Source organism: Haemaphysalis longicornis, unplaced genomic scaffold (genome assembly GCF_048455015.1).
Source record: "Haemaphysalis longicornis isolate Haplotype H1 unplaced genomic scaffold, Haemaphysalis longicornis Haplotype H1 scaffold_1, whole genome shotgun sequence".
Lineage (NCBI taxonomy): Eukaryota > Metazoa > Arthropoda > Arachnida > Ixodida > Ixodidae > Haemaphysalis > Haemaphysalis longicornis.
Window position 1 is genome coordinate 160,503,536 of NW_027526203.1, and position 67,298 is coordinate 160,570,833.

Below are 67,298 nucleotides of genomic sequence, written 5' to 3' on the forward strand. Positions count from 1 at the left end.
CACCTGGTTTCTTTCGAGTTACGCCTTTACTCGTTTTTTAAATCTTGGTGCATGATAGCTGGGACACCCTGTATATCCCACCGTCATATCTCTCGGCGGTGGCTTTATGAATAGTCGCTAGGACAACATAAAGTCTGGACGAGAAAGTAGGTAGTAAATCGTCACTACTTCATCTGTTTTTCTAATATCTCGTGATTATTTAAAGTTTGCTTTGCAATTGCGCCACTGCCCTTGGGGAACAGCAGCATTTTGAATTTTTGTTTGTGTTTTGACTTTACTGTCGCTTTAAACTACTAAATGTTTTTTTTCTAATTTCAGTGACAATTCAATTCATCGAACCGGTTCGCGAACCGGTTCAAGCTCCCGAACCGGTTCGCGAACCGGTTCGGCACATAATTTTGTCGAACCGGAACTGAACCGGAACGAAATTATTTCACCCGAACCCGAACCGTAACCGAACCGGTATTTTTTTCGGTTCGACACCCTGGTTTATTGTCATTTTTTTCCATCAAGAAACTTCCAGCTCCAGATCGAAACTCTTGTCTGAAACCAGATGTATTAAGAAATTGCTTGGCAACTATTGCATAGCTTATTTTTCAGCCAAGGCAATCGAACGACGATGCGCACATTTTTCAACATTGTGCCTTGGAGCTGCGCACCAAAAATGTCTGTGCTGGGCTTCACACTCTCAAGATTGCAACATTGGATGCTGTTCTTTCATTCAATGATGATAGCAACGCCCAAGCCAGCATTTTGAAATCATTCGGATCAAACCCTGGGCGCAACACCACCATCAAGTGGCTGAAAGAGTTTGACCACAAGCAAATATACCTTCCGAACAGAGCGCGTGCGTGCGTGCGTGCGTGCGTGCGTGCGTGCGTGCGTGCGTGCGTGCGTGCGTGCGTGCGTGCGTGCGTGCGTGCGTGCGTGCGTGCGTGCGTGCGTGCGTGCGTGCGTGCGTGCGTGCGTGCGTGCGTGCGTGCGTGCGTGCGTGCGTGCGTGCGTGCGTGCGTGCGTGCGTGCGTGCGTGTGTGTGTGTGTGTGTGTGTGTGTGTGTGTGTGTGAGACTCTAATGGGTGGACGCTTGTTTTGACCGTTGCATTAATTGGAGACTATAAATAGGCGCTCTTTCTGACGTGGGGGCAGTGCGTTGTGCTGCTAACAGTATCGTAGCCTTCCTGTACTTGCCATGCATTAAACAAGTTTTCACTCTGCTATTCAACATTGGAACGGGGGCAACTGGGTTGCACGCCGCACGCCAACCACGCTACCACGACGGGACGGGTCGTAATCGTACGCCTTCGCCCATGTAACAGTGTGAATACGCTTTCCCTTTGGTTGCTTCAATGATTCTCAGCCGCCGCTAGTGGCGAAAGATGACGACACTCCTTGCTCATACTTCACGTAGCTACTAAGGTGACCGCTCTACACGCACTCGAAATAATTCGGTTTTTAGATTGCGATTGCATGCAGATGCAAGCAAGGTACGGGCGACATGTCTGTCAGCTTCAGCAGTTTAATGGCGCTAGTGTGATGATACGCAAAACTGACAGCAAGTTAACAAGCCACATGCTGTGCAAAACGAAGACAGCAACGTGTGCTTTCTTTAGGGCCGCGCAAGAACAAGCAGTTACAGCATGATGATCATGTATCCACATAAAATTTCGTAAACGCCGAAAATATTTCGCAGGATCAAAAAAATTATTTTCTACGAAAGAACTGCGTGATGATCGCCGTTTTCGCGTTCCAATTTTGGTCTCGGAAAAGCGTCCTCAAGCTGTTGAATGCATCGTATCAATCATTGGACGTCAAAGCTACATTCCTTGCTGCGAAGCAACCGCAACAACCCGTGGTCGCCCGCGCATAAGCTGCGCCACCCATGGGGGCCACAGTGACAAACACGGTACTACGGTCGCTTGACAAGTTGCGTAGGAAAGCGCCGCGGCGGCGTAGTGGGAGCTCGGTTACAACCACGTTCAGCGCGTAGTGGGAGCTAAGGGTTCGGAGACCTGATCAGTTGCCTGTAGCGGACTTTGTCTTATGTCCTTTCTGTCAACATGTTGAGATATCTGCGGCTCCTAGAAAAAACGTCTCGAGATAAAGGCGGGCAAATTCATAGCACCTAACAGAGGTCAACGCGCGGATAGAAAAATTTTTGACTTCACCGATATTTTGAGTGATACGAGTTCGAGTTAAGAATTTGCTGTAGTATATAATAGAGGTCTGAATGCTGTATGTATGTATTTATTGTTCATTGGAAAGGGAAGATCCACCAACAGACGTAAGTTGTCTCGCCTAGGGGGCGGACACCGGAACGCCTGCTGGTGTGTGTGTGTGGGGGGGGGGGTAGGATGGAAAGAATACAAAGGAATAGGAGGATATACATTATAATGTATATAGCACACTGGGCCAGTTGACAAAGATAAATATAGAGCACAAAAGAAAAAAAGGAGTTAAACATTGAGGAAATTGGCATTACAGTGAAACACTACCGATGTAGACTACACGTGAAACTACAGAGGACAATGTTTAACACACATGTAAAAGGGGACACACACACACGCACACACACGTAGAGAAGCTGCTTCAGCAGCAGCCCTCTACTACAATCTGGACAGTTAGGTGGAGTTGCAGTGGAGTGCACTTTGCAGCCCCGAGGCCCCCAGGTATGTACCCAGGGCCTCGAGCACTTGGTCCCGCTCCCTAGCACTTCCCTCCCGGGAGCCAAAGCCACTCCTCAAGTGGCCGCACTCCTTGAAGCACGACGAGCAGCTCTGCCCGACGTGCCGCAAACTTGGGGCACTCGCATAGTGCGTGCGGCATGGACTGCACGGGCGGTCGGCAGTGAGTTCAGGCGGGGCTGGCCACCCGCCCCAGACGGTGCTTCCGCTCCGCCATCCACGCGTACCCCACGCGGGGGCGCAGGATTGCCGAGCGGTGTCGACGAGGCAGGCCCGCACAGGCGGCAGGCCTCCTCCGACACGCACCTGCGGGTCTGGATGTCTGGTCCGGAGGTGTCGCTGGATGAGCAGGCGGGACACCATGTCCGACGCAAGCAGCGCGTGTGCCCCGGCAGCCAGTTCGCCCGCCCGCTCGTTGCCATTCAGACCGATGTGGGCGGGGACCCACTGCAGGCACAGTTGAGTGCCCCGGTTCACAAGCTGTGCCGCTTTCTCCCGGATGCCCCGAACCAACAGGGAGTGCGAGTCTCCGTCCCGAAGACGCACCCGGGCCACCCAGGAGTCGCACAGCAGGGCGCAGCACTCGGTCCAGGGTTCCATCTCCAGCTGCAGGTCCAGACCCAGTCCGACCCCCACCAGCTCAGCCGTGGCCGAAGAAGAGGCATAGGGCAGCCGCGTCTGTCGGGTGGCCTCTCCCAGCAGGGCGGCCGCTGCGGCCGACCACTGCTGCTGCCGCACCGAGCCGTCCGTGTACACTAGGGCGTGGCTGACTAGGTCGCCCCAGACGACGCTCCGAGCCAGCTGCAGTTGCCCGTAGCAAGCGGCGTCCGCCGCTTGCTGCGCAGCCCCGAAATGTCCAGCCGCACGTCAGCTGCCAGAACAGGAGCGGGGCCACCAGGTCCCGCGTCCACGGGGTCCCCACCTCCTCGTAGATGACCAGCATGCGCCCCATGCGCGATTGGCGGTGGCCCCTCAGCCGCTACAGCAGCGGACCGCACCCCTCGGCGCGCCGCAGCCGGTCAATCTGGCCAAGCGCCCTCAGGTCTGCCGTCATCTCAAGGGTCCACGACCCCCGCCCCGGCCAGTGTCTTCTCGCACGGCGAGCTCTGGGGCAGGCCGAGGCAAGCGCGGACTCCCTTCCGGTGGTCTCTTTCCAGCTGCCACCAGGTGGGTTTCCGCAGGCTCACCAGCGGGAGCGCGTACATAAGGAGACCCACCGCCGAGGCACTGTACAGCCGGAGGGCCGTCCGCTGACCTGTTGTGAATTAGAAGGGTGGTTGTTCTGCACGCGATGTCACCAAGCTCCCAACACCCCTCGACTTTGGCCACGTGTATGTATATTTTTGCAGTTCCCACCGCGTGTGATAACATCTGTTGTAGGTAACTCTATGTAGACACCAAGAGGTAGTCCCTACATTGAAGAATTAAAGAAATGGAATTGACCTTCCCGGCCATTCTAGAAGTGTTTGTTCCCCCGAAGTCCGGTGCCGATCAGGAACCGAATCGCCCGGGCTCCAGTTGATTGACAGAAGGCTCGTAGCGCAATGGTGTTGAAGGTGGTAATTGAATTGACGAGCTCGAGGCATTTGGATTTGATGAAGGGAAACGAAGACTTAATCTACAACTATTTACGTTAGAATAACTGGATAGATCAGGCATAAAAAGGAAAAACTTCAAACTGGAGTTAGACGCTAGCTCTAAGTGCGTACAAGACCCTCGAGCTTCTCAACTCCGTCTAACTCTTTGATGCTCGGAGCGCACACAAACCACGACGACAGCCGGGCGCGACGACAGCCGGGCGCGACGACAGCCCGTCTAGTTGCCCGGTACACAGCTGTACCCTAAACTTCCGACGCCATCCTCAAGTCTACCTCTCTCATATGGGGCTTACAAATCCCATCCTAGCTTCAACGTACGGTCGAGACTGCTTGTCCTGCCGGGAACTCCCTAGCTGACAGCGCAGACAAAAACGCTCTGTAACGGCCAAGTTCGTCCTTGTAACACCTCGGTATTTCTCTCTCTGGAACGCCCATCCAGCTTCCGTACACACGTAGGGGAGGGCCGAAATCCACGTAAACTGCTGTCACGCAGCCATCTGCCGAATAATCTAGGCACCACCACCTACAGATCAAAAGCCTGTGCGCAGGCGAGCAAGCCCTCGGCTCCGAAGGGTCGGGGCGAAAAACGGCGGCTACCGAAGAGCAGCCGTTCCCAGGTTGGGGCGCGACAAAGTGATCTCGCGGAAAAGCCGCCGCTGGCGTGGGGTCAGATGATGATAATTACCCCTTCGTTGTCCGCTAAGAAAGCAATCGTGGGAACTTGGCGGGGCCCTCTACCCTCGTAAAGGGGATTATTCCCACGGAATCCAGGCAAGCCGTCTCCCAAACGTGCCGCTGCGAATTGACGACGGCAACGGCGTAGTGTTGCAGTGCTGTCTCCAGACAGTGCGGCGGCGTCTATACTTTCCCAGGTAAGGCCGGGGTGCCTGGCCATTGACCTCGTGAGTGAACCTTACACCAGTAGTGTGAATGGGTAAAATTTTGGCGTTCGGCGAAATTCAGAGGAATGTAATTACGAAAAGTTCCAGTTGCTCAGGACGGAACTGTAATGGAATTCGGCTGCCCTTTCCGCAAAACTGTTACAAGTTATCTTGCAGCGTGTAGGAGCCGTGTAGGAAGTGGCGGCCGAAGCAGCTGACGGCGACATAAAACATACCGAAGCTCCCGTGACGAGGCTGCGTCAAGTAAGGGGTTCCCTTGATATATTGCAGCAATTGACCGGGACACACGATGCAACATGTAGCGCACACTAGGGCATTCCGGGATATGCGAGTGAATGCGGTTTACAAAGCGGCTGCAGGCAAAGGTCTCCGACTTGAACGGTGGGAAAAATGTTTTGGTTCCCGGGACGCTCTTTGTTGAGGTGCTAGCGCGCTTGGTCGTTTTCTCCCGCAGAAATTTCATTTTCGATGCATTCCATTTTCATGTTCAGGCCCTGCGTCAGCTGGGGCAGTCGGTGAGCACCTGGACGGGTGGTCGGACGTCCGCTTCCTCCTCCTGCGAGGGGGCCCTCTCCTCGGGGTCGGCCAGCGAGGACTCCTGCTCCTCCTCCTCTAGGCAGTCCCTGTCGTCGGGCGACATCCGGGATGCCCTGTCTCCCAGCGCTCTCCCGTGGGAGGAGCTTCGGGGCCTCGAGGAGAAGGTGGACGCCCTGGTGGCCACCGTCGGGGGCGCCTTCGAGGAAAACGCCCAGCTGCGCAGGGCTTTCAAGGCCACACACCGGAGAAGGTGAACGAAAAGGGGGGGGGGGGGGGGGATGTTGTTGTCCCACCATCAGGGGAGCTGCTGCGAAACCCATTTTAGTGAATCCACTTGCGTGTAATGCGGATAAGTGCAGTGCAGGATAGGTCTCACTAGCAGCTCGCTGTTTCTTTGAGGGACACAAAATTTCTATAGGCCGTTTACTGCGAGCAGTTAGGCCCCCCCCAAACCAAGATGTCGCTAGCGTCGCAATCCGCCCCTACTGGCCTTTCGTTGTTTCGGTTTATGCCGTAGACGGCTGTTGCCCGCTCAAAGTGCATCGTTGGCAAAATGTGCACCAAGAAAAGTCATAACTTAATATCGTGGACTCAGTCAGAGCTCATGTTGGTAGGGGTGAAGTGGAGCAGAACGTTAGGGGAAGAGCTTCAATGTATGGAAGCGCGAAGCTCCCATCGCCCCGTAACCAAGCTTGACTCAATCATTTGCTCCTAACAATTCAGGTTCCTTCCATAGGCCAGGCGTTTCGCGCTTATTACGACAAGTAGATCCGACGACGTGTGATAAATAGGGGAAAAACGTACCTTTGCATTTATTGCGTACAACTGTGGCTCGCAATGCATGCTCAGTTTGATCCGTCACAAAGCATCACATACCTTGCAAAAGCCCCTCTCAAACAGAGCAGTACCTGCAAAATCTTGCGCGATACATTTAGTTTCGCAAGTGTTGTTATCGTTGAAGTGGATTATCCTAACGGTATATTTTCAGTGTAGCCCGATACAGTGCCAGAACTCAATAGCTGTCAGGAAAGTTACGTTCGTCACTTCAGCTCTCAGTAATTGAATCCTACATAGGGTTCCAATCGGTGGCATGCATGGTTATGGCTTAAAGCCATTAATCCAGGAATAAGTAAAATACTGCTGCAGAAAAAAATATTACACAGATGGATAAGTAAAAATAAAGCTAAGGACGACCAAAAGTTGCAATGTCACATTCTGCCAAAACAATACGGATATGCATGACACAAAAATGCAAAAAATGCTCACACCAACAGCCTTATGTGCCAGCTCGGGAAAAAAAAAAATTATGGGCTAAGTAAGACTGATCACTTGATTTGAGCGTTTACAAAATGTACGCGCAAAGTATTATTTCTCCATTTTTGTGCGAGCTTGCTTAACATGAATTGACACGATATGCTATTATTTCGTCCACTGTATGGGCCATACGGCACTTCCTACAGGTGTTTTAGTACAGCCGCAAGCTAGCCCACACCGAACAGACTACAGCTGATAACGCGGAACGGGTATACAAGGCTGACCGTGTCATCTGTAAGTCAGCTGACACTTAACACTGAACGCTGCAGATTTTCCATCGTCGGAGCATAGATACGTTCAAGGATAACGATACTACTTCTACAACTATAGCGGGTTATTGTGTTTTACAGCACTTCATTTTCATGATATAGTGCGCTCACAGCCAGCTATTTTAGCGTGAAATAAAAGCTTTCACAACAAGCTTTAGAACGTTATTTTAGTACATGCAGAATTGAATTATATTACACAGTGTTAGATCCCTTAGGCTTTTGTTTCGTTGTGTTAAGAGATTGTGTAGAAATATTAAAAAAGTAAAGGAATCGGACAGCTTATGTCGGAAGAAACGCTTCAACAAGTAAAAGGCCACGGACGTAACTCAACACAGCGCTCAAACAACGCTTCTTTCGTGGGAGTTTTTGTGACTTAGTAATCTGGGAAAGACGTTACGTTATTCGAGCGCGCAAAGAATGCCAAGGTCTCAGAAGAGAGGAACATCTTTTCGGAAAGTTTTCAAGTTATCTGATATGCGTACAGGAGCAAGTTTTAGCTGAGGCGCTTCATAACCATATACAAAGTGGATGCGCTTGTAGATAACGTCTTAAACCGTTTAATATTTAGAAAAAAAAAACTGAAGGACCAGTGTCATTCCCTTTTTATAGCGCATCTGACTCGTTATCGGAATGTTCTGGGATCGGGTACGACCCGGTGGCCGCTTTTCTGATGGAGCCGAAAAGCGAAAACGCACGTGTGTTCGAGATTTCGGCACACGTTAAACATCCCCAGGTGGTCAAAAAATATCCGGAGCCCTCCACTATACGGCACGCCTCATCGCCTGTGTAGCATCGGCACGTTAAACCCCACAATCAATCGATCAATGAAATCAATGGATACGACCGGGAGACTATTCTTACTTCCACATTGTCTTTGTTTCCTACGGTTCCGAAACATTTTTGGGGGCAAGAGCAGAGAAAATGCTTTCCTTGCTGTCCAAGCGGGTGGCTGATATTTTATACGCAAGTCCCGAAAAGCGAACGTTTATTGTGTGCTAATTTCCTCAGTCTGTTAGTAGACATGTTTAGGCTTTATCATTTTTCTGTCTCTTTCAAAGCATGGACAGTCTTTGAAACAATCTCTGTCACAAACACCTGATCAGGGTGCGCAGTCTATTTGTTGGCGCGTCCGCTATTACGGAATAATGGCACAAAATGTATAAGCGAGCTGCTCGGCGTAGCCGACGCGTGATTGTCTAGAGTTGTCGTTGTAGCCTGTATCTATTTTAGGATGCTTTTAAGGGGACCGACGGTAGGTCTACTGGCGTGGAGCTCACTAAGCATTTTTTTAGTGAGCTGTATCGAAGGTAGGACAGCCTGCAGATCACGTTTGGTTTCAGCTCCGAGAGGAGGCGTTCGCGGTCTGGTGGCGTGAACAAGCTGCGACCGCTTAAATCATTGCCGGTATTTCTTCGAGAATGCTCCTCGTGTAGTGGATAGGCCTTGTCTCATGTTAGCGCACAAAGGGTCCACGGTTATACCTTTGTTTGCGCAAGTCGCGTCCGAGTGTAGACAGCTGTATTGGCGTGTAGTAGAATCTCCCAGTTGAGCCTTCGGTATTTCACTCGTATTTTTTTTATTGTGAGTGTCACAGTAAGGGGTTTCCGTATCCCCGCGGGAACATGCTTTTGTTGCGCGCCCCATACTGAGGGATTGAGCACACCAGTGCCTATGTTAGTGTAAAGCATATTGAAATTGTAGTCTGCTCTGCTTCAGTTTCATACCTGTCCATTCATTGCCTTCTTTGTTTATCCGAACTCGACTCCGCTTAAGGTCTTGCATGTTGCCATAACATCGACAGACGTGCCCACGGACGGAAAGAGGGGGGGGGGGGGGGGGGCGGGACTGGCCGATCTTGCAAATATAAAGAACAGTTTCCGCGCCTCTTGGATGCGAAACCGGGTGAGATTTGTGACACAGACGCTGATGCATTTTTTGCGGCCCTCTTGTTTCTTATCGTTCCAGCCCAGTTTTTTTTTTCGTTGGTTCGGGACCAAGCCTGAACTAGTTCTACGTGGAGGAGAACAAGGACGGAACAGCCGTACGCCGACGGAGCCTTTTTTGGAGGAAAATAAAAAGTGTAGTTTCCACATCTCTTCGTCGGACGTCTGGCACAAGGCTTTTCTTGGCTTGAAGCCTTCGTGTTCGCCGCTGAGTTAAGAGAGGCCCCAGAAGTAGAGCGCGCGCCTGCTGAACAGTCCCCCGGCTGAAGGGCGCCCCACGTAGCCTTTCACGGGCGAAATGTCATTCCGACGGTGTACTAAGAAAGTAAATAAAGGCAATCAGAGGAGTTACCACTTGTTTATATATGTATGTGCAGACATGCACATGGATGCACAAGTAGATATTTGCATTTTGTGCACGCTGTATACCGCCTCCCGTTGCCCAAGCAGCAATCCATTGATAACGACCACCAAAAATAACATAATGGACATAACTGTGACATGTGCGGAATGCTATAAGTGGCCTCGAGTTCAGAATATGAAATGTTAACACGGTGCGGGAGAATGAACGAACTTTATAAAAACCCGCATATGCTTTACATGGCAGGTGAAGCCGAGTATTTCTTCGTGGCAGGGGATGTGGGACACATTGAATACGGCGCTAATGGCAAATCCTGGCTTCCGCAAGGAGTTTCCTAGTTAATCAATGTAACATATTGTGTGGAAGGACATTTAGGCTCGCACATTCTAGTTGCAATCTCAAGTATGATTGATAGCGGTGAGGCTCTACTTTCGGTGGGGCACTAAGAAGTGTTATCGGCGTTAGATTTCACGTGGTTCTTAGTGGAGAACCTGCGATCCAAGTATTTGTAGCTATGCGCATGCCTAAAGGGCTCCGTTAAGGTGTTTTTTTCGGGCACTCATCGGACACTTCGTGTTCTCTTCGGGGCATAAAGAAATACGTTTAAACACAATGATCAAGATCGCTACAAAAGAAGGTGTATCCAAATCTAAAAATACAAGCAAATTGGCACTGGCTACGTCACAGCCGATGTCTCGGCATATAGAGGCCCAGCGCGGTGTCCCACCATCAGAGTTACTGGATATATACCTGTTGCGAAACTCCCCATGGGCCCCATGTATCAAAAGCCGGCCTTTGGTTGCACCCCTGCGCCGGGGCAATAAGCACGGGGCAAGTTGACTAGCCTGTCACCTTTCGGCAGAAATAGTTTAGCGAAGTGCAGTTTTTGTCTCCTAGGGGCCGCGCACGATCGACTTGCCCCTAAGCAGCGCTAGTATTAAACCAAGAGTATAAAACATAGATATATTTGTCCTTTTTGGTAAGATGACATGTAATCCCCCCCCTTACAAAGGGGAAACCAATAGCAATCATCATCATCACCCTCAGCTTCCACGGAGCAGGGAGGCTAGCGCCGCCCGGATTCTGAAGCGAAGTTTAGCAACTGTATATATTGAGTAACTATGTCCCACGATTAGTTGTACTTGCAATATTCTGTGTATGTCATTGCAATCATTAAAGGGACAGACAACCGAATTTTGTCGCGTATATGTGCTCTAGCTCATATGAAAGCCAGCATTTTATATAGCCCGGTAACCACAAGCAATTTCTAAACAAATTGGGGGAAATCATTTTAATTTGTCAGCAAACTTACTGAAATCGGAAAGGTGGCGGTTCGTAGTGTCGAAACTTGAAACTACAATATGTGTCCCTGTCACGTGACCTGCAAACTTAGCAGCTGCTGTAACTGCTGAAACGTTTATTTAAGTATTGAAAACATTTTCATACAAGTACTTGTACAAGGTTAAATTGTACATTTATTTCTAAACATTATTTGAAAATTTTAAAAACGCGCCGCCCACCTGCCGCCCACCGTCGCTGGGGTGCTCTCAGTGTGGCTAACTGAGCCTCCATGCCCAGAATCAAAGGCAGCGTTCAGTAAACAGACCCAGTGAAGGAAGTGAAGTGACGATTCTGCCTGAGTCAGGGGCGTTTGTTCTGCCAATATATTTGATTTGAGTTTCCAAATACGCTAACGGCAGCTTAAAAAGAGAGAGAGAGAGAGAGAAAAAAAAACTTTATTTGCTCAGAGCCATGGTCAGGCCCGCTAATCCGGGGCTGCCAATGGTCGACGAGTAGCTCTCTCAGCCCGGTCCGCAAGCCATTTCTGGCAAGCTGGATGCGGGTTGAGTAGGGTGGCCTCCAATTGTGTTGTGGGTCTGTTGTTCGGTGTGATGTTCTTCATGTTGGGGTTTTGTGTGCAGTGCCACATCATGTGGAGTAAATCTCCCGTCTGGTCGCAGTGCGGGCACTGTGGTGTTGGGTAGATGTCCGGGTAGTATTTGTGTAGGGTTGCGGGAATTGGAAGTGTGTTTGTGTGAAGTTGTCGGAGTAACACCTACTCCATTCTTGTGAGCGAGGGATGAGGGGCTGGAAATCTCCTCCTGCCGAGCCTCTGTTCAAGCAGTATCTCCCTGTAGGCGGTACGCAGTGAAGGGGGTGAAGGTGATCGGCTGGCTCCCTTGCCTGGGGGGCAACCAGCGGGGGTGAACGCCCGGAATAAGGAATCGCGGGCTAACGCGTGCGCGGCGACATTCCCCCCGGTCTGTCCCTGATGACCCGGGAACCATATGATCTGTGCCCCTTCAGGCGGCTGATTCGCAATTATGCGAACGGCCTGGTGACATATCCTGCCTCTGAGGAAATTTCGGCAAGCCTCTTGGGAATCGGTTAGTATAATGGCGCTAGGATGGGCAGAGATGGCCAGGGCGATGGCGACCTCTTCCGCGCGGGTCGGATCCGTCGTTTTGATGGATGCCATTGCAATGGGGTTACCACTGGACGAGCAGGCTGCTGCTGTGGTCACCCCATTGGTGGGGCAAATAACGTTGCGCTCGGGGAGAATCGAACTTCCCGCCCCCACAAAGCGAAGCCAGATTCTACCTATCCTCTATTCCAACAGATGGCGCATTCGTGCAAAATAAACCGTTGCATTAAAAACACACATAAAGGAACAGGAAAGCCTGCGATTCAAACTTTTTTAGCTGGGGACAAGTTTTTAAATACCTTTTTGATTTCGCATACAGACAAAAGTATGTTGCCGAGCTACTCTATGTCATGGTTGCCAGCATTATTTTTGGGAGGGACACATACGGCTCGTAGATCTAAAAATTTCGATTTAAAAAGTTCTAGGGCGTTATCAGCAAAACCGTTTCTCGTCAAGGGGCTTTAAGTGATGCCCTTTCATTTAGGATAGAGAATATATACTGGACAAAAATCAGTTGTCTGTCCCTTTAAACCAGCCTGAACGCTTTCTGTGCTAGTTTCCCTTTAATTTAAGCGTGACTAGGTTACAATGAATGGACATACGGATGCATACCGGCTATTTTGATGGGCGGCAGCTTTTTATGTCTACTCCAAACGGCCCACTTCCGATCACGCTGTAGCAAAGGCTGCACCATTAGGGGCCGTACAGAGTTCATTGTTCTTCAACCTGACACTTATTCAGCTGAAGCGAGTCCTGCCACGTGGAGTGAAGATCACGCTACGTGTATAGATATCTGTATATGGTGTTCCCCCACGATCATGGAGAAATACAGAGCAGTGCCTACAGAAAGCCCTCCATAACATCTCCAGCTATCCCGCAGTTCGCGGCCGTCTACTTTCTCCTGACAAGAGCGTAGCGATGGAATTTTCGCAGGTAAAAATATCGCTATCTACTGATCCTTGGTGGTCACATGCTTTCATATGCACCCGTGCAAAAACTTATCACCCGCCGCGGTGGCTATGTGGCTAAGGCATTGTGCTGCTGAGCACGAGGTCGCACGTTCGATTCCCTGCAGCGGCGGCCACTTTTGTGATGGAGGCAAAAAGCAAAAACGCTAGCCCAAGTAAATCAGAATTGTACGTGCCACGCATAGATCTGTGAAATGCTTTCATTTTGTTTAAAACGAGCAACATCTTCGAGAGCGGTCGAGCTCTATTCCGTTACATAGCTCTACGCCTTTACATGTTGCACCACAAGCCGGAGCTGTGGAGCATGTTTACGGCCTCCGATGCCGCTCTGCAGATTTTTTTAGGAGGGGAAGTACGTGTCCCCAAACCACATTGCAGTCAGCCATGTCTTCTACCTCCACTACCTCGCCTGCATTGCTGGACACAGTACCAAATTGCAATGGATACCTGGTTGCAGTGGAATCAAAGAGAATTACAAAAGTCCAGGAAGCGGTCCTCAACATCCTTTTCGGCCAAAAAGCGTGTAAGAAAGTTTAATGTGACCATAAACTTTTTTACACTCTTTTTGCATGAAAAGGTTGCAAAAATCTTGTGCCATGGCTAACAGCCTTAAAAGGTGTTTTGGCAAAAAAAGGGTGTTGAGCTCAACACCCTTAAAAAAGGCTGTTGAGGATGCTCAACACCCTAAAAAGAGGGTGTTGAGCATCCTCACACCCTTTTTTTAGGTGATGGCATGCGCAGTGGCAATGTGAACCGGCGGAGCGCGCAGCATTCAATACAAACAGTGAATACGCAGAAGTTACAGTTGGAACGAAGATGAATTGAGAAAGAAAACCAATGGGATGCAAGCGGTACAGGGAGTGCATAATTACTTAGTAATACATGTGCTGTTCTTGTTTTTATTTTCAGCATAAGAAAGCCCCCCGATCGAGTCGGTGGGCTTGTCGCGAAAAACAGATATTTTAAGCGGTAATTTTGGAAGTATGAATTTTACTATGAGAATATACAAAACAACACGGCGCTAATTTCGGAAATTTTAATTTTACTATGAGAATATACAAATCAACACGCGGATTTGCAAAATCTTTTTAATCAGGAGGTAGTTTTTGTGTTCCATAACCTATAGAATTCTATTAAATATCAAACAAATCTTCCCCGCCACCTCAACACCCTTCAAAAAGGGTGTTCATTATTTCAACATCCGTTTTCCCAAAAGGGTGTAAAGCTACAAATTAGGGTGTTCGAAACTAAGAAAAAGAGCATAAAGAAAAAGGGTCTAAGAGAAGATCGCCATCTAAGAAAAAGGGTGAAGAGACCTCCAACTTTGGAGGCATTTTGTATCTGTTTACACGGGTGGACTGAACATTTTCTACAAGCGGGGGGTGTTTTATACCCAACGATGTTTAAAGCAATATGAATTGGCATAATTTATTACCAGTGCAGCTCTTCAAGCTTTAGCTACTTTCGGTGACGTTAGCAAAAAAATACAAAGAAAAAGAACTGCGGCGCCTGTAAAGGGTACACCACCGCAGATAGCGTATTATAACAGTGAAGTCGGCTTTCGAGCTTGTTAGAGTGTGAGCACAAGGGGCGTATGCGTATGCGCACCTCTTACTATACCATTTAAAAGGTACTAGTCTTTTTTGGATACTAAAAGGCAAACATTTGGCGCAGCTTGCAATAGGGGTGCAAGGCTGGAGAAACAGCATAGCTGGGGGCCGACCTAGCTTGTTTCCCCCTTGGATCCCCTGGATATGGGGGCGGAGGGGGCACATTGGAACAGCCTTGTAAAATCCGGTTAAACTTGGCCTCACCACTCAGCGGTCATCCAAGCTTAGGAAGAACATTGGAATGCTTAGCAAACATAACAAAACTGAGCAACACCGGAAGAAACTAGGTCGATCCCCAGCTCCGCTGTTGTTCTTTGCAACTTAACACCTATTTCACACCGTTTCAACACCCTAAAGAAAACCAAGCGTGTTGCAGTCGGTAAACACCCTTTTCGCCACACGACTATAGCCTTTTTTTAATTTTGAAGGTTCAAATTGGTGTTTCACGTGTCAAAGCCAAACTTGGGACATGAGGTGCATCGCATATGGAAATGAGCGATCATTACATAGGAGCAATTATTTTTTTGCCTTTTAAAATTTCTTGAGAGTATAGAAGTATATCAGGAGGTGCCTTCTTCTTTACAGTGCTATTATGCATCTAAGCATGGCCTCATTCAATGAACAGCTGAACACTTATTCCACGCCCTTTCAACACCCTAAGAAAAACCAAGGGTGTTGAAGTTGATCAACGCCCTTGTTTCACACAAAAAGGGTGTAGATCTGAGAAAAGGGTGTTGAGATTTAAGAAAAAGGGTGTAAAGGCCTCCCAACACCCTTTTTCCACTTATACTACACCCTTTTTGGCTAAAAGGGTGTAAAAAAGTTTAGTGTGTACTAATATAAGCAATTTCGCGCTGAAATGTGAGGGACAGCTCTGTTACAGCGTGATTAGTTGACGCTTGCTTCTTTTAGGAGCAGTGCCGGTATTAATGAATGTTAGTTACGCAACTCCCACACCCCTGTCGGCGTCGAGTCGACTTGTTTTTAGGCAGCGCTGCAGGTAAATAGGACTTTATCGTTCATGCCATATCCCCACTGGTTGCACATGCACTAGACCAAATTAAGTAGCATGCTGAGTAACTATGCGGCCCACATTTTTTCAAATTCCTCTTCCAGTTCATCTATTTATTTATTTATTTATTTATTTATTTATTTATTTATTTATTCACAATGCCCCTAAAGGCCCCGTGAGGGGGTAGTACATAGGGGGGTTACATAGCACACGTGTTTTATTAGCGCAGTAAAGCGGAAAAAATAAACAAAAAGAAGCAGGATTGTTCACACTGCAAGCGCAAATAAATACACATTGTAAACTTGAAAAAAGTGATAACGCAGTAATCAAATTATTATAGCAACAAAAAAGACAGGAATATAATACAGGTGGTTCAAATTCAAGCACGACACGATGTACAACCCATCAGAACAACAACAACAAAAATAAAATACATAGCCAAAATAAAAATGTTCAGTGCCCATTTTGAAGGACGGAAAAGAAAAACCCAAAAAGAAGAGGAAAGTGCTAGGTTAGCTGTTGGAATTAGTTCCTGGAATGTCGTGTTGTCTTTTTGGGAAGCGATATGAGATGGTAGATTATTCAGTTCGACTATGGTACGTGGAATGAAAGACCGTGCAAAGGTAGATGAGTGGCAATTTGTGCGTTTAACTTTGCAGGAGTGGTATCGGCGAGGGAAAATGACTGGAGGTGGCTCGAAGAAATCATCGTGAAGTGACGCGTGTTGATACAGCTTATGGAACAGTGATAGGCGGGAAAGTTGGCGGCGATATGCTAGATCAGGTAGTTCTGCGCGACGTTTTAGTGCTGTGACGCTAGAATGAGGTGAGTAGTCGGAATATATGAAGCGAGGAGCCCGGTTTTGCAGAGATCCAATATCAGTTACGATGTATGCCTGATGGGGATCCCAAATGGCTGATGCATACTCAATTTTAGGACGTATTAGTGTAGTAAAGGCACGTTTTCGATTTTCAGAAGGAGCATGTTTAAGGTTACGCTTTAGAAAACCGAAAGAGCGATTAGCGGAAGCCAGGGTGTGTTTTATGTGATAATATCCATTTATAGCTTTTTCTATTTCAAAAGAAAATATGACGCACACACAAGCTTGCAAAAGAAGTTTGTTCCCATGAACCACAGATGTCCATAGAACATCCGTTGGACATCCGGTGTCGGACATTTGGACGTCCGTTAGACGTCCGCAGAAAGCCAGCGGACGTTTTACCGACGTCTGTGAAATGGTCTGATGCAAAGGAATTGCTCATCCTTCGAACATCCGAAGACGTCCCAGCCGGATTTCCCGACATCCGGCGGATGATCAAAATCGGACATTTCCAAACCGAGATGTACAGGGGACGTCCAGGGAACAACACAATGCAGATATTGGATGTCCGCGGGACGTCCGCTTCTAGTCCTAAACTTTTCGAATCAGGGAGAACCTGTACTCGCTGTAAACCCCAGTGCTTTGTTGATAACATGCCTTGAGGCGCAAAGCCTCTTCTGTAGCTTGTTTTGGCACAACCCTAATTATAAATGCTTGCCCCATGCACTCTGTGGAAGACAACTCCACACCCTATTCATATTTGTCTTGCCAAGAGTGAGAACAGTGATGTTACAGAAGCATTATACAGTGGCACGTTGCAAGCTTATCGTCACGACTTTTCAATAAGGACTATGCATACACTGCGGGCTGTTGTGTCAACATAAATAAGTTGTAGTAGGCAGTTACCACTTTGGTGAACAGGATGCTTCAACGTGACAGCCCGCAGTGTACACATGGTTCCGTATTGAAAAGCGGTTACGATAATAAGCTCGCAACTTTCCACTGTATTATGCTACTGCAAACACCACTGCTCCCACTCTTGCCACGAAAAATATGAATAGGGTGTGGAGTTGTCGGTCCGCAGTGTGTGGTACAAGCATTTATAATTAGGGTTTTTACAAACAAGCTACAGAAGGGGCTTTTGTATTAAGTATTTTTAAAGCCGGAGTAGTACTTCAAGGTATGTTATCAATAAAGCACTGAAATTTACAGCAAGTACAGGTTCTCAAGTTTACTAGAAAACTGAAACCTACACCATTAGGCTTTATGAATCTATACCGAGTATGTTTGGGATATTTTCATTAAATTGCTAAAGACAAAATTTCCAGCAATGCACGCTAAAGAACAAAGAGTTAGCTTGAAAAAGTGAAGTATTGAACAGTTAAGCAGGCTGTTGAAAACAAATATACTGAATGAAATAGATTACATTTTGCAAAGTATGGCATGCAAAACAGATGAGACAATGTCGCAAAGCTTGAAAATTCTTTATTTAACGCTTTATCACCTCCAAAGTAAGTACAACCTTTCACGTGCCCATCATGCTTCATGCCAGGAACATCTTGGCTCAAACTTTTCCCCAACTCCTCGGTCAGCCCCTGCAAAACCAAAAGCAACAATTACAGGTTTCTTTTTTGGAGCCACCCGACAGAAGAAGTCAAATACATGTAAATTCAAACTTCATGGTTTATTTAGTCCTATATATGGCTACATTATTAGACACACAAAAAGAATTTTAGCCTGCTTTTGAACTATTTTGGTTGGCTCGAATCCACAGCTAATGTAGATTCGAGCAATTTTCGTCACAGCAACAAGAAAACAAATCAGCACCGCTTTTGTTGCTCCTGTCGCAAGTGTCAATGGGCGTTTATACACAATACATTCACACGGTGACTGGCAGTTGCGGAGGGACGTAACTTTGCGCACCGAAAGCCTGATTGGCCAGGCTAAATGCCTCCCCCCACCCCCCACATTTCAATACTTTTTAATCACCAAGTAGCCAAACTCCAAGCTTGGCATAGTCAGTGGGGTGTGATTCGATACGATGCATGCTTTTCACCTACGCGCTTTAATAACGGCGTCTATCAATTATGAGGTGTGTGCGCCGTAGTGGAGGGCTCCGGATTAATTTTGACCACCTGCATTCTAGGAAAAAAGTGTAGAAAAAGGGAGGAAATCGAGGGGTTTCTCCCCCGGGCCAGCGAGCTTCTCCCTTTAGCTAATTACACGTAGCGCCCTCTGTACGGCCACTACGAAACACCGAAACGGGGGAGGAAATATTCTCCCCTGTCGTCTGCAATCTGCTGTCAGCGCCGACGCCGAAAACGAAACCGTTCATCGTTGCACTGTGGCTTTCGCCGATCGGGCGCATACGACTACTATGAGCAACACCTCCCCTGCGATGTGCTGCTTGCTTGTTTTCTCGCTGTCTTCTTTTTTTTTTTGTTATTACCATGTGCCCGACACGCTAACGCACGGATCGCCAGCCGTGTGTTTGAAGCACATTCTGTGGGCACCGCTGCATGCTTGCTGTGGGCGACTCGCCTCCGCCCTGTTAAACGTTACCACTGCATGCATGTGTGGACGTTTTATACTGACGCCCAAGGGTAAAAGACGTCAGCGATGATAGCGAACTATCCATTTTTTCGTCAAAGAGCACGGACCGCAGCATATTGACGCATCAGTTACCAACAACAAAAAGCCCCCATTCGGTAACATCTTGGCTGAATGGTTGCCAGACCAGCGGTGCGCTCTACGCTAAAAGAGTGAAGGCGAGGCAATGAGTGTCATTACCCAAACATACCTGCCGTACTGTTTCGTGAAACGTTTTTTTCTTCTTTGAGGTATTTTACTGCTTCTTACAAAACCTCAAATTAATAAAACTTTGCAGTTGCACGGTTTACATTTGATGAAAGAACAAAACCCACCTAAGGCTCAGGCACTGCCGTGGGTTATCGAAACAAGCAACAAGTTCATTGTTCTTACCTGCATTCTCTGCGATCAGGGTTATAAATACTCTGTCGCCGTTTCAATGTTTAGTTGTGGCTTGTGATCATGCGGACATGTCAAAAGTGCACTATATGTTGTGGTGTATACGTATATTATGCTTGCGATGTTGTGTTTCGTGTATTGTGAGTTAGCAGTGCCTTTAACGAAGTGTATGTCGCTGTGTTGTGCTTTGCTTCTTCCCAATATGTGCCCGCCCACATACGGCTCCGTGATGTTGGCTATAAGAATATACGTTATCCATAAAGGAAACCAAGCATACGCCTTGAAGTGCCCAGTGATGGTGATGCTTAGTAGCTGCCCCTCCCCACCCCTACGTTTTTTTTGCGTCATCTATCGCTCATTTTAAAACGTTTACGATTGCTTTACTTCGAGCATGCTAGAGGGCGAGCATTGTCATCTCCTCGCTCGGACGGGTGCGACAGCGACGGATACGTTTTTCGTGTTGCCTGCATTGCCTTTGCGCTGAGATTTACGATTGCAGACGATCCGCGTTTTGATGCATCGGTTGTAGCACAGTACGGCGACTAACAACAACTCGTTGTTCTCAAACGGCCGCATTGGATGCTTGTGATCTCGTGTGCGGTGAACGGCGGGGTTACGAGCCTTTCTGAAATAAAGGCGGCATTTTGAAAGCAATCGGTGTGACTTGTATACTGTGTTTACGGCGGCGCGTTCGCTCTGAACGCGTAGGCGGGGCGCGCAGCGAGACGATTGCAAGAAGTCGCGCATATACGATTGGCGACATCGCTTGCTAACCGCAGTTCTGGTGCTCGGTAGGTAATTTCTTGGTTATCTTAGCGCATTTTAAGCGCACACGACCAGAGTAACCTACGTATTTGTACTTCCTCGATCCTCAAACCGATCAGCTCGCTTGGCCTTTCTCGCATGACAAGCCTTGCTCGGGTGACGCTGCCAGGGGAGGAACGCTCCTCTATTAGCTCACGAAAGGGGGAAATCTTCCTGCACTCTTAGGGGGAGAAACGCGCTCCTCTCTCTTAAAGGAAGAATCTTTCTACCTCTTAGGGAGCAATATATGACACATTCCTGTTTCACCCTTAGGGGAGAAACTACCACACCCTTTTTTCTTAGAGTGTGGTTACCTTTAGCGTGCGCCTAAATGTCGTACAAACGGGCGTTTTCTCTTTTCGCCTCCATCAGAAAAGCGGCCGCCGTGGCCGCAAGTTGAACCCGCGTCCTTGGGCTCAGCAGCACTACGCCTTAGCCAATGAGCCACCGCGGCCGGTATTGACGGATACGTGCGTCTACAAGCGCATAAGCAAGCACGGCAAATATATTAGCACATGCTCCATGCTCACGTCAGCAAAATGCGTTTACTTCACCGCGTTCGCCGGCATGAGCCACACTATAGGGCACCTCGGCGTAAACACTACGGCCGCGTCCCCTCTGGGGCCGTGAAATCACCCCCCAACCTAAAACGCACCGTACGGCTTTTTACACGTTTCGTGACACCGTGCCTACATTTCACCTAAAGGACAATGCATAACGCATCTTCGCAACGAGCTCACCCAGTAAAAATTGTTACAACCCTTTCCGTAAACCTGAGGGAACGTAAAAGTAAAAGTAGCCACTGCACACACACGTCGTAGGTAGCGCCGGGCTGAATGTGAACGCGGGCATGCTCAACGACTTTCTTTCAACAAGAGTATACGAGCACGTACCGCTGATAGCTTTAGGGAAACGGTATAACTAATTTATCGCGCCTATGTTTGCGAAGAAAAAGTGATTCCCTGAGCGCGTTTTTACACTGTCATTCAAAACGCGCTAAGCCAGTTATGTCTAACTTCGGCACAGCGTACGGCTAGAACGGCGTTTGCAGTACACAGAAAGCTAAAGACTATTTCCCCGCCCCCTCCCCACTCACCGGCACTTATAAAAATGTCTTACCTTTCGTTGAGGACGCAAAAAGATGTCTAGAAGAAAGCAGCAGGGTTTCTTTCTCTAGATAATCGAAGTTCGCTGGCGCTCCACAACTCGCACACAAAAGCGAATGGCTATGGCTATACGGCTTGACGTGTCTTGACCAGTGTTGGCTTTGCATCGCACAAAAGAAAGACAATAAAAAACTTTAGTCACAAAAAAATACTTTTTAGCCCAATTATCAGCAAATCAAACAATACAACATTGTATATCAACCCAACTGTTTTTATAAAACTTTACGAGATCTGCTGTCGTTCTTTTTTTGAATTCGAACATAACTGTGTAAAGTTGACTCGTTCAGCCTGCAACCAGTTATTTGTGCGCGAGCCAGAAAGGCGCGAGGGTTACAGCTATTACAATTGTTTTCTGAGCTTACAAATTGTTTGCCTCTCGCTGCAGGCAGCAAGAATATAGATAACATAATTAACGCGAGGCTAATTACGATAAGTTACAAACATGACCGAGGAATATTGCTTCAACCATACAGACGTACGATGGGCGTCCCGCGGACTTTATTGATGGGACCATAGTAAACGTTTATGCACAGACGTAGCTCGGACGTCCGTCGGGCCAAATTGAACGGACGTTCACGTTTCCCAGAAAAATACATCCGAAGTACGCCCACAAGACGGCGAGCGCGGGACTTGGACGTTCGGCTGTAAAACGGACGTCCTACGGATATCTGTGGTCCAATGGGTTTATTCAGGGTACACAGTCAACATCCTTGATGCGCTTCACTGAAAGCGTGACACAACTCAGAAGTGAATTGAACACAGTTGGCCAACTGTGTTGGCTCCCAGTTATCTCGCCTAACAGCCCGTTCCCCCGCAAAACAAAGCACTTCATTTTTAGAAAACGTGCGACAAGGACACACGTGCATATTTTACGTATCGATAGACACTTCAGTGTTTGACATGCACATTTCATGTCCCTGTCTGACTCACGCTGTTTCTTTTTTTTTTTTTTTTTCACTTTTTCAGGAGGTTACTCAATTCCATTCCCAACATCGCTAACCGCGCACGTTCGCACGCGAGTAGCCTGCTTTTGATAAGAAAACCACGCGGTCAAAGAACGCGGGAGAGCATTGCATCAAAGACTTGTACCACGGCCTCCGCGATCGGCTGCCGGCGGCGCGCCGTTGCTCCGGCCGTCCCATTCGGCGCGTCCCCCGGCAAAAACATGTAATTTGGCTAACTCCGCAACGCGCCGTGAGGTGGCGGTGTTAGCCGATGGTTCGGCAGCTTGCACCTACTCCCCTTGCCGGCTTTGTGGGGCCTGAGTTGCTGAGGGTTTTCACGGCCAGAATTCGCGTAACTGTGTTGCAGCTTTATTTTTGTTGAGCTGACAAACCGAACTACCGGGTCATGAAGTCCGCTTGTCTCAGAAGCTTCGAGGAACATCACTGAAAAGTTAATCGCGCTGTGATTGCTGCGCTTGATCGGTGCAGGACATTTCCGTGCGGACATTCAGGTGCGCGGATATTTGGGTGCGAAAACTTCTCGGCTACAGAATTATCGGGTGCTTGCTTGTTGGAGCAGCAGTTATATTTTTATTTCCGCATAGAGAGGGTTATGGACAACAATCGAGCGCAGTGGTTGCATTTTTATATTGGCGCCGTGTTTGATTTTGCCAGTTATTTTTAGAAGTTGAACATTTGTATATTTTTGCTTGATACCTCGTCCAAGGAACACCTGTTATGCAGCCTATTGATTATATTCTTACACACATGCCTTTTTTTTTAATTTACAAGATTTCAATTTATATTCGCTTTTTGCGGCGTGCAACTCAGCTAACAATTAGCCGCTGTTTACGATGGTGTTATTCCTTTTTTATTCAGTTTTCTCTAACCGAAAGACACACTGTCACTATCTAAAGAAAGCAGCATTACAAGCATTCGGTTGCCCCACAAAACGCTGAAAATCTTACGGGGAATTTTATGCAGGTTGTGCGCGGTCACACTAAAATGATTTTGCAAACACTGTTGCCGCCACCTTTTTTTTTTAATACGGACAAGTCTCGCATATTTTCGTGTGGAAGAACGGGCCTCTGAAAACAGCTGCAGTGTGCACATGTCTAAAGCAAACATGAAACCTGTCATCATTGCTTTACACATGGATGTGCTTCGAAATCAGTAATTGAAAATTTAAATGTCTTTAGTCTTGGGTCCAAAATAGGGAAAATTGGGCTTGCCTGTCATCGAAATACGTTTACGAATTCAATGAAATCCGGGTGCATCTGACTTCAAGATGTTTTATTTGTTGCGACTGAAATTGAAACTGTAACTTGCTTAACGCCCCAGACAACACACCACGTCCCAGGGATGTCCCAAAAACGTGCTCACATCCCACCTCCCAAAGCGTACCTCCTTGGGTCATCCCACAGACTTCCACATTGGGATCATCCCTAAAACCTCCAACATTGGTTACAGTCAGGACATCCACCTCCTAAGCTGTACCTCCCAAGGACATCCTTCAGACTTCCGCATTAGGGTCATCCCTAAAACCTCCAACATTGGCGGCATTCAGGACTTCTTTCTTCTTTCGTTTCGAGTGTGAGGGGAGCAAAGGAGCCCTTTGAATTTAGACAGTAAAAAAATATCAGAACCGTGGAAGGGGCTCGCATTTATTTGTTTTTTTCTGAAGGGTGGCATCATCTTCGCTGTGAACAGTTCATCCAATGGAAGAATTAGATGACTTATATACCCTGGCGCCTCGTTAATTTTCTACACTTATTGACGAGCAAAAATGAAAACAAACCGTATAAACACACCAGTATGTTTATCTATGCAGCGAAGAATCGTACATAAGCAGACTAAAAAATTAACGAACTTCTTCTCTCCGGAAACGGGTTGGCGCGCAGCTTGACCTAAGTGGTAACGAAAACGACCAAAATAGAAACCCAATGACCGCAAAACTAATACAAAACACTTCTGCCAAAATCAAAAGGCAGACTGAAATGAAAGCGCAAAACCCCTAGATCGACCTAAGCGCAACCTCCCCATTTCGCTGAACTTACCCGAATGCAGGTGTCTGATATCAGTTATTGTAGGTCCTTCTGCGATTATCAGGAACGCTAACGTTCATCAAGGGCTGCCCGCTCTTCCTAAGAGCGGGCCACGCGCGGCCTACATATGCCGCGCGTGGTGAACTGCCCGATGAGAGCGAGCGACCGCACCTGCGATGTGGCGCGGGAGCGGCGATGCTGAGTGGCCACTATATTGGCGCGCTATAGCGCAGCACTTGTGCGAGCGTGCCCGCGCCAGCTGCGAACGGCGAGATAGCTGCGCCCGGAAGGCACGTGGTAAATTGACTTTTATCGTACGCCACCAACGACGGCGCAAGGCTGCCAATACAAGCTTCTTTTCAAAAAAGAAAAACGCCCTTTATAGGGTTACGCACAAATAAGAGAGACCATAAACATATATAAAACTCTCCAAACCTTGAAACAATATTAACTAAGAAACAATAAATACGTTTAGTCTCTCTTAACGTTAACGTTGTGGTCTCACGATTGTGGTGTACATACGCCGTGCGATAGCTTACACAAGAGCAGTGCGCACATAACATAAAATCTCACCCGCAAAAACAGATTCAACGACGCGGAATTCGACAACAAAGGATCCGGCACTAAACACAGGTTTTTCACCAAAGAAAAATTTACAGGGGCAAAAAGAGATCTTACGAGGTACAGCCTATAAACAACATGGATAATCAAAAAGAAGCGCAGTAAATACAGCCATCGGGGATTATTTTCAGCTTCATATTCGCTCGGTAAGAGCACCCTTTCCAAAATTATTGATCTGCCATAGTTTTCTTTTTTCTTGAATTTTAGGAAGCATATGTGACCTTTTTGGCATTTATGTGTTTCAGTAAGTGTGCCTTACAGAGTCGTCGTTTTATCTCCACAATTTTTACAAGATTATGTAGTGTGGCCTTTACTATCATTCGACGTTGTGTCAAGTCGTTGGTAGAATTAGACTGGACGTACAGTCAAATGCCGCTACAACGGACGCTTCTGCTACGAAATAGCCTATAAACGAAGCATGGCTGCTTCCTGTCATATGGCCCGGACAGATTCCTATGTTTTCTATTTAATGTGATTACCACTACAGCGACGACCACAACAGAAAATTTGCCTGTTTAACGAAGAAATTCATGCGTTCGCAATCACTGAATTGTTGTTTGATGACGAATACGCCTTGCTGATTGCTGGGTAACGCGCAGCTGATAGGTGTACCGATGACAGTAGGTCATCCAGTTCGGCCACGGAGCTGAGGAATCGATAAAAATTTACACTTCGTGTTGCGGCACAACATCGGTTGTGAGGGCCGGCGATTACGTCTCGGTGGACGACCAGGCCCCGGTTCGCTCTGACCTCCCATCTGACGACATCGTAGAGGCCAAAAACGAATGCCACAAAATGATCGCGCGAGCAGTGATGAAGAGCTTGCACAGGAGCCAAGCGTTATGAGTACCCGTGAAGCGGTAGCGGCATTTGATGCGCTGCAGATATAGCCCATGTTCGCGGTTGTAATCACCCCCAAATTCTTTGCACAGTCCTCTACTTTCAAAAATTAAAGCCGTTCCACTCAACGTGAAAGCTGTCGTAAATGCAGAGCAGTGATTCGCCATAACGGCCTGTGGCACCGTTATCCGCTTACTGCTACTACCCATCACGCTCTTCGCCTCCCTGTCTCGCTTCTCTCTTGATGAATTGAACGGAGGTTTGTCCAAAGCAGTTCAAATTTCCCGCCTTCGCAGTGCTCGCGCGCCCCCTGCCTGGAACGAACAGCGCGAGCGGTTCTCGCACGTGCCGGCACCTTACTGCACAGTCCACAACGCGTTGTTTTTGGCGGTCACTTATTTCGCTTACTATCGTAAAATTGGGCCCATCTCCCCGCGAGGGGGACTCGAGTAAATGCGTCGCATAGGGGGTGGGTGTATTGCGTTAACGTTTAGTGTTTGGGGAGTTGGTGGTAGTGAATGCGTTGTATCAGCAGCTTCTTGACGTAGTTTGAATGAGTCAAGGATATAAGGCGCGTTCGTAGCCTCCCATTCTGTGTCGGCTTTGTGGCGCAGTGGGTAGAGCACCATGTACATTGCGTTCCGCCCGCAGGGTCGAGGGATCGAAACCAGGCGCCTGATAGTATTTTTTTTTATTAGTGTACGGGGAGGGGTGCGGACTACGACTACGGACGTCAACGCGGGTGACATCGTGAGTTACTGAAATGCTCTGCATTTAAAACAAATTTGGGAAAAAACTTATTCGGATCTAAGCCCCCTCTTTTCTGCGAGGCCGCGCGCGTTGCCAAAGCTGGCAACTGCTATTGTTCGCTTTGTTATTAGCCGGAAATGTCGGAGTGGTGCAGTCTTTGGCCTTTCGTGCACGGCCAGATAGCTGGACTAGAGGTGTGCACTCTATATATCCCGCTTAGGCTAACCTGGCTTAGTCGTTTTGCTGCGTTCCAACGGGTGGTGCACGAAAGCCCACGATTTCAAAAGCCCCGTCTCATTTGGCCCGCGCCAAAAGCCCCGTGGCTTTTGCCCCGTTTTCGAAAGCCCCGTACTCATAACCCCGGACACATTTTCCCCGCCTCTATTGCCCCATCTTAAATTGCCCCGTTTCATTTGCCCCGTGCCGATTGCCCCGCGCCGAAAGACCCGGCGCCGTACTCATAATCTAAGCCCAAGCTATTCTACGTTTTTTTTAATATTTCAATATTTTAATTTTCATATTCAATATTTATTAAATATTGCCCCGCAGAGAGGGGCTTTGTGAGATACCTAACGCTTTGATAGGCTATCAGACGCCGCAGCAGCCTGGCCCCAGTTACCCCTAAGAAAGAAAGCTGGTTGTGAAATGTCGGGTTCTCCGTTTATTGTACCGTTGTTTGCAGTGTAATAATAGCTTTTCATTTGTAACCTCCCAACCAGACGGATCGCAGCCAAATGTTTACCTTCATTGTATGTTGTACGGACCCTACTTATAATAAATTTGGCTAACCCAGTTACCCATTGATTTCGCTGAATGACGATCATACTAATTTGCGACACCACAAGCACGTGTGCATACGCACTTTTACAGATACTCTAAGGCCCCTCATCCCGCGGCGCACAAAAAAGCAAAAAAAAAAACTGACATGTTTGGGAAAACTTCGGACACTTTCCTTCGCGTTTTCTGTCCTTGAGCTTAAAGGAAAGTGACATCGCGCTTTAGCCTGAACACGGGAGTGACTGGTATTTGTACGCACAATCCATGCGCGCTTTAGCAGGATTTAAGACCGATAGAAGCTGCAGCTGTCTTCAAAAACGCCGAGTCTTCGGCCACTGTGTACGATATTCCAGACCTATCCGCAAGAAAAAGCTGCGACAACAGTGTTTGCAAACACATAAAACACTTCATAAGATTTTCTGCATTTTCCGGGGCCACAGAATATTTGCAAAGTTGCTTTCTTGCTTGTGGGAGTGTGCCTTTTATTTAGAGGAAATCATTTGCAAAACTTATCGTAATTTGATTTCGTTAGCTGATGTGCATGCGGCAAACAAGAGCGATTCTACATTATAAAGTCTTTTCGTAAATAAGAAGGTCTGCAAAATGATTTAATTAGTTGGCTGCGTAATAGTTGTTTCCTGAACAAGGTATAAATAGAAATATAGAAATGCTCAATTTATACAAATAACAGGCAAAAATAAAAAAATGGCACCAATGTAAATGTGCAAGCACTGCAGTAGAATGTTGTGCTCCATAATCCAAGTTACGCGGATATATAGAATGGCTGCTTAAAATCCTGGTTGAAAACAAGTAAGCTCCAGATAATTAGTTTGTCGGAAAGCTTCCGCACCGAAACTTCCGTGCACCCAAATGTCCTAGACCCGAGCGGAGAGGAGGAGGGGGAGTAGCGTTTACCGCCATCGTACTTTGAACACCCTTCTAGATTATCCCGGCTAAGGGAAGAAGGAATAACGTCCCAGTGCTACTTCGGGAAAGCGGCAGACCCAATTATCTTCTTGAGAAGATCGTACAACCTTACTTTACGTTAATTAAAAAAAATATAGTCACTGAAAAGAAAATGACGCGTCATAATATCGCCCCGGGAGCATGTGTCGGGGAAACTGGCATCGGGGCAAATGGCACGCGGGGATTATGGCGCGGGACTACTGCACGCGGGGCATATGAGACACGGGGCTAACGTCGCGGGGCTTTTGCGAAGGGGATTCTGCGCGCGGGGCAATCGTGACACACCCTTTTAATCTAAGCACCCCCCTCTCTTTGGGCATCGCTAATGCGGAAAGGGGGGGGGGGCTTAGAATCGGGTAAATACGGTATATCTCGTCTCTCCTTGACCTCTCCCTGCTGCACGCCGTTAACCTCTACAGCATCAGCTCAGTGGTGGTTGCGCATTCAGTATGTCATACTACTGTGCAGAAGAAAGTTGCTGACTCTTTTTCGCCTATTGCAGTTTAAATCTGGCGATTCTATCTCTCAGTATATGCTTATCTGCTTTATAGAGGGTCAGTGACGTTGGCGACGCATAAAACGAAGTTACGTGTATAACGAACTATTATTGCAGTCCGACACGCTTTGTTTTAGAGGCCTTTAACTGCAGTCTTTTTTTATTGGCTGGGTTTATCACTCAGTGACTCAAGTTCGTCACGGTACTCTTTTCAAAGATTCTGGGTTGCTGGCTTGCGAGCGTTATAGAAGCCTGCATTAAGTCTTTTTCAGCGGCTGCAATGTAGGACTCTAGTTAATTGGGGGTTTAGTGTCCACTTCCAGCCTCAAATGAGAGGGGTTGGCGCAGTGCGTTCTTTCTGAGGCTTGTTAAAGAAGTATCCATCTGGACAGATTCAGCGAAAAGTCGTCCAGTCTTTTCGCAAGACAGACTCATTGTATTGGCCAGTATGTGTGTCCGCGGAAGACTACTGACCGTTTATGACTAATTATGTTTTTATTATTGCTCTTTTGTGTCGTAAACAAATTTCTTGAGAAGTATATCATAAGTATATTCTTGAGAAGTATAACAGTGTCAAAAGCTTTTCGCACACCTAAAAATATATCGACAGCCATTTTTCCTTCGACCCGCCGCGGTGGCTCAGTGGCTAAGGCGTTGCGCTGCTGAGCACGAAGTCGCGGGTTCGATTCCCGGCCGCGGCGGCCGCTTTTCCGATGGAGGCGAAAAGCAGAAACGCCCGTGTGTACGAGATTTCGGCGCACGTTAAAGATCCCCAGGTGGTCAAAATTACTCGGAACATTGCTGGCGCTAGGCGGGACAAGGACGACGAATTACACACAACTGGAGCGCACTTCTGGAGTGTAATTCGTCGTCCTTGTCCCGCCTAGCGCCAGCAATGTTCCGAGTAAGAAAACAACTAGCCCCATTTCAAGCTCTGGTCAAAATTAATCCAGAGCCCTCCACTACGGTGCGCCTCATCGCCTGCGTTGCGTCGGCGCGTTAAACCCTACAATCAATCAATCAAGAACGGCGAAAACACGAATAACAAAAATCGCGAGAACGGACCAACCCTGGCTTGCGTCTGCTGAAAAATAGTACATAATTGGCAGTGTTAAGTCACTTATCGTTGTAATTGTGTAAAAGTACATCAGTGCCGAAAAAAAAAAAACAACTTATCTGGCTACCCATAGAGAAACTGGCTGTAAAGAACTCACACAATGAACACAATCGGTGTAAGAATGAAACGTATTATTAGTGGACAATTCTGTGAGTTCCTGGTGATTTTAAAATTTTGCTTTCACCATTTCTTCTGTGTAATTTTTCATAAAATGCTCTAGTTCATTGTCCTACTGCATAGAAAGGACACCAGAACGATCCTGTGCCCGCAGGGACGTGAGCACTTTATCACAGTTGTTACATACGACTTAATTTTGGTTTGCTGAAGGGAAGCGGATTTAAAAGTTTCGTGTCACTTTTAATTTTGTTTCCCGTTTATTAAAGCTATGCTTTGATGGCATTAATGATTTAAGAATGTTTGAGCCACAGTTCCGGAGGTCGTAACGGCGCTTTCCCTTCCTGTGTACATGGATAACTTTGTAATTATGGAAACCTGCATGCGGCTGCGCCCGCTTCCCGCGCGCTTTTTCTGTAATGATGTTAACCATTGAAACTTGCGTGCCACTGAGGCGGTTTTTTGCGCACTCTCCTTGTGTTGATTATCTAGTGTCATTCTTATGTATTACCAGCGTGCCTCTAACGCCGCTGGTTCGCTTGTCACCAGCTGACCCAGAAACGTTTCTTACTTTCCCGATCACCGACGAGTGGTGGGAGGACCACGTACATTTCGGTGCGCGAAGTTTTTGGCGAACGAATTATTGCGTGCTTATTTGTTGGAAGCAACCGTTATATCTTTATTTTCGTAACGTGGGTTACGGAGAACAATCCACTGATTGTATTTTTAGTTTAAGCTATGTATCATTTTTGCCAGTTATTTTTGGAATTGTAGCATTTGTATATATTTTTTAATACTTCATTCAAGAAACACCTGTTATGCAGCCAACTGACTAAATTCTTTGGCACACCTTAATTTTCCACAGGGCGTCCATCAAATTCACTCGTTTTTGTTGCATGTACAATTAGCCGGTGTTTATGATGGTGTAAAGCATTCTACAAGTAATTTTCTCGCACCAACCCACCATCCATAGAAAGCAAATTAACATACACGCGGTAAAAATGCAGAAAATATTACGAAGAGTTTCATGTGGTCTGCGCTGCCACGCTAAAGTGAATTTGCTAACACTGTTGTGGCGAGCATCGTTTTTTTTTTTTTTTTTTTTAGTGTGTGGGCAGGTCTGGGACATTTTAGTGGAGGAAGATCGGGCCTCTTCGAAAACAGCTGCAGCTTCTATATCCATTAAATGCTCGTAAAGCGTGTAGGGGTTGTGCGTAGAAATACCAGTCATTTCCGTATTCGGGCAAAAAGCGCGATTTCACTCGCCCTCCGAGGGAAGAAAAGACAACAAAAATTTAACAACCTACGAAAATATGACCTATCAACACCTGATTTTTGATCGTTATAGATTACAAATAATGGGTTGTTAGAAGAGGAAAACTGCGACGGCCAACTATATCACCCGTTGCTGGACATTGAGCTGTTCGTAGTCCGGAGAACTTTTAATCTGTACAGTTACTTGTTCCTCACCTAACTTGAATTCATGTTTTTGCACTTACTTTCATTTCAATTTAATTCTGCATCCCAGCAGCTACACCCCTCCTCCAAGTTTTTATAACCCCTAGTTTTTTTTTTGTTAGTTATATTATTCTCGATTTCCTCTGAAAATTGGACAGGCCGAGTGGAGTTCACGGTATTCGACTCTTCACGCAGACGGAAGAAAGAGCTATACATTCACCATGACCTCACACAACCTCTCGTGTACGCAACAAAAAGCCACTGAAAAGCCGCTGCGGACACAATAACCAGTCTCGTTGGTCCTACTGTCGCCCTCCTCGAGAAAATAGCTTGCTCGCACACCCTTCCGCGCGCCGCGGTCATGCCGACGGCGCCCCTTCTCCAGGAATCGCTCTTTCTTCGCCTCCAGTCGCCCCTTCGGCAAGTAGCTCTTTACAGGGGAAGAGAAAATGATTGAACGGATAATATTTAAATGGCGAAGCTTTGCCTCTCAACAGAGCGCACAGGTCTCGCCGGGGGGCGACACTCCCGACTTGGATGAGGAATTCTCCTCACCTTCTTCCATTACAATAGGAAGAGAATTTAAATAGGCTGGTGTGGGGAGACCTGCGACATTCGTCTTGCAGTTTTCGACGTACTATTTACGGATCAAAGAGGCACAGCGGTAACCCTCCCCCTTCCGAGGAAGCTGGTACCCGGTGCCCGGACCGCCTGCCCGAGTCCCCTTAGCCACGGCATGCACGTGCGACCACTGGTTATTTATCAGTAGAACCGGTACCGAACGCAACAAAGGCTAGGGTGCAAGAGAAAATCATAAGTAAATGCACTCGCACTTAGGCTAGCCCGATTCCCTTTCTTTTTTTTCTCCTGCGGTTTGAGAGGAGAGCAGAGAAGAGTTTGGCTGGATTAAAACCAGCAGCGTCTTCCAACGTTGAATGAAGTAAAATTAAAGCGCTTGAGTAACACTTATATATAAGAATTAGGGATATTAACTTGATAACAAAATAAAGGCTTAATGGAGTACATTTACAGCGTTAATTTATAACATCTACTGTTAAAATATACTTTCAGGCTCTGATACTACGCCTTGGATTACTGTCCGTTTCCGCGCAGTGCTGCCCACACACAACTCTCGAACGCTATAACCTATCGCTTGACGAAATTGAAATAGTAAAGCTGAAATGTTAACAGAATGTCTGGGATGCTAGCGCACTGGAATATCCACATCGAGACGTCCTGCAGAAATGTCAGTGCACCAAGAAATCCGTGCACCGAAATGTACGGATACCGTTTTTGGCGAGACGTGTATTTCTATAGTTATCCCTCATCTGCATTTATTCTTACTCGAGGCTCTCCCCCGCGTCTTTTCGTGTGAGTGTTTTCTTCTTACTGTTTTTTTTTTTTTTTACTGTGTACGCGTATAAATGAACACGCAGCGAAGCCAGTCGATGAATAAACAGTTTCGTGAGAAGCGTACGCCCTTTGTACCTACTTTTTATGGCACCTGAAGACGGCCCTTCTCGCAATCAACGTGATAAAGCGCGGCGTACGTGTGGCGCGTGCAGCTCTGAGTAACATGAGCGCGTGGGCGTAGCTTTGCGGCGTTCAGCTGCCACACGGAGCCCGTCGCGCACATCTGGAGAGCTGAGGTTCTGAGCGCTGTACCTGTGCACACAATTACAATTTCGAAAATTTTTATAATTGATACCGGATGGGCTCATGATCCTCTACAATTTCCTCATTACAACCAATTGCATTTAACTAGGATAATTAAAAAGGTAATTAACAAATTCTAGTTAATTATTCCCTTAATAGCACTTGGAACCCGTTTTATAGCGCCCGACATGGACCCTGATCACTTGGCGCAAAAAAAAACAATTTAACTCCGATAGACTATTTTATAAAATTGCGCACAGCCTGGCGTGAAATACCCTGTATACAGAGAGGATTGTAGCAAATTTCTTACGGCAACGCAGGACGAGAAATGGCCGGTACAACTAAAAAAAACCATCAAAGTGAAATTGAGGTGACCATGCTTTCTTGAACTTAACGTCACGTACACCTGGACCTCACGTGCACCTGCTGCCCTCGGGATAGATTAGCGCTCCCGCAACACGACAACATCATGAACAAGACGTGTTGACCGGCAGTCTTAAACCTTGCAGCAAAAGAAGACGCGTAATAATAGCTAAGTAATGCCATTTTGGAGAAAAACAAGTTATTGGGGAGGAGGATTAACAGATAGATGCTTAAAGGAGCCATGAAGAGAAAATACAAGTTGGGTTTATTAGAAAGACTGCTTAGTACCGATAACAATGATACCAATATCATCGCAATCTTCGAACAAATAACGGAGATATTAAAGAAAATGTGTGAAGAAGTCGCGACCCCCTAGCCAATTTCCCGCAACTTTTCTATGACGTCACGGAACCTTGTTTGTGCGATCGGCGGCCGCCTAACTGACCTGTCGCGACGACACATGACTGGACGTCTGTAATGGGGCCTCTAGTTCCATTTGACCGCATCACTTGAATGCTAACGTGCAGTTAACGCACTGAAAATTATGTTTTATTGCTGGCCCGTGTGACGTCACTCGTGCTCATAACACGTCACTGTGGCGCAAAATTTCAAAAGTTTTTAAATACTTCTTGCTTTTTTTTCGTTACAAAAACATCTTTTGTGGCTGTAATGGAGCTGAGTGAGATACTGAATCCTAGTTCTTTCAAATTAAACGAAGTTGTATTTTCTCTTCATGGCTCCTTTAATGGAACAGTCAAAGTTGTGTGAGGGAGCTCCTTAGTCCAGGAAGCCCTGGGTCTGGGCGAGCTGTCTCGCTCGGTCTACCAGATGTTGGCGATCCGAGTTTAAGCTGGTCATCCGTGCCTCATCCCCCTGCTCAAATGAGCGGTTGGGACTTGGAGCAATGGATGGTGTGTGGCGGCACTCCTACACCGTAAGGTAGAAAGAGCAAGGCTCTGCGCAGAATTTACAAGAGTGTGTGTATAATGTCAGATGTGTCGAGTGCAGTAATGTGCAATGTGGAAATGTGTCCTCCTGGAGCTGTCTTCGCGAGAAATGTTGATATATGGATGCGGAAAGGTTTTTCATCCCCATCAGTAATGTGCCAGGATGTCAGTGTAACTTCTGGGGGTAATTTCTCGCGTTGGGCTCATGGAAAAGCTGGCTGCCATCCCAGAAGAAGATTCCCAGTGTGTGTGAGCTCGGGCTGCGGCGTGAGCCGCCTCGTTCCCTTCCAGGATGAATGAGCCGGTGTACGGTAGATGACGTTGGATAGATTAAATTTATTCGGCTATTGATGAAATGCGTACAATTCGAGCTGCAAAATTATTGAATGAATGAATGAATGAATGAATGAATGAATGAATGAATGAATGAATGAATGAATGAATGAATGAATGAATGAATGAATTTATTGTCAATAAAAAGGAAAGGAAAGACCACCAGCAGGCGTAAATTGTCACACCTAGGGGGGACACCGGAACGCCTGCTGGTGTGGGAGTTGGGGCAGAGGATGACAGATTCAGAGAGAGGAGAGACAGACCAAAATCTTAAATCGTGCTGCTTCGATGGATCTGAGCTGCAGATATCGGAGCGTTTGAGGTAAGAACAGTAATACAGCTTAGCTAAATAAATAAACCGTTCATCAGGCAAAGATTTTATTTTCAAATTACAATAAATCGCCGAACACGATGTACCAAGTCAGCACTATATGTTGACTGACTGGCAGCGGTACCGGACGACAATGTCGTGGCTGTAAAATAAGCTGACGGCGCAGGCTTACCTGGCACTCACTTCTGATGAAGCGTTAGTAAACGTCTATATCCGTACGAGCATTGCATGTGAGCCAGCTTACTCTAAACCACAGATGTGTTGCCCCGTTCCAGAGGAAACTGCGTTCATCATGATACTTCCGGCCACTGATTTCTTTACACACCGCTCAAGGGGTGTGTAGACCCCCCTAGTTTTTCTGGACACCCTCCCTTGAATTTCTATATTTTGCTCATGCCAATTCTTGCATTAAACGTCTGGGCAGTATGGTCAAGCCCCAACAAATGGAGGAGTGAAATACCACGATACCATCTAAGCGAGACAGAAGCAGAAAATACGTACTTGTCTAGTTTAACCTAAGGAGTTTCACTTCCCAACCAGGGACCAAATTTCTCTTAAAATATGAAGTCTCATAGCTTTAGCTGCAGTGGACGTCAGGTGAGCGTCCACTGTGAGCGCAAATTGTGAGCTTCCAAAGACAATCGGTGCCCATGGTATAAGTGGTGCGTAATTCGTGTACTCCTTAAGCATTGTTTCAAAAACTTTCATCTCGTCATTGGCCCTGGCAAGAACTTTCAAAATGTCCTTATACGTTGAAAAATGGTCGGACCTTTAAAACTGAATACTGACCTTTTCAGTAAAATCCAAATTTCTAAAAAATGTTTTTATGATTAAATAGAAAACACCGACTTCCAGGTGTATATACAGAAAAACAGAAATATATGTCACGCGGATGAGCATTTGGTTAAGACGTATTATTTAACTAGTGGACTAAAAAAGAAACAGTTTGTGTAGTTTATCTATAGCCTCCCACCTCTCCCTTTTGATTCGATTCCTAGGGAAACCCCTGCTTCCGGCAGTCCGTCATTGCATTTACTTTAAGCACTAAGCGAGGGCTGCTAAGTGCATGCAGGCGCCTATAGAGGAAACAGATTTTGATTGAAACGCCCGCCGCTCTATGCATGGCAGTCGGAATAAAGAAAAGACGACCAATGGACGTACGGGGGATCATGCATGTGCTACGAAAAATGGGGCGCTTGTATACAGTATTGAGCTGGTAAATACATTACACACGAACCGATAAAAAATGCATTGTACACAAACACAAATATATCAACGAAAATTAATTGAGCCCCCTGACATTTCCGAGTACAGGCGCTCACGCATAGGTGCAGTAGTGGTAAGACCATTTTTTCCTACTTTGGAGTTGGGACCATTAGTTCCGAGGCCATTTTTTCCACGGCCGCAGATTTAGGGGCTGCATGGTCACCTAGCTCAATTTCACTTTTAGGGTAACCGAAAACCGAAACGATGTTTTTCGGTTCAGCTCCTGAACGAAATAATCAATGTTTACGCTGCCGTTCGGGCCAAAATTATTGTTTTCTTTTGTTTTTCGGTTCCAGTCTTTGTTCCGTTCTGACACCCTGTTGGTAACTAGTACGCTGATGTGTCATTTTGCTTATTCCCCTGATAGCATGAGCTCTGTTGGGGCAAGGGCAGAAGCGGACATCATGGAAGGGACGAGCATGGCAAGCCGAAGTAAGTTTGCCCTTTGTGTGCTGGCATTGTCGAGTCATGACAGTCTTGATTCGCAAGTTTAGTTTGTTCAGATTAGCGGTTTAACTTAGTGAAACCTTATTGGAAGTTGTCGGCCTTGCGTTTCTGAAGTTGGCGCGTGTATCAACATGGCTGGTCTGCCTATAGTTCATCTCACAAGCTAGCTGCAGCACTGTGGAGGCTACATTGTTATCAATAGTGCGCTCACTGAGGGCGCCTAATCCGCCGTGAACGGGGTCCTGAAAGGACACTCCCTTCTCCCCTCTCGGCAAGTGGCACCGCACGGCCCCGGCGCCTTTTGTCGCTTCCTTCGCGGTGAGTTAGGCGCCCTGAGGGGGACAACAATGTAGCCTCCACAGTGCTGAAGCTAGCTTCTGAGATGAACTATAGAATGACAGCTTATCGCCGCGTTCGTAGAGCAGTACAGAATGACCTGAATGAAATACTATCAGCTGGGAAAGAAAGCACTTGCTACGTAGGTTCCCTTTCCAGTACAGGTGCCGAAGTAATGGCAGCAACAGAGTCGTTTCCACTGCCATCTCATGCGCTTTGTTTCAGTTCTCTCACAACTTCGAGCGAAATTCTTGAGTTTGCCAATGGCGTTGAGGAGGTTGATGTAGCTTCCAGCAGACGTTTTGACGAAGATGTGCTTTATTGGCACCAAAACGGCGCACAGCAGTGCATCGCCGGAGACGAAACATTGTTTCAAGGACAGGAGCCTAACACTGCTGCTTTCAGCCAAAATCTGGTCCAGTGCACCGCCAGAGACGAAACATTGCTTCAGGGGCAGGAATTTAACACTGCGGCTTTCAGGCAAAGTCTGCACCAGTGGAGTGTGGCGGGAGATGTTCCTCATGTTGCAGTCACACAACTTTTAGGAGTGCTGCGCTTGCACTCGTGGTTCTCTAGCCTTCCAAAAAGTGCTAGGACGCTTTTGTCAACACCGAGATCAGCAGAGGCTGTTAAATGTATGGGATGGATCAGGCCAGTATTGTCATTTTGACCTCAGTGAGAGCATTGAGGCAGCACTGAGAAATGTGCCTGTCCCCGATCCAGTAATGCTGCACGTGAACGTAGATGGCTTGCCTCTCACTAAAAGCACGCGCGACCAATTCTGGCCAATTCTTTGCAGAGCAGGTAACTGTGAAGGTAGCAAGCCATTTCCAATTGGCATTTACTACAGACAGTGCAAGGCTCCGGATCACAATGCTTTCTTGGAGCAATTTGTCGCGGACTTGAAAGTCGCCTTGCAGCAGGGTATCGCGATTGGAAACAAAGTGATCCGCGTAGAACTTGCAGCAATAATCTGTGATGCACCTGCTAAGTCCTATATTTTAGGCATCAAACCCGCCGCGGTGGCTCAGTGGCTAAGGCGTTGCGCTGCTGAGCACGAGGTCGCGGGTTCGATTCCCGGCCGCGGCGGCCGCTTTTCTGATGGAGGCGAAAAGCAAAAACGCCCGTGTGTACGAGATTTCGGCGCACGATAAAGATCCCCAGGTGGTCAAAATTAATCCGGAGCCCTCCACTACGGCGCGCCTCATCGCCTGCGTTGCGTCGGCGCGTTAAACCCCTCAATCAATCAATCATCAATATTTTAGGCATCAAGGGTCACAGTGGATACTTCAGCTGCCCAAAGTGTACTACCGAAGGGGATTACAAGCATGAGCGCGTGTGCTTCCCTGAGATTTATGCTCCATTGCGAACAGATGCTAGCTTTCGAAATGCAGAGCTGGGATAGCACCACAACACTGACACTATTCTCAGAGAGCTCCCCATTGACCTAATTCAGCAGGTACCGTTAGACTACATCATGCATCTTGCTTGTTTAGGTGTAGTTCGCAAGCTTCTGTGGCTATGGATAAAAGGGGCGAAACGCTACAGAATAGGGAAAAAATCAAAAGATGCTGTGTCAGCAGCAAGCACTGACATTCGGCGTTACGTGCCATCGGAAATGTCCCGAAAGCCGCGAAGTTTGTCTGATGTTGAGAGGTGGAAGGCTTCAGAGTTCCGCTTTCTTTTGCTTTATTCTGGTCCTGTCGTGCTTAAGTCGAGAATACCTAATCGTCTGGTAGACAATTTCATGGTCTTGCATGCTGCCATGAGCATGCTATGCAGCTCATCATCTTTAACCCAGCTCTTGGAATATGCGCAGAAACTGTTAGTGCATTTTGTCAAAGTATTCACTGCCATGTACGGCGAACATGCAGTTTAACTTAATGTTCACTGCCTGGTTCCCGTAGCAGATGATGCCCGAGTCCATGGATTCGTGCATGGCTACAGTGCCTTCCCTTTTGAAAACTACATGCCTAAACTAAATAAGTATGTCCGAAAACCAGAAAAGCCACTTGAGCAGCTTTACAATCGGGTTATGGAGGAACGAGCCCTGTCTAAACACACTTTCCCTAGTGCGCACAGCATACCAGAAGCTGGAAAACTGGCATTCAGGCATGAGAATGGGCCTCTGCCATTTGGTTGTGTAGGCCCTCAGCATAAAAGTTGGAAGTTTTCTGCTGATGTAACAATCAAAGCAAACGAGACAGATTGCACATGCATGCTGAAAGACAAAAGTATCGCCAAAGTTGTGAACTTCGCAGTCTGTGCTCTAAGCCAACAACCAGTGCTTATTGGACAGAGGTACACGAGTTTGGAGGACCTTAACACGTATCCCTGCCATTCCTCGCTCATCAACATTTTTCTGGTGTCGAAGCTTTAGAACCTGCACTTCTGGCCTATCTCAGAGGTTGCAGCCAAATGTGTATGGCTTCCCTTTGATAAAAAATATGCTGTGTTCCCGATGCGGCACATGCAATAAGCTTTGTATTACAATTTCGTTTTCAAATGTAATTTGTCTTATCAGTTTTATCTGCTAGCTGTTTGTGGGCACCATACTTTGCGCTGCTTTATTATCTTTTTTTTAGCTGAGACGTTTGCCATTGTGGCATTTCCCGAAGAAAACAGCTTGGCTGTTGCGCATAAAACATGGCTGAACGAAAAAGAGGATCACACATTCTGGCCAAGCACCAGAAATCCAGTGAAGCGGCGCCGAATGACAATGGAAGGGGCGGCACCATCGGCCGACTGGGCACAAGCCAGGTGCTTAGTGATGTGGTGGGCTGGTAAGCTGCCGTTTGTATTTTTGGTGTTTCCGCTTTTAATGAAGTTATTTTCAGATGTCTACGAAAAGGCCCTGGAGAAGCTTCAACTCTTGCAGTATCGATCGGATATTAACAGTGAGGAGGAGCTCGGACGGGGAAAATGAGAAAACGGCGCGCCCTCCCATTTGATCTTGAAAGCGAGCGCGGCGCGGATAGTGCATGTGATGAGCCAGATTATGGCCCTCCAACGCTGCCGCCTCCACCTCCAACGGAGAAGGAAAAAGGTACAAAACAATTGTTTTTGCTTTGCACAATAATGAGTAGTAACAGTGAACCTTTAAGAAAAGCTGTTCTTTGGGTAAATGCTTTAGGTAAATGTGACTATGTCATCAGAAAAGTTTTATATGGGACCTACCTGTTGCACTTGTAGTTTATTGTCTTTAAAGGCATGGGAGGTTTACTTTATGAGGTAACTTTTCTCTTGGTCTTAGAGCTACGCATCAAAATTTATTGTGGAGGCACCTGCCTAACATGTTCCCTGCTGTAGAGTACGTTCAAGGGCAAAAGTATGATGGGCACGGCAGAGCTGAATGAAACGAATTACTGATTCAGCCTACCATCACTGCTATGTGTTGAGATGCTTCATTATTTTTGCGCTACACTGTTATTAACTCTGTATATTATAATATGACTGCTTGAAAGCCCACTGCTGAGTAATACCAAAGGAGACACTGAGCAGTTCTCTCCATCAACGGTATGCTCTGTAGTGACTAGCATAAGCGTCTTCATGCGTCAAACCCAAAGGCAGAAAGAAGGAAGGAATCAAAACGGCATAATCAAATTTCTTCAAACTGAATACAGCCCAAGTGCACCCGGAGCCCACATATTGAAACAAGGCATCTTGATGGGGGACGTTGCAGCAATCTCCATCAGTTGGTTGCACCTCACCAACTTTTACCCTCGATTGCACTCTGCTTATGAACAGCATGAACAGCAAACAGCATGAAATGATTTTGGTTCCAGATGGATACGACCTAACGCTTGTCCATGTGCCGTCATCATAGGGAACTAAAGCACAAAAAAGGCTGCCGCCAGGTGTGTGGTGCATATTTCATTGCCGTGCCTAGAGGCTATTTTGGAATAACTATTTTGGAAGTAGAAATAATGGAAAACGTACATTTACAGCCCGGGACACAGCAAACATCCCCGACATGCACACACCCCCTTCTGGTAAATACTCAATTATTTGTTTTCATACCTGACAAGGAACTGTTGTGGATGAAATATCGTTTTACCCATGTTTCTGTCCAACTAGCCCACCGGTATGAAGCGTCCTGCCACTCAGGCAAGCCCTCAGCCGTTCAGCCATGGTAAGTTCTAGTCGTCTCACTGCTGGAGACAGAACCCAAAATTGCCACCCATGTTTCTGTCCAACTAGCCCACCGGTATGAAGCAGGCGTGACACGCCCTGCCACTCAGGCAAGCCCTCAGCAGTTCAGCCATGGTAAGTACTAGTTGTCCCACTGCTGCGGGCAGAACAACAAATTCTCACCGATGTTTCCGTCCACTAGCCCACCAGTACGAAGCAGGCGGGACGCGTCCCACGGCACAGGCAAGCCCACACCGCATAAACCATGGTGAGTCCCAGTTCCAATTTTATAGCACTTATGTGAACAGTCATGTTTCCTTATTTGGTTTTAGGTGGATCTGCCAGCCCTGCCTCTTCATTGGCTCGAACCCACCCAGAAGATGGTAGGCTTTCAGCAGTCCTAAACAATTGCTGTTGACTAATTCCTGCTTTTTCAGCTCTTCCTTGCTTGCTCTGAAGTCTGCTTTACTGTTGTAAATCGGCTTGCTTTGTTATCTCCCGCCGCCTGAGCCAGGCGTGTGACGTATCAACAACTCAGCGTCATGTCTTTCTTCGCGCTTTCTTCCTTCCCAACTCCCTCTCCCTTGCTATGCTTTAAATACTGTGTTCACGGACGCATAAATGGTTCAGTCCCCAGCGCTGTCTTGTCTGTCGTCCACGCACCGTGTGTGCGCCGGCTATGTAACAGTGGCGACGAGCAAGAAAAGAACCCATGAAGTAAAAGAAGAACACGGCGAGCAAAACCACGGTACGGTCCTTCAACAACCTGCAGCAATGACAACGGCAGCCATGGCTCACCACCATCTTCCCGAGTATGGCGGCGAGAGGGACAATTGGAAAGCGTACGTCATCAAGGCAGAAGCTTATTTAGAGGCAACTGGGGTTACCGACACAGCGAAAAAAAGGGCGTTGATCGTAGCAGCGTTAAACACGAGGACTGTGGAGATTCTGGCGGGTCGAGTCGCTCCGAAGAAACCGAACAGCCTAACCTACGAAGAAGTCGTTGCAGCGCCGAATGAATATTTTGATCCGAAGCGCCACGAGATAACGGAAAGCTTCCGGTTCTTCAATCGATGTCAGCATGAAGTTGAACCTTTGTAACATTTCCTTGTCGACATCCGACGCATTGCAGACAACTGCAATTTTCGCAGCATGCTGGAACGACTGCTCCGCGACCGTATAGTCTGTGGTGTCAGATCAAAGGCTTTCCAAAAACAGCTTTTGGCAAAAGCAAACTTGACTTTGGAAGAGGCCGAAGCGATAGCATTATCAGCCGAAACGGCAGAAGATGACGCAAATAAGATATCGGGCGATACAACTACCGTACTGAAGGTTAGAGCACTGCACGGGCCTGATTTTAAGGCCCGAGCCCGGCCCGAGCCCGCTTCGCGAAGCCCGAGCCCGACCCGGGCCCGTAACACTTAGCCCGAGCCCGGTCCGGGCCCGGGCATTCATAAGTGAGCCTGGCCCGAGCCCGGCCCGGGCCCGCCATCTCAAGCCCAGGCCCGGCCCGGCCCGGTGATTTATTTTTTGGCCTAGGGAGGGCCCGCGCGTGTGTGACCAGGCCCGGTCTTTGACGCTGAAGAAAGTTTGTTTATTATATTCCGGGCGATCAGACGGAGCATCTAGCCTGTACAAGCACGTCATGAACTGAACGCAAGAAATAAGGGTTTAAAAGTGCACGTAGTTTAGCTTTCACCGTTTGCAGTTCACGCCACATCGGCGTAATAATAGCTCGTATTCTTAGACGAGAGACATCATCACCTTTGATTACCAGACTCTTGGCAACTTCACGTAGTCGTCTCGGCCACAAGTTGGTATTGCTGAAATTTTTTGATCGCGCATTAGAATCAACGAGTATGTACGCTCGTTGAAGTACTTCACATGCAGTGGTCGTTAAGCGGTGGTGTTTCTCTGGCATGCGTGTTTGATTCCCGGCCACGGCAGCCGCATTTTGATTGGTGCGACATCTAAAACACACGTGTACATACATAGACATAGGTGCACAGCTCCAGGATATCCGAATTAATTCACTCCCCTCTTGGGCATCCCTTGTAATCGTATCTTTGGTTTGTTATACACCAAAATATAAAATCTTGATGCAGTACAAGAAATGTCATTAAAATTGCAGTATAGTGACCATCAGACCTAGAAAAACACGTTTTTAAAATAATGCGGAAAACAGCAAGGAGCGCGCAAAAATAAACCAAGAATATTCATTTTGATGCTCTTTTCTACACTTCACGTCGGACCTATTAACGGCCGTGCCTATGAATTCAAGCCCGAGCCCGGCCCGGGCCCATGGCGTCGAGCCCGAGCCTGGCCCGGGCCCACGGCGTCGAGCCCGAGCCCGGCCCGGGCCCGCGGCATTGAGCCCGGGCCCGGCCCGGGCCCGCCGAAAATCGACTTCGGGCGGCCCGGCCCGGCCCGCGGGCCGGGTCGGGCCCGGGCTTTCGGGCCGGCCCGGGCCCGTGCAGTGCTCTACTGAAGGTTGACGCGCAGCACGTGTTGACGAAAGAGCCTACTCTAAAGTGCGGACGCTGCGGAAGTAAGAAGCATAACAGCCACGCATGCGGCTGGGCCAAGAGTAGGTGCTATCGCTGTGGTATAAGGCCGGCTCATCTTGCGAAAATGTGTTCGAGCGACGCTCCGAGGAAACGCGAAACCGTGCAGACGCAAGGCATGTGGGGACGAGCACTGGCGGTGGCGGAAGACTGTGCGGAGGGGAACGTAGACGAAGCTATATATATATGCACCTCTGGACTTTGACTTCATCTCGGATGTGGCAATTAGAGCCCCCAATTCACAGGGTATTCACTTGGTGCGGCGTTGACATGCCAATGCTGATAGACACGGGGTCGCCCGTCTGCGTTGTGCCACGCGAAATTTATGAAAAGAACCGGGAGAGATGGCCGGCATTGCAACCTTCATCTATCAAGCTTTCCTGTTATCTTGGCAAGCTCTCCATACAATTGGACATGAAGGTAGCCTACAAGGGTGCCGTAGTAGACTGCTCATTGGTAGTATTAAATTGCCCCGGTCCTAGTCTATGCGGGCGGGACCTAATTTTTTAGCTGGGCAATGCAGGGTCACCTGTCCTTAACTTGACTGCGGAAGCCGGATCGCCAACGAGTCTGCCGGCCGTGGACGCCATCGTCAGCGAGTTTCAAGACGTTTTCAGCGCGGAACTCGGCTGCATCAGCGGTCCCCCTGAGCACCTTCAACTCAAGGAAGGAGCTACACCCAAGTTCTGTAAGGCACGATCCATTCCTTTCGCTCTCCGTGATAAGGTTTCTCAAGAACTTGACATACTGGTAGCAATTGGGGTGTTATCACCGGTATTGAATGCGCAGTGGGCTACGCCCATTGTGCCCGTCTTAAAGAAAGATGGAACCGTTCGGATTTGCGTCGATTTCAAGATCACGTTAAATCCTGTATGCGAACTGGAGCAGTACCCATTGCCGGTGATTGGCGACATGTTTGCGTGCCTAAACGGGGGAGAGTACTTCAGCACTCTCGACCTGCGTGACGCGTATAATCAAGTACCGCTTGACGAAGAATCGCAGAAGCTATGCGTAATTAACACGCATCGAGGGCTATTTTGCTTCAAGAGGCTGTCTTTTGGCATAGCGTCTGCCCCAGCCATCTTCCAACGAAAAATCTAAACAGTCCTGCAGGGGCTACCAGGCGTGCAAGCTTACCTCTATGATGTCTTGGTTGCGGAGCGACAGGGAAGCAGCGAGACCCTGCGAGCTGTACTGCAGCGTTTCCGGGAGCACGGTGTAAAACTCCGTCTAGACAAATGCAAATTAAACAGCCTTCAGTCACGTACAGTCGGGGACTTAATTTTGCAGACCACGCGAGCGCGTGGCAAAAGCCACCGATGCGCGCTCTGGAGGCCCGGCGCCTGTTGTCGAGACCAGCGCGGCGCGCATGCGCGTCCTGTTTTACTCGCGGGCACGCCAATTTTCTCGCTTCCTGCAGCGGTGCTGCAATGGTCACTCAAGCACCGCATAGCGACGCCTTTGTAGCATTCCTTTCTTCCCGATGCCACATTTGGGGCCTAACGTGACGATTGCGAGGGCTTTGGCGCAAGTGCTCCTCGCGTCCTGATAAACACTTGCGCGGAATGCTTTATTTGTTTGTTTGGTGCTTTATCTTTGATAGACGATGAGACGAGCGGCTTGCGAACGGAATGAAGCGCGTACGAAGCAGTCTCACGGTACCGCGCTACCGATGACGAAATGCCAGCTATATGAATAGCGAACCTTTATACACCTTGTTTATTTTGTAATTTGACCACTGAACATATATTTCAGCTCACTCTCCGCTGCCCATAAAGTAGGCGATTCGCAAGTTTTATAAAAGAAATTATTTCGGTGTTGTTGCTGCCTAGTTAATTACACCAAAATGATAAAAATACGTACTCACATAAATTGTCTGTTCGCTCTGCCCATCGCATTCGTAAAAATGGCACCTCGGGTTCCCATTGAATTCCGCAAAATTATTCGCTACCTTTGAGAAGCCGTTTTTCAAAGGGAAGTTTGCCGGCTTACTAATAGACCAAGACATTCTGTTATTCCAGGAATTCTTGCTTACTGGGATGAATTGCTCCAAAGCCAGAACAGTTCTTTAAGGTCGGCTTGCATTGATTCATTATGAGGTTTTAACGCGCCGATTCTACACAGGCGATTAGACACGCTGTAGTTGAAAACTCCGGATTAATTTTGATTACCTGGGGATATTTAACATGCGCCGAAATCCCGAACACACTTGAGAATTTTCGCTTTTCGCCACCATTAGAAAAGGGCCACCCTGCAGATGCCCAGCGAACGGAAGGACAAGGTCAACAACGAAACCGGAGGACAAGCTGATTGTTTCTCAGTGGTTGAACACCCGTTCATTAGTGACAAAGACATTCGGAAGGCCCTAAGTAGCGATCAGTATTACGGCAAAAAGTAGCGAATAATGTTATGGCATTCTTCGATGGGAACCCGAGGTGCCGTTTTGAATGATGCCGACGCGAAGAACGAACAATTAAAATGAGTATGTCTTTCAATCATTTTTAAGTAAGGAAGTAGATATTAAAAATAAAACAGGGTTTGTTTTATAAAACTTGCAAGTCGCCTACTTTATGGGCAGCGGAGAGTGAGCTGAAATATATGTTCAGTGGCCAAATTACAAAATAAACAAGGTGAATAAAGGTTCGCTATTCATATAGCCGGCATTTCGTCGTCGGTAGCGCGGTACCGTGAGACTGTGCTTCATACGCACTTCATTCGGGGACGCCGTTCGCAAGCCGCTAGTATCATCGTCTATCACCGCTAAAGCACCGAACAAGCAAATAAAGCATTCGGCGCAAGTGTTTATCAGGACGCGAGGAGCATTTGCGCCAAAGCCCTCGCAATCGTCACGTTAGGCCCCAAACGTGCCATTGGGAAGGGGAAGAAAGGAATGCTACAAAGGCGTCGCTATGCGGTGCTTGAGTGACCATCGCAACACCGCTCCAGGAAGCGAAAAAATCGTCGTGCCTGCGAGTAAAACAGGACGCGCATGCGCGCCGCGCAGGTCTCGACAACAGGCGCCGGGCCTCCAGAGCGCGCATCACTGGCTTTTGCCACGCGCTCGCGTGGTCTGCAAAATTAAGTCCCCGACTGTACTTAGGGCACCAAATCGACAAAAATGGCCTACACCCCACTGAGAAACATGTGGAAGCAATCGCCCAGGCTCCTAGCCCGACAAATGTGCAGGAACTACGCTCATTTCTGGGCATGCTGTCGTATTACTCCAAGTTCCTTCCGAATATGTCATCTTTGCTTGCACCTTTGTACCAGTTGCTTGGCAAAAATGCGCGTTGGGTCTGGGGAGAAGCTCAAGACACCGCTTTTGCCAACGCAAAGCAGTGCCTACTTGCGGCAGGGGTGCTCGTTCACTACGACCCCGCAAAAGCCATTAAAATTGGAGTGCGACGCTTCTCCGCATGGCATTGGTGCCGTGCTGTTTCATACAGATGGAAACGTGAACCGTCCCATAGGCTTCCGTTCGCGAACGCTGACCACTGCTGAGCGGAATTACTCCCAGCTAGAACGTGAGGCCTTGGCCCTTGTTTTTGGGGTGTCGAAATTTCGCGACTATCTCCTCAACAGATTTTGCTGTGGTCACAGATCACCAGCCGCTCCTGGGCCTGCTGAAAGCGGAGAAGCCGACGCCAGCGTTGGCTGCAGCTCGAATACAGCGCTGGGCTCTCTACCTCGGCGGATTTCGCTACAAGCTTGAGTATTCGCCCGGTAAGCTGCTACTAAACGCCGACACCCTCAGCCGGCTACCGCTGCAGACTCCAGCACCACCAGCGAGAAACGAACCCCCAGAGTATGTTTACGCTCTAGCAAGTTTCGATGATGGTACTGTGACTGTCGAAGAACTCAAAGAGCTAACTGCGCAGGACCTTTTACTAGCGAAGGTCGTTGAGTACACCAAGAATGGCTGGCCGAAACATATAAAGGACACAGAGCTGGTGCCATTCTCGGACCGCCGGTTAGAACTATCCGTGGCTCATGGGTTGTTATACTGGGGTAATCGAGTTGTTATTCCCACACAAGCACGAGAACGGGTGCTACATATGCTGCATGAGACACATCAAGGGTCATCGGCAATGAAGGCTGTCGCCAGATCAGCATTCTGGTGGCCGGGACTCGACCGAGAGATAGAACACCTCTCAGCGTCGGGCCACAACTGCGTGCAAAAAACCTGCCTATGCCAGCCTCTGCTCAACCAATGAGTTGGCCAGCCGTTAAGAAAAAATGGTCAAGGCTGCACACCGATTTCACCGGGCCGGTCGCAGGCAGCATGATATTGGTGGTCGTGGATGCTGCCACTAAGTGGATTGAAGCCCGGCCCATGAGGCATGCGAGCATGCAGTCCACAATTGCCAGCTTACGCAGCATTTTTGCCAGATTCGGTGTTCCACGCACAATAGTTACGGACAATGGCACGCAGTTCACTAGTGAGAATTCGCCACTTTTGCGAAGAACAATAACATCGCACACCTCCGTACGGCTGTGTATCACCCACAATCTAACGGGCTCGCTGAACGAGCTGTTTGGACGATTAAGGAAGCTTTATAGATAAGCGAAGGCACATTAGAAGAGAAATTAGTGAAAGTACTTTTAAACTACAGGAGAACGCCGTGCCACGAGGGAAAATCCCCTTACGAACTTCTATTCGGCTACCTGGTCCGCTCTCGCTTGGACTCGTGTTTCCCACCTTTCCCAGGGTCAACCCGGGAGACGAAAGAGTGGACACTGCCGCCCGACACAGCCGTGTACGCCCGTAACTACGGCCAGGGGGAGAAATGGACACCAGGGAAAGTTCAGTCCACAACAGGGTCTCGCATGGTCATCATACAAACGCCCGCTGGGGTGGTTCGACGTCACATAGACAAAGTGCGTTCCAGGCCGAGCCCGGCATCCGCACGGAGCGGCGTTCACCGAGACCAAGACGTGGGGAGCCCTTCGGCTGCAGCTGCGCCCACACCAACCGACAACGAAGGCGATTTGAACGAGCAGCCTGCAGACCAGGTGGCACCCGCAAAATCGTCGCCGCCTATCCAGAAGGCGCAGGAACCCCCGCAAGTTTTGCGACGCTCTACTCGGGAAAGAAAGCCTGTACAGCGTTTTCAATACTAAGGGAGGAAAAAGGCTGTAAATCGGCTTGCTTTGTTATCTCCCGCCGCCTGAGCCAGGCGTGTGACGTATCAACAACTCAGCGTCATGTCTTTCCTCGCCCTTTCTTCCTTGCCAACTCCCTCTCCCTTGCTATGCTTTAAATACTGTGTTCACGGACGAATAAATGGTTCAGTCCCCAGCGCTGTCTCGTCTGTCGTCCACGCACCGTGTGTGCGCCGGCTATGTAACATTTACTAAGCTTTGTTTGTGATGGGCTGTAATGTTGGTGATGCCTGTAAATTGCTCTAAACCTCACCGAAATTGCTTGCAGCCTGGTTTGAAAGTAGCTCACAGGGCGCGCTTGGCACACCGACTGGATGGAGACAGCAGCAAGGTAATGCTATATGAGATTATCTCGACTTGGGTGTGGCAACAGCTAAAATAAGTACATATGTTAACTTTTTACTTCAGGTCAAGTCAGTCCAGTGCACTTGTCACATGCTGCCCCACACCATACCGGCAAGTATCCTTGATCTGTTTACACTTAAGCATCGATTTTACTAGATAGTTTTGGGGCGGTTCTATACCACTTATATGGGCTTTTTAAGGTCATCTGAGGGTATTGTGTACTCCCCATAAGTTAGGCGATGTTTGAGTAATAAAGACCTATTTTTTCCCTCTTTTTTGCAACTGCTTTGTTTTCAATAGTGCTATCACAGTGCCTCACTTCTACGTCCCATTACTTCCATTTAACACATGTTGTCATTTCGATTTCCCTCATTTTTGAATCAGATCCGACTGCAGCTCAATTGGGGCCACAGGCAGACCCACAGCTTCTTGGTAAGGTTCCCATTTATGGGAGCTCTCCATCGCATCTTATTTTTCGCCGTGTTTTTTTAAGCCAAAGGAGTTTTTCTGGCTATGGTCGCATCTATAGGTTTCTTTTAAAGTAAAGTTACAGAGGTTTTAACACGAAATTTTGTTTCAGCCTTCATGGACCGTATGCTGACTTCAATAACCACTATCCAGCTGACGCATCAAGCACACACAACTCCTGGCGCAGCTTGTGAACAGTGCACAGGCATCAAGCCCAGGCTTACAAGGGCTTCCCGATCTGCCGTTCGGAACGCTGGCAGATCCGATGGAGTGGGAAGCCCATCTCGGTGACGACAAGGAGGCAAGGCTTCAGATGGTAAAGATGCTATGCCCTCACTTGCAACTTTATTTTGGCGAAAAAAGCCAGTAGGGCAAGAAGCCTTTAAAGAAACTCTGTTTTCGGTTCTGCACCGCGCTTAAAAACTAGATTTTTAAGGGAGAATACAAAGTATCGTAACAAACTTGACGTGTTTGTTCTTTTGCTCGACGACGCTGCACTGCAAGCAGCCTAGTGAGTGGCAATGATGTGCATGCTGTTAAGAGCTTGCACATCACTGTTAAGAGCTTAAGGTAGGATACCACTCTTCCTTCATTAGAGCTAGGTAAGGCAAGTATTCACAAATTTCAGCCTGACGAAAACTTTCAAGGTATTTAAGCAATTGGAAACAGCTCTTATAGCACTGTGACAGCTTTAAATATTGCCATAGCACTACATAGCTGTCTGAAATAGTGTGAGGCCACACTGACCACTCACTTTTTCAGCATTGAGCTGCAGTCTGGCATAAGGGGAATTCTAGCCTACTGATCCCCTAACCATAGAAATGCAATATTTAAAATATTTTGTCTATTCTGCTGCCTTTAAGAGCTTGTCTTAGGGGCAGTGAAATCAATTTCAGGCTCGTTTTTATTTCGTAGCTTTACTGAGTGCAGTATTTATTTTTAATGCATCTCGTCTACCTTTCGGTACCCACACATATTTTAAGCTGCATAGCAGTTTACAACGTAATATTCATATATAATGCATATTATAATATGCATTACATATGAATATTATAATGACCACTAATATTTAGAATGTTCTGTGACCATCATGGTCTGCTTGTGCGTGGTGACTGCATCACTACCTCACGTGGCACGGGCATAGGTTCTGTATTTGAAGTGCAGTACTACAACAGCTTTGCATTTTGTTATTAATATATATAAAAGATAAGAACATGTGGCAAAATGGCGCAATGACTGATGAGTGACTGAAAAATGTCCATGCTACTTTTTGCATGCGATGTTAGCTTCGCCTATCAAAAGTCCAGGTTCAGCAGATTTTAATGAGAATTTATCAAACCGCCCCAAGGTTCCTCAGTGATGCATTAACCTATTTTGCTAATGTGAATGACTTTGTTTCTTACTTTTCTGCTAGAAAAAACACATGATTGTGCAAGGCGGCGATACCGTTAAGCAACAGACTGCCCGCATTCTAAAAAGCCTGATGACGTGGCACGTCGCCAAACAATTCAGTTGGTTTGGTGCCAAGGGAAAGATGTACTCCGACCTAAACATCTGCAAACTGATGTGCAGTAAGTACAATCTCACATTTTAAAGCATCATCTTTCTCCTTTACGTATTTTAGTGCAAATTGGAGTATGAAGCAGTGTAGCGGCAATGCACTGCCCCAGAGCAAGTCAGCAACACCTTGTGGGAGCTGCTATGTGCTCTGAAGTCATTGAATTACAACTTTGCCTTTTATTGTGATTGCATGCAATCGTTTCTTTACATATAAAATGCGGGTTTACATTGATTGTTAAAGTTGTGCGTCAAACAGTAAGAAAGCATTCCTCCATAAAGGCTTCACAATTTATGAACTTTGTAATTTTTTTTTCATGGGCTGTAAAATTATCATCCTATAGTTATTATCTGCTACTTTTGAGCTTGTGCCAAAAAAAGGTACGCAGACCTTATGCTCCGGTATGGCATCTTCCTTTTTACAGGTCTGCAGGAGTGCACTGGGCATTAGCATCTATTTCATTAACCATGTGCTATTTTGCCATAGTATTTGTACCACAACATCGATGCCTGTGTATGAGATGTTAAAGGGACCCAGAAAAGCCTTTTTTAAAGGTACAAAAGGTCTGTATTGTCGCGTAGCACCAATAAAGTGATACAATGCCGTTGGAATTATTGATCTGCATTCAGTATTAGCTGCGCCAGAAGCAACCAAGTGCACCTCTCCCCCCTTGCCGATCGATTCCTCCTCCCTCTCTGCTTCTTTAAAAGCAGCTGGAAACACTGGGAATAGCCATGTGACATCACGAGCTCGACTTCCGTTCTCCGCTAGCTACATTCCTGCGCCTAGGCACGCGTCAATCGCTGCAGACCCGGCTTTGCCTCGGGATCGCGCAGGAAGGAGGAAGAGCAGTCGGAAGTCAATGGCAGTGACGTTGCCGGCGACCGACGATCGGCCGAATCAGGGGGGCGCCTCGCCGTTGCGTCAGCCGCGATCGGCGTTGCGTCAGCCGCGGTCGGCTCGCTGCGTCGGCGCGCTCATCGGCTGAGAAAGGCGATCTTCAAAAATTGTTTACAAATTATCCGTACAACATAGGGGGCTCACACTTGGTTCACAAATCACCCGTTATGTGTTCTACCACCTGAATGCATTTGATTGCCACCTTCACAAAGCTTTTTTGGGTCCCTTTAAAGGCGCTCATCTGAACTAAGCTAACTGTAGCACTGCTCTGGGGATCGGTCTGCTGTGTGTGTACCTATCCAAGTTAAAGCTAGAACATAATAGGTTTGCTACACAAAGTAAAATCACCATGCACTTCTCATGCGCTTCTGTCACTTGCCTGAAACCTAGTCACCTCCCTTCTGTGACGTAGCATTGTGATGTTCTGTGAAATGAATTTAAAAAATCATATGTGTGCACTAAGGTACCAACATGGGTTGGTGACTTTTGTTTTTCACCTCATTGCAGTTGTACCGTGCCATTTTTTATATGCAGGCATCCTAACAGAGGAGCGGGGAAGCAAGGAGCAGGCAACTTTAAAAGACATTGAAAAAGCATCGATGTCGTGGTTTCGGCACGCGACGGAGCGGGCAGCTGCAGAACAAAAGGGAACAAGGGCCAGCCCGGTCGATGAGCTCATCTAAATTCTACAAGCTTCTACATTTGAATAAAAATGTTCTTTGTACGTGGTGTCACAGCTTTTGTCACGTCAAGCACTTCAAAGCATGAATTATTTAGCATATTATTTTAAAATATGTTTCATAAAGGTATTTTATAAACATCCCAAGGAAGTCCCTTTTTTGTTCTGCTTGGGATGTCGAGTAACCATACAAATGTCCCGAAACATGTCCCGAAAAGGACCTACAAGCACATTTTTGGAACATCGCAGGGAGCTCCTTTCTTTATTCGACATGGGAGATTTGACCTCCCAGTGAAGTCATATCTGGGACATCCCGGAGAGGTCTATTTTTGTATCACTTGGGATGTCTTTGAAACTTAATTGGGAGATCCCTGGGAGATCCCAAACTCCCAAGCGGGACATCACTCGCACTTACTAAGGATGTCTGTGTGTTGTCTGGGGCACATGTGTAGAACAGATTGCCATATCTTTGAGGCTATCGCAACGTAATACTCTTTAAAGGGACCCTGCAACACTCTTCGTGCAGTGCAAGTAAACCTGCGCGACGTTTAGATTAGACTTCCAGGAACACCCGAGCCCAATATTACACGTGCACGTGAAGCGGTAAGCGCGCAAATGGCCGTGAAAGACGCGGAAAAACCAACCACGCTCTCCAATTCTCCTCATTTGCACCCCTGGCATGGCCTCTGCGACGTCAATCGGGCCATGGCTGTCCTGGCTGTTGTCCTATTGGCTGTTGTCCTATTGGCTGTCGTTGGTCAACTTCGCGGCTCAATTCCGGCATTTCCTGTGTGGATCAGCCGTCGTCGGCGCTGTGTATGAACCTCCTCTATGTCTGAACCTGTCCGCATGCTTTTGGTGTTAATTTTGTTTTGTGTGCGCGCGGAGTTTGAGTGACGAACTAAATATTCCACTTTCAATGAGCCCACTCGACAACAAACGTTTATTGCCTCAAAAACGCCTACCAGCCTGAGCGCTTGCTTGCGAGCAGGCCACCCTGGAGGAAAGAAAAGTTTAGGAAGAAGCGTCACGTGACTATCGTGAAGCCTAGTCATAAAAAATAAAAAGGAAAAACTGATGGGAGATGCCCCACCTCACGTGATAGGCAAGCGGTAGTTCTTTGCGCCTCACGCGGCCGCCCGCCTGCCCGCGCTATGCTGCGTCGTTCGGTTTGGTTGCCGGGCCGTCCGGGTATTCGGGTTTTGGCGACGAGTACCCGTCCGGGCGTTGCGCGCAGCGCTGCCTGCAACCCTAAACGCGCAGCGGGCTGATCGTGCAGGCAAAGTGTTCGGCCGGGAGAGACAGAAAACATCTTTATTTATTGAGCTCTGAGATCCGTCGAAGTGCGCCGCAGTCGAAGTGTCGTGTTCCGCCGCAGTGCAAAAGTGGAGATGTGAGAGTACGACATCCGTGCCTCACATTTTATTTCACAAAACACGCCTCACTTCCTTGGTTCTGGTAATTTTATCTTTTCACCTCTCATGCGTAATTTAGCGTTCGTTACCCATATACCTATCGCACGGATTCCGCTACTCGGACAACCAGCCCGCGTTCTGCCTGCGACGCTAGACGGAAAATGATTTGTTCTTCCCGCGCCCGCACCCAACATCAGTGGTTCTGCACCTTTTGTTCTCTAATGCACTGAAGGAGACAGCAACGCAAAAAGACGTCGTCACGACAATTGTGGCACGTACAACGTGCCACCATGCCGGAGCACCGATAAGGCGAATGTATGCAAATGCGCACGCGAGCGAAACCAAAGCTTTTCGCACCACCTCTCAGCTGATGGGACACTCGTTACAGCGCTATGATGTAAAGGGAAGGTGGCGCGATAACTCCCAGCAAAATTCGAAACGTAATCGTCAAAGCACACCTGGCAAACACCACGCACCCGTAGGACGCTCCGTGCTTGTGAATGTTTACAGCGGCGCGTTCGAGCAAATCCGGTCGTGGTTCCATGTCAAATTCGGCTCACAGCTCGTGAAGGTGCTTCCTGAGCATGGGATCTACGTATCGTGTCGCTTTGAACAGCGACAGTACTTCCACGATACGAGGGTGGGAGCGCAACGCTGGCGAAAAATCTCGTACGGCGCCTTCGGCAACGCCACTCGCCTCCACCTCCACCGGCAGCATGGAGGCTCCTCCATGACCGGCAGCCAGCCGGAGCCACTAAATGCTACCGCGGGCCTGAGAGTGGTGCATCTTCCATAATGCACTGCTCGGGAGGAGCCCGAGGAGAGGAGAATGCGGCGTCAGAGGAGGTTGGCTTGCCAAAGCTGGGCCGCCTGACGTCATGCTCCCTCCTAACAATTTTCTTCCTCCATGCAGGCCACCATGCCTGGCACCAGACCGGAAATAGACCCGTCCACGTTGCGGGGAAAAGGACGAAACTCCGCGGCCTGTGACATATTGTTACGAACAAGTGGACAATTCCCAATGTCCCTCCATCGACGACGACGAGGAGGTGGCTGACGCGCAGCCGGTGCGAGCTCGGCGATACCCGCCATGTAAATAGTTCAGAATACATAGACCGCATCTCATTGTTCATGTCCTGCGCCACGTAACATGTTTGGTGGAGTGTGCGAGTGTCTCCCCGTCCTGGCCCCATCATCGCTACGTCTCGGCACCGGCGAAACATCGAGGGTACGCGGACCGTGTCGGGCAGCCCCAGCCCCGCCGCGATCAGCACATGACGATGCCCCCGCCCCATGTCCCCAGCCCATGAGAAGCCGATCAAGAACCGAGACCAGACGAAACGTGACCAGCCAAGACGTGTCGCCCATGCCGTGTCTCCAGCCTTCTCGTCCGGCGCGGTTCCCAGCACCCTCATCGGTTCGTCGTGGCCTTCTGGGCGTCGATGTTCGGAGACCAGTCGACATCGAAGACCGCCATCGTCATTGGCCGTGGAAAGGACTTCACTGTTTATACACATCGCATCTCATCCTCACCACACCCATCCATTCACGGTGACCGAGCACGACCGAGACGGTCTTCTTTGGCCGGGGGGTGATGTTACGAACAAGTGGACAATTCCCAATGTCCCTCCATCGACGACGACGAGGAGGTGGCTGACGCGCAGCCGGTGCGAGTTCGGCGATACCCGCCATGTAAATAGTTCAGAATACATAGTCCGCATCTCATTGTTCATGTCCTGCGCCATGTAACAATATCGAAGGCCGCCGAACAGAACGCCGCGCGCCGCCCCCCTCTCCGGGAGAGAGCGCGCATCTTTCGTGGCGTTGTCCGCGGTTGAGTTGAGAGGGAACATTTATGCGCGATTTTTCATCGCGCGTAGTTTCGGTGAACGTGAACGGATTTTCATAATTCGTGCGGGAGGAGATGGCTGGGACAATAGACTTTACCCCAAAATACATTCCGAGTAGTCGATGGTAAGTGTTGCAGGGTCTCTTTAAACGTGTTAATCCTAAAAATATGACGGGTGCTTCCACCCAACAGGCATTAATTCGAAGGCTAGATAAGAGCGCAGCCATCCGTCGTGCGTATGAAGCGATCGCGCCCCGCGCTCTACTTAACTGCATTGACCAGGCAGATTATATAAAGTACGTAAGCCTGGATAAGAAATACCTGAAAAATAATCACCTTTTAGTGAACCAAATGTTATTTAAGCACCAGAAATTTTCCATTGGTAGTAGGGAATATTGTCCGTGTGTCGAAGGCGTGATGCGGCCCAAGTTAAAGAAGTCGCATAGCTGCAATCGTAGGTAAAATAAATTCATTATTATCAGGTTCTATGAGTCGCTTTGCATCCATAACATCAGCTATGCTTTCTTTTTATTGCGATACGAAGCGCGAAAGTTGACGAAACGCCATTTCGAGAAGCGTTGCAGCATACCCGGCTTTCGTTTCAACCATCGGCTCCGCGCGCCGGAGCCGATGGTTGAAACTACGCTCTCTCCGGGCGATTGGGACGGCCGGAGCAACGGCGCGCCGCCGGCAGCCTATCGCGGAGGCCGTGCTTGTACAAAGATAAGCGAAATGGCCCGGCTAATCCGGACCCAGGCCGCGCGAGTGCTCACTGCAGGCACAAGTAAAGGTTTTCGATGGAATTAATCGTGAAGGCCACTGGACCATGGTCGCAAATGGCGGTGCGTCCCGCATGCCTACGCCGAGGGCTGGGGAGCGGTCTGAAGCTGTCGAGCGGTTTCTCAGTTCGCACCTGGAGTGTGCTGCGCGGGACGATACTGCGCCTGTCGCGGTTTTTGGGGGCTTTAACGTAGCCATCGGTGGACCGGCCGGAGACCGTGTTTATGTTGCACGAGGTAGTGCTGCGCTGCTAAAGTGACCTCGCGCAACTGAAGATGGTGGAACGTATGAAATTACGCCTGAATAGTGTCCAATGTGTTGAAAGGCACACAATTCCCGGTGTGATGGGTGTGATTAATAAAGAAATACACTGCGTATTTTCTATTTGGTTTATTTTATCGTTCTTCTCAGAGTCTTCTCTGTTCAGGCATGCAGCTCCGCTGGTGTACCATTTCCGCAGAGTCGAATGGCTGTATTATTTTCGTCGAGTCAGCCGACACTGCTGGCCGCAGAAGCCGCGTTGCTCAGCTCAGTCTCCGGTCCTCGGACTCGGTGAGGTGCGGCGGCTGGGAGATGCGCTAGCAGGTTCAACGTGGAATCACAGGCTGCGGCATCACGGCTGGCGGGTCTTTCACTTCGGCGGTGGGAAGATTTGACGTAGGCGGCGAAGTCCCACCGAAGCATGTTATTGGAGCCCAGGGAGCAGGGTACTTCGTCGAAGGCGCATTCACCGCCGAAATGGCGCGAAATGCCGCACAGAGGTACGGCGTAGGTTTTCCCTGTTCTAACAGCAGAAGGCCGGACCGCTGAGAACTGCGGAGCGCGCGTGTCGTTTGGGCACGTACTTGCGCAGCCAGAGGTTCTTGCCGTCCACCCGACGCTTCGGACTGGAAGGGTGCGTCTGGGTGACGTCCGCGAAGCCGGCGCTGCAGTGGACGTGTTCGCAGCTCAGCGTGTAATGGTGCGAGGACACGCAGCGGCAGGGAGAACACGCCTGTACGAAAGCGGGCAGGCTGCCGTGGAACTCGCCGGGGCGAATGCGGTGGGCAGTGCCGAAGACCACGAGCAGATATCCTACCTGCCGGCTGAAAGGATGCCGTGATGGGCGGTCAGAACAGCTGGAAGCAGCGCCGGGCCTAACTGCGTTCCACGTTGGTTGGTTGGTTGGAACCAAAAATTAGTGGCGCGTACCCACTCTGGGGGATTGGCCAAGTCAGATTGGGGAAACTGGTCAAGAAATCAAACTAAGGGTAAAATAGAGCTGTGGAGTGTGAGGGAAGTGATGTTGGCAATTTTGAGGGGGAAAAAAACTATAACGTACTGAAGTAAAAACAGATACTACACCTACCAGAGAAAGAAAGTACGAAGTGTCTTTTAACAGGGTAGGCGACCGGATTGTGAAATAAAAGCGTGAAGGGCGCGACAAACATCCCCGTGGCAGAAACCTAAACCCGATGCCCCAAATGACAGTACATTCGATACAGACAAGGAAAGACCCAGGCGCCGGAGGGGAACCTCCAGGAATCGATTTCGGATAGAGGAGAACCGCCGGCAAGACAGCAGGAAATGTTCGATTGTCTCCTCCTCTTGACAAAACTCGCATTGGGGCGAAGGCGCTATGCGTGCACGGTGAAGGTAGAAATTCAAATTGGGCACTCGGCAGCGAAAGCTGGTCAATGTGACCTCGCACAATCGCGACTGCACAACATCACTCTTCCACGCATACCGGAGGTGCTCAATTTCGGGGCATCCAGAGATACTGTCTGGGTGCAGGCTGTCCAACGAGCTATACCTGCGAAACCGGGATGCAACAACTTGGGCTATGGGGGGCACAGCATCAACCAGCGGTCCATTCAATGCCACACCTGCCAGATAATCAGCGGTTTCATTAAGGTGGATACCCCTGTGTCCTGGAACCCAGACCAGGCGGATTTCTTGTACATAGGGTGGTAGGAGCATCGAGAGCGTTCGGCTTAGAGGGGTAACTCTTGGATTAGATAGGGTGGAGCAGACTGAAAGCGAGTCCGTCACAATAATCACTTTCGAATTGTCTTCATTGAGTTTTCTATAATAGCAAGGGCAATCGCCAAAAATTCTGCCAAGAATATTGTTGTGAAATTGGGTAGCCGCAAAGAAAATGCCCAGTCAAGTGCAGGTGAAAAGATACCAATGCCAGCCTTTCTTTCCTGAACAGACGCATCTGTGGCTACAACCACATGGGTTGGAAACTTCTCTAAATGGGTGATTAGAAGACCAGCTATAGTCTTCTCCGGCAAATATTTGGAATTCGAGGGGAAAATATTATCAAAATCAATTTCCACCATCGCATTTCGAGGTTCAAAGGAAGGAATCGAGAGAATGTTGACGTTTAATGGGGCTAATAGAGACTGTACAAACACCACCTGCGGGCGTTTGTACCTGGGCCATGGCTGAGCGAAAAAAGGCGTTGGGGAGTGAACGAAGACCATTTGCGACCTTGAAATAGGCAATTCCATTACACGAAGGTATGCCTCTACTGTCAACACTTTGAATCGGGGAATCAGGGAAAGGATGCGAGCCTCCCAGTACAATACCCGAATAGGGACGTACTTCGGTAAACCCAAACACAAGCGCAAAGCTTGTCGTTCTAGTGTAATCAATGGACGTAGCTTATAAAACGGATAACTTGAAAAAAGGATGGATCCGAATTCTAGAATAGGTCGAACGTATAGGCGGTAGAGCATGAGGAGAATGTCTCTACGCATACCCGACTTCTTGTTGCAAAATCTTTTTTACAGTGAAACCACCCTCCCCGCTTTGGCCGCAGTATAATCAATATGAGGACGCCAGTTTAGATTGCTCTCATACATCACACCTAGATATTTCAGGGAAGTAACTTGTGAAATTATTTTCTGTCGGTATGTCAGACAAATGGAAACAGGGTCTTGAACCGGGAATGCCAGGAGGGCACACTTTTCGACATTTAAGGATAGGCAGAGCCCGTCTAGCCACGATCCTAAGATCGAGAGGTACAGCTGCAGGGACTGGTGCAAAGAATGTATATTCCTTGACGATGCAAAAAAGGCTAAATCATCAGCATACAAATATGATTGAATTCCGGCAATAACGGGCACCTCGCTCAGCAACACATTAAATAACACCGGAGACAGGACGGATCCTTGTGGTAGACATCGCGATTGACTGTAAGTCGAAGAGGTGACTCCGTGCTGGGCAATAAAGAATTTGCGACCTGTTAAAAACAACCTGACCCAGGAAATAATATATTCCGGGAAAGATAAGCGCACCATCTTTTCTAAAAGTATGCCATGTTCAACGCAATCGTACGCTTTGGCCACATCCAATGTCACCAGTGCTGCGACCTCTTTAGAACGTCGAGCCAGATAAAGGCGGCTCTCTAGGTCTATGTGCGCCGACCATATCGAACAGCCTGGCCTAAATCCCACCTGCCGAGGGCTCAATATGTTAGAACTGGTTAAAAACTTATCAATTCTGGCCAATAAAATTCTTTCAATAATTTTGACAAAGTTAGACGTTAAGCTTATCGGTCTTATGTTATCCAGTGCATATCATAATCCGGGTTTCTTAGGCAAGGGGATAATTTTAGACAGCCGCCAATCCAAAGGGATCCAGGAAGCACACAAAGAGTGGTTGACAATATGCAGGAGGTCTTCGGGTGACTCACTGAACAAGACCTTTATCATTTGAACTGTAATTCCATCTGGGCCTGGTGCTGCATCGGGTACACGCTGCAACACGTCATATAACTCACCCCTTGTAACCTTCTCAAAATTTACAGCCGAGTTCAGTAAAGGAGAGTCAGTCACCTGGGGGGCCAGTACAGAATATTGAGATGTGAACCGAGCCTGCAGTCCTAAAGCCAATTTTTCAAGAGGAATTTTTAAGGCAGTTGGCGTATGAATGAAGGAGTCAAGGTTTGATGCAGTAACGCCGTTTTTCCTTATCCGCAAGAAGCTGAAGAGCGCCCGCCTATTACAAGCTTCTGAGAGAATAGAGAATCGGTTTGTGTTGTACATCTCTTTTGCCTGTGAAACTGTACGTTTAAACACAGCGCGAAAATACTTAAAGTTGCTCCAATTACTAGGACACTGATTATACCGCCATTTTTTCCACGCTGCTTTTCTTCGACGGTAGTCCCTCGTACATTCATCATTCCACCATGGACTGCAAGGCTTCCCTTGGACCGAATTAATAGGAAATTTAGCTCACGTGGCCGAATCCTGTATCAATGATACTAGCTCCTTGGCGCGACATTCATTATCTTGAGTGGGTATCGAAGGCAGGGCTGAAGGCATAAGGTTTCCAAACCGAGGCATATTTACAAAGGAGCGTGTCCTGCGGATAACGTTTTTCCTTACACTGATATCAAAAACCACGGGTAGCTGATCGCTAGATGTTGCACAGTCTACCGTAGACCAAGCAGTAACCAGACCCGGTTCTGCAAACGCCAAGTCTAATGCCGACTTACTTTGGTCGCGTAGGTATGTAGCAACTCTGGAGTTCATACAGGAGAGAGAGTGGTCGCTAGCCCAATCCCATAAGCGCCTTCCGCAAGCATCAGTACGGAATCCCCAGTCAACATGATGGGAATTGAAATCCCCTGCTAATATGACGTGACTTTTACAAGCAGCCAAAGCTGCATCTAGTGAACCGGTCGATGTCACCCCACATGGGAAGTGTGCATTTACAAGGGAGAATGATACATTTCCTGGCAATTCAAAATCAACTGCAAGAATTTCACTCTCAGATGAAAGTGAAACAAAGGACATGTGTGCACTATGGCAGAATTTTAGCGATACTAAAATCAATAACCCTCCACCTCTACCTTGCCTGTCCAAACGAAAGGAGCGGAAATTTGGAATGAAAAATGATTTCTGGGGAGAAAGCCAAGTTTCTTGAAGTAGGATAACATCAGGGTGATATTGAGCCACAAGCCAATTAAGATCAGGAGAAGCAGAGAAAACGTGTAGTTCAAATGATGATGACGGTGATGATAATGCTGATTTTCCACAGAAAAAGGAGTCCTGTCAGGGGGATTCGCCCTGGTGGATAGTCTATCATGATCTCACCATCGGAGCTTCTTTTCAATTCGGTTTTCAGCAGAGTGTACTATGGTAAAAACACGTTTTTTTTTATTTTGCCCGCATTTTCTTCTCTGGAAAATGCCTTAAAGGGACACTGAAGCGAATTTGTCAAGCTCCCCTTTTTGCTTGGACTGCGTTGACTCGCTCAAAGGAACACAGTTTTAATCGTTTATCCGTGCGATAAGGCCATATTTACTTTATAAAGCCTGAAAGAAGAAAAACTACCATTCCCGGTTTGCGGCGGCTGCACCAACCAACCGCAGTGACGTCAGGTAAAGGTGCTAAGTGATTGGACGATGTCCGAGACTAGCACTCAAACAAGTTTCGGTTTCGGTTCTGTGAAACAACATGCTTCACATCCGATGTTGTCGTTGGATGGGCATTCTTCATATCTCAATAATCCCCATACCGCGCTTCTGTCATGTTGTTGGCTGTAAAATACCTCAGATAAGCCTACCAGCACAGCTTGGAATCGTAGCAATCACTAGCCGAGTCCTACGCAGTGGATGAGCCGCAGACGCGTCACCGCAGACGTTAAATGCAATTCGCTTTTTCCCCATCTTTAGAGCTTGCCTCACTCATGCCTTTATCGTAAACAGCATGTTCGTACCAGGCCAAAGGTCGGCTCATTCGGGACTGCGCCCACTGCCCGCAAGCAGTCGGTGCTTATGGCAACAGCGCGCCAACGAGAACTCGCTAGCGCATCAGCTTCAGTCTGCGCGCGTTCTGCGAACTCACTTGAGGGGCAATGAATGTTACGGCCCAGAAATGGTAAATTCGGTATAGAAAACACCTGCATAAAATTATGAAATCAACTTAAAAAAATGATGTAGCCTGGGGATTCCAAGGATTCGACTTGCAAAACGACATAACTAGCGTTCCATACCGCTCGGCCACGAGCCAACGATGCCCGACATGGGTAGAGTCATAGAGATAATATACTGACTCTAGAGGGAAAGCGCGCCGCTGAGCCAATGCATTGGAACCGTACGACACGACACACAGTGGCAGACATGATACAACGATTTAAATGTTGCCAGCTGAGCTTTTGCTGACTAAAAACAGCGAAAGTGATGGGTTGTAATCTGGCAACGTGCTTCTGTGGCGTTTCCGCGTCCGGCTAGCGAAGCATGCCGGGATTAATTATAACATGGTGGACCGCTGGGCAGGCGGATTTTAAATGCAGAGCATTTCAGTAACTCACGATGTCACCCGCGTTGACGTCCGTAGTCCGCACCGCACCCCTCCCTACTATATAAAAAAAAATACTATCCGGCGCCCGGTTCCGATCCCTCGACCCTGCGGGCGGAACGCAATGTACATGGTGCTCTACCCACTGCGCCACAAAGCCGACACAGAATGGGACGCTACGAACGCGCCTTATATCGTTGACTCATTCAAATTACTGCTGACGAGCGCTCTCTCGTCAGCAGTTGCCACAAGTGCAACAACATTAACGTAACGCAAACTACTTAACGTCGTGCGCCCCCGGAAATGCTCTGCAATTGATCGTGCCCCTCGCGAGGGGGATGTTTCACTGCTTCTTCTCTCGGTCGCGGGACCCGTGGCGCCATCTGCCGGAGGCGTGGCACAACTCGTAGCACTTTCTTTGAAAAAGCGCCTCGAAAGCGCGGCAAATATGAAATAGGGATGACGCGCTTTCGAGGCAATCCGCCGACGCGGCTGCTTTGTGTACAGACTCGGCGGCGAGCGTCCCGGGATTCTGGTGCCGACCGAACCCCATTTTTTTTTCTTCAGTGGAGAGGGGGGAAGGGAAATGCATTTCAAGGCAGACCTGGGAGACCTTAATGGGGGCTTCGTAGGGACAACGACAGTTGGTGTCACCAAAGTTGTCCGCTCCATTCCGCCGTGTGCATTCAAGCGATAATTTGGATGATGTACGTGTGCCCATGTGGTTTCATTAGACTTCCACTTTGAAACATTTTTCTCGGGTTCGTCTCGTGCAGTCCATTTACAAATGAGCATATAGGTACACCATGCAGGTTGTGGATTGTTAATCGGACATCATAATGCCCAGTTGAACGCGTGCGACGCCTTGTTTCGCCTCGCATATTTTCTCGAAGAGCCCTGGCATCTTGCCGTTGGAGGAGCGTTTTGCTTTCGAATGGCTTTGCTTTCGAATTGTAACCCCATACGCAGCTCCTCCTTTATGCCACCATGTAAATGAAGACGTTGACGACGACGGTGAATTTCGGTGGTTGTTCTTCCCCTACCTTCGTCTGCTGTTTACTGGCAGGGCGACCAATCCTCGCTAGCAACTACTGCCGAGTTTAAGCTCGCACAGTGGAGGCCTCGTGAAAGGGCTGTTTTATATGATGAGCGCCAACGCCAGACGCTTGGTTTTTACCTCAAGCTCGCGTCTTGGAACGTCTCGTAAAACATGTTGGTTGCCCATAACTTCGTGACTGCACTTTTTTATCGATAGCTGTCAGCTTCATCAGCACTGCTCGAGAGAAGAGCTGCATATTTCCACTGTGCAACCAACGCACCAACACCGCAATACAGTGGCGTCTGTACAAGCGAAAAACGTGTCTGCAAGCTTTGTTTTCGAGTTCACAAAGCATGGCAGAGCAGTTAGACAGTGCTGTGACGGCTGCCAAGCACCGGCAGCAACTTGGTGCACTGCGGCCCTCGACTGCGAGCGATACCCTCTCCACGCCCCCTTCATGCCCCCCCCCCCCCAACACACACAGACACACTGTTGGGACTGGGCCATCCCAGCTCAGTCGCGACCACGTATCTTGCTCCGTGGTCGCGACCGTGGTCGCGACTGTTGCGACGTTGCCCTGAAACAAAAACGGACGAGAAAAGCTGCCGCCAGAAGACATGCACGCAATTTACGGCCACGGCAGCGCCGAGAAGCCCCGAGCCCTACGAGAGCACGACAGGCCCCAGACTGCGGTGCTTTATTCCTGAGAACACGAGGAGACTCCAGACGCAACGCGAGTGCCTACGCTCCGTTTTGCTCTCTCCCGTGTACGCGCCTTCGCGCAGTGCATCGCCCTACCACAGTGCACCGTGGAAGACGTTTTCTTGCCGTGCTCCTTTGTCCTGATGTACATGTAACCTCAGTATTTTTAATTAGCCTTTCATTCGAGCCACATCCTAGCTAACGTGGCAGAGCTGACAAGATTAGGATTTGAGGCCACGGGAGGCCAAACGGACGAACAAGACGAACGACGCGGACGAACCGCACCACGACTACGAGAGCGCGGCACGCAGACGTGGGGTACCGATGGACTCTACGTCAACGGTGGTCAACCCACTACTGAACAAAACGGAACGCTAGGTTCTGTGTTCAACTAAGCAACAGCAGTTCGTGAGCGCACTACGATTACGAGGGCTGCCTTGCTCTGGCCGTAAGGACGACATCGTCTCGCGTCTTCTAGCGGACAACGAGCAACGTCGCCAGCTCTCCAAACGAACGAATGTGCCAACAATACTTCAGGCTGCTTACGACGACAAAACGGCAGAACTTGCAAGCGGCGCTGTTTGTGAGGAGGATGCTGCGTGAAGAACGAGAAAGTGTTCTGAGGCAACTGGCGAGAATCGCCCAGACGTTTTCCACGGCGCCTGGACTGCACGAGACCCGGAAACAGGCAGCATGCATGATGGCACGCACACGAACGAGAATCGCATGCAAAACTGATTGCCTGCTCACCGGACCTCTCCCAGGTAATCGCCACGATTACAAAAACGCAAGCCAAACTCAGTGCATTTCTGGCGAGGTCGCGAATAGTCGCTGCTTTAACACCGGGCCAATCTAAGAGCTACATCGCCCACGCGCAGGTCATTCCAGCAACAAGCAACAACGCGCAACGTACGCAGCGCGCACGAGCCAGGAAGCACCACGTGCCTGACACCCGCTCTTCCGGTCCAGACGTACACGAACGAAACGCTGAGAGCGCGGAACGCAACGGAGCCAGTACGTACATTTTCCGCACGTTCTGTCCCGGCCCCGGGCCGCGCAACCAGCGGCATCGCATTTGAATTGGTGGATAGGCCACGACGAGTGATACGCATGGCGCACGGAACGCACCATACGTGGCGAATTTCAGCACACCAATGTTAGGGGAGTTTCCCAGGGAAAATAAGACACACACCGCACGAAACGCACCAGAGGCGATGAACGACATCTGGACAGGTGGAGCTGACCACGGCGAACGAAATGCAAAGCGCATGGAACGCGACCAAGCCAGCACACACGCAGGAAACCGCTATTTGCGACATCCTCTGCTCCCGGTGCTGCTATCCGGACTAGGCCAGCGAATGTCACAACCGCAAAAAAAAACCTTGCCAAAAGCAACAAATAACCCAGCGCACGCAGTTCAACCTGGTACCTGAACGTACGAGCTCTCCGGCACCCGCTGCTCAATTCGAGTACAGCGAACGAACGACATTACACTCGTGCAAGTAGGTCCGTCAACTAGCAATGACACGGCCAGCGCTTGCGGCACGTCCGAGCCGGAATGTACAAGATCACTGGCACCCGCTGCTCCGATCGAGACTCACACGACAAACCCTATTTCGCACAAGGGGACGCAACCGCGAGTAAGCGGACTTGGGACGAACGGAACGCTTTCGAGCACGTGTGCGGGAGAAATAGCGATTTTAGCAGTTTCACAACAACGGGCAAAAGACGAGAGCTTGAGTGACGAAACGGACACCGCAAGAACGGCAACGAATGATCCCGATCCAGACGAAGGCATCGAATGCTCTACCGATGAAGTGACGCTTACGACGCCGAGGAATCTGGGCCGAACGGAAGAGACGAACTACGCCCGCTTCCATATCCAAACGGTTTCACTTCCGAAGCAACCACGGCGAAAGCGAGCCCGGAGCTGCTACGATTTTGACCGATCCGCCACACCTCCATACGACAACGCCACGCCACCGCACGCTAAACGAAAAGCCAAACGGCTCCCGCATTATTACCAACACACCTGAATCGAAGCAACGTCCTCAACGCGCCGAACTAAGCCATCCCTGGACACTGCAACGGACGTCTACGCCTGCGCTCCCGCATGCATCAAGCACGCAACCAGCTACAGGAACAAGATCGCCGATGGAAGCGACGCGACTAACGCAACTCCGTAAACGCTGTCAAGTTCAGGTCCG

General features: G+C 48.5%; 1 protein-coding gene and 2 pseudogenes across 2 annotated transcripts; all 3 read left to right on the forward strand.

The window, feature by feature from the left end:
• Nucleotides 1–36,790: 36,790 nt before the first annotated feature.
• LOC144155463 (uncharacterized) lies at nucleotides 36,791–40,054 on the forward strand (annotated as a pseudogene).
• Nucleotides 40,055–42,490: 2,436 nt separating this feature from the next.
• On the forward strand, nucleotides 42,491–50,124 carry LOC144138622 (uncharacterized). The gene is made up of 6 exons (XM_077671010.1): nucleotides 42,491–42,668; nucleotides 43,827–44,320; nucleotides 44,424–44,588; nucleotides 47,483–47,623; nucleotides 48,609–49,840; nucleotides 49,989–50,124. Exons 2-5 carry the CDS (start codon nucleotides 44,245–44,247, stop codon nucleotides 49,019–49,021), a joined length of 795 nt encoding a protein of 264 aa, XP_077527136.1. The 5' UTR covers nucleotides 42,491–42,668; nucleotides 43,827–44,244; the 3' UTR covers nucleotides 49,022–49,840; nucleotides 49,989–50,124.
• On the forward strand, nucleotides 49,994–55,332 carry LOC144138631 (uncharacterized; annotated as a pseudogene). Its single transcript, XR_013315918.1, has 3 exons — nucleotides 49,994–50,192; nucleotides 51,291–51,447; nucleotides 52,869–55,332. The product of XR_013315918.1 is annotated as an uncharacterized LOC144138631 (transcript).
• Nucleotides 55,333–67,298: the final 11,966 nt, after the last annotated feature.

What these genes read in the sequence shown, in the direction of transcription:
- LOC144138622 (XM_077671010.1), top strand. Translation starts at nt 44,245, where the DNA reads ATGGCCGGCATTGCAACCTTCATCTATCAAGCTTTCCTGTTATCTTGG. An exon ending in CCATACAATTGGACATGAAG is followed by an intron (nt 44,321 to 44,423) that starts GTAGCCTACAAG and finishes TGGGCAATGCAG; the next exon opens with GGTCACCTGTCCTTAACTTG. An exon ending in AGGAGCTACACCCAAGTTCT is followed by an intron (nt 44,589 to 47,482) that starts GTAAGGCACGAT and finishes TCTCCTCAACAG; the next exon opens with ATTTTGCTGTGGTCACAGAT.